General features: G+C 37.6%; 2 long non-coding RNA genes and 1 other non-coding gene across 4 annotated transcripts; 1 reads left to right on the top strand and 2 right to left on the bottom strand.

The window, feature by feature from the left end:
* The first annotated feature begins 4,368 nt into the window (after positions 1–4,368).
* On the top strand, positions 4,369–4,463 carry MIR514A (microRNA mir-514a). Its single transcript, NR_128207.1, has one exon. It is a non-coding gene; the product is annotated as a microRNA mir-514a (primary transcript).
* A 26,074-nt stretch (positions 4,464–30,537) lies between these two features.
* On the bottom strand, positions 30,538–31,813 carry LOC138921884 (uncharacterized). Its single transcript, XR_011434844.1, has 3 exons — positions 31,503–31,813; positions 30,722–30,932; positions 30,538–30,633 (listed from the first exon to the last, which is right to left on the bottom strand). It is a non-coding gene; the product is annotated as an uncharacterized lncRNA (long non-coding RNA).
* A 509-nt stretch (positions 31,814–32,322) lies between these two features.
* On the bottom strand, positions 32,323–34,098 carry LOC111771530 (uncharacterized). Of its 2 annotated transcripts, XR_011434845.1 has the most exons (5): positions 33,995–34,098; positions 33,382–33,494; positions 32,841–32,974; positions 32,600–32,655; positions 32,323–32,454 (listed from the first exon to the last, which is right to left on the bottom strand). It is a non-coding gene; the product is annotated as an uncharacterized lncRNA (long non-coding RNA). The 2 variants fall into 2 exon arrangements; XR_002805399.2 differs by lacking the exons at positions 32,323–32,454; positions 32,600–32,655 and adding an exon at positions 33,717–33,772 and having other exon boundaries at positions 32,840–32,974; positions 33,995–34,073.
* Between the last annotated feature and the right edge of the window lie 30,866 nt (positions 34,099–64,964).

The raw sequence follows: 64,964 nt of genomic DNA, 5'->3' as shown, positions 1-64,964 counted from the left end.
AACCCTTTCATGGAATTGAGCCCAAAGTTAGGAAAAAACTGATGTTGCAGCTTAAAAGCAGTCAGGCCATAGGGATTTTCTCTTACTCAGTAAAGGGTGAGCCTTTTATTTTATTCAGGCCTTCAGCTGATTTGATGAGGCCCACCGATATTAGGGTGGGCAATCTGCTTTACTTTGTCTACCAATTTAAATGTTAATCTCATCCTAAAACACCCTCACAGAAACACTCTGAATATGTTTGACCAAATATCTGCACACACTGTGGCCCAGTCAAGATGACACATAAATTTAGCCATCAAGAGTCCACCCCTTGTCAACCTGGTACCCATATGCATCTGCTTAAAGCATGCTTAATCTCCAAATGTCCAAATGAAGACAATAACAAGGTCGTAATTCTGCCTAACATAATACAACTATCCTGCAGACAACTGAAAATCCACTAACTCCTTCCCCAGAAGAGGAGGTAAAGTCTTTGAGTGATGTTTACTCTTCTCCTTGATATCCCATAACTGAAATACTATGATGTAAAGTTTAAAATATTTATTACTATGACTTAAAGTCAACACATCTTATGTTGCATGATAAAGGGATAAGAGGGGGAAGAAAACAACATATCTGATATATAATATACACAGGTACGTTCATGACAAAATAAAGAGGAAATACAATTATACATTTCTGTAACTGGTTACAAGGTGGTGGCTGTTATTTATAATGGCCCTCTTCCACTACCTATTCTATATTGCCTCTGCCTTCAGTAAGCACCTCAGCTGGTCATGGTTCTCTACTTGGTGGGTTAACCCAAACCTTCTTTGCTGAAGGGTCTGGGCCATTAGTAGTTCTGCCTGGATTGATTGTCATAGTTTTCCATGACCTTAATCACAGGGCATGGTAAGGCTAAGCGATACCCTAAGAAATTTCTTATATTCTAGACATACTCTTCCTTACCTCCATGGTGGAGTAGTAGTCCAATTTCCCCTTGGTAGTCTGGATCAATAGCCCTAGCAAGCACAGTAACTCGCCTCCTCAGACCTTTTTAAAATTAGGAAATATTGTATTGGCTTTTCTTTCTCCATATTTTGGGGCTATCTCTTCTTAAACCACAGCTGTTATGAGAGAGAAACACACACACAGAGACACAGGAGTGAAACAGTACCTCTTTCACACTGCTGTCCCGGGAAAGGTGGGATATCCTGATGCTTCCTTCCATATAAACTCCTTTAAGTTACAATCAAGTCTTGGCAAATGGTGATTGTGGGATTTGCTGCCCATCTCCAAACAGCCACCGGTCCCTCCTCACCTCAAGGAGTTGGGGAAGTGTGGGTTATGAAGAAATGCAAGGAAATCTTTCTTTCTTAAAAGTATTATGTTGTACCACGTCTGTCTACTATTCATAGTGTCTGTTCCCATCCTTTCTGCACTCACAGGGTTTCTCTGGGCACTGGGTCTCATTACCCCTGATCTGTGCTTGTTGGTGACAGTGACTCTCTGATATTTGTTCTAAAATATTTGTTTATGTTTGTATGGTGGTGGGAGGAGTCATATATGTGTTTGTGTGTGCTTTGGTGTATGTGTCCATATATTTGTGTGTGCGTGGGATTTTGTTAAGTTGTTTTTTTGAGTTTGGAGTTTTGTGTTTGTCTCCTGTTTGGATTTTGTTATGCTTTTGCTGTTCCCATCAATTTGTTTTATGTGTAGAGTTTTGCTTTGTTTGACTTTTGCTCCTTTGGGATTTTATGAGTTTGAATTTATTTTTAGATTTTGCATGCTCTTTGTTATTGGTGTTTTGATTGGTATTTTTTTATGTAAGTGATTGGAATTTTGTATTTTCTTTTTTGTTGTTGTTATTTGGGTTTCACTCTGTGCTTTTTTTGGTGTATTTTTTATTTGCATATTTATTTGTGTCATGTTTGTTTGAACTTTGAATTGTGTGTTGCTAGAGTTCTTTTGATGACATCAGTTTGGCTTGTGGTTAGATCTTTGTGTTTTGCGTGTGAGGTTTTGTTGTTTATTTATTTTAGATTATTGTGTGATTGGGTGTGTCTGTGTGTGGCTTTATGGGGTGGTGGGTCTTAGAATTTCCTGCTATGTGCTAGGATGCTACAAAGATTTCTTTGAAGCTACTGAGGGGTGAGTGAAGCAGAGAAGGAGAAATTGGACTCGTGCTGGTGGTTGAAGGAGAGAGTTTTGAGTTGTTATTTTTTCCCATTGAGAAGGTTGGAGAGACATGTCAAGGGCCCGAATACTTTGAGGAAGAGATAAGTGGACAAAAGATAAATTGATATATATAAAGATTTCTGTAGAATGTGACTTTAGTTACTTTTCATGGATTTCAAGAAATTCAAAAAAAGAAATCAAGATATTTAGAATTATATTGTTTTCTGAAATATGTTTCCTTGACCATGCCCAAGCTCTGATACTGAGCTGTGTATTTTCCTGTCTTTGTGGGATTGTAGATGTTTAGTGGACTGATGGGAATGATGCATGGGAACATCTGAGACGGAGTATCTTCATTATTTTCCCATACCAACTTAAAAGAAGTGTATGGCTACTGTGCAAATGCTTATCGTCATCTGGACTTACTAAACTGAATGCAGAATGATCAAGCCCAGTAGTCTATGCGTGGAAGGAGGGAATTCTGGCCAGCTCCCTGACAACACAGTTTTGTCATACATAGTGTCTACATTGGATGGGGTATCTCTCTACTGTATCCTATTATTTCTATTAGAATTGCTTTGGGGAATTAGGAAGAAAGTCGTGTATCTAGAGTTGGGACTGGGAAGAAACAAAACAGAGTCAGGAGGCCTCTTTGTCTTGGGAATTTCCCTTGAGAGCATGAGTTGATGGTCCTAGATTATCATAACTGTGAAACATGGAAATATTAGGTACTGTGTGGTGTTTCTTGCATTTAAGGGGGAGGAGAATTTATTTTATAGACAATTGAAGGTAAGGGAATGCGTGCAGACTGGAGGACAAGAGGACATCCAAATTACATTATCCTTACCCTCATCTTACTTTATATTTCAAAATTTAAAAACGTAACTGGTATGTATGTACACAAATCTTATATCTTTCTTCACAAGAATTTCCAGAACCATTTTCCATATTTGTAAATCAAGCCTGTCTCTGTTCTGGTATTGTCCTTTGTATTTCCTTCTAACTTTTCCAGGTTCAGTTCGTCAAAGAAAATGCAGCCACTTTGTAGTGTGTCACAGAGTGAAAAAATTCAGAAATATGCTCGTAATAGCCATGCATCCAAAGGAAGGTTTAGAAAACCTAGGAACTGAGAGGAGGATAAGGGCATCCCTAGGCACCGAGAACATTTTCTGACTTGTTGATCACTCCTGATGAGTAAAATGTGTTCATTTTTAACTCCAGGGTCTGAGGAGAAGGGATCTCTACTCTCTCCATCCCATCAACTACTGATTATTCTCCCATTCTTTGCTCCCAAGATCCTGTGCGTTTTACCTCCTTATTTTGTGTCTCAGGAGTTGAGGTAAGTAACTCAGATAGGAGGGACTCAGATCTTTGGGTGAAAGGCAGTAGTTAATGAAATGGAATTTATTTTCTGCCTCAATATTGGACCTGGGGAATGCAAACCACCTGTTAATACATATATATAACAGTGGGAAAAGAGTCAAATAAACATGTGAAGATATTTCTTCCACGGGCAAGAGAACTTAATAAGAAGGCTTAAGGGTTCTCAGTTCTTAAAACTAACATGTGAAAACTCCAGCATGTGTCAGAACAGCACTCAGGGATGGATGGGTGAGAAAAGACAGTGGAGTGGGTGCTGCAGAGTTCCTTTGGACAAATGCTGATGTCCACCCACAGCCTGCAAACGTCCAGGATGATTTAGTTTCCTATGGCAACTGTAAGAAAGTACCACAAACTAGGTAACTTTTATCAACAGAAATTTATCGTCTCATAGTTCTGGAGGCTAGAAGTCTGAAATGAAGGTATTGGCAGAGCCATGCTCCCTCTGAAACCTGTAGGGGGCTCTTTCCTTGCCTCTTCCAGCTTCTGGTGGTTTGCTGGCAATCTTGGGCATTTCTTGGCTTGTGGATGCATCACTCCAATCCTCCAGTGTCTTCATATATCTGTCTGCCCGTGTCCCTGTCTGTATCTCTTCGCCTGTCATAAGACATCAGTCATATTGGATTGGGGGCCCAACCTACTTTAACATGACCATATCTTAACTAATTGCATCTACAATGAGCCTATTTCCAAATAAGGTCACATTCTGAGGTACTGAGGGTTATAACTTCAACATATCTTTCTTTGGGGGATACAACTCAACCCATAATGGAGAGATTGTTTCAAATGTGCACGATTAGGTCTTCAAGTACGGCTGCCATCCTTAGACATGCTGTGTGCATTACCTCACTCCGGAAAGTGTCAATCATGTATAACTAAATATGATTGACACCTCTGTGAGTGGAGTAACGCCAGCTATATGCAACATATACAATAGCACTGTGGGTACATTGAAAGTGTTTAGTTCTATGCAGCGGGATGTTTCCCTCTCTAAGAGGGATGCACCACTGTCTAAGTGCAGGACTTACATCAGGTAGCTCCAAAGACTTCTAACACAATCCATCTGCTCTAGGCTTGTAAGCTGGATTGAATTGGTCAGGACCTGTTCCCAGGGACCACACACTCCTTGTAAATCACTAAGGTGTTTGCTTGTTTCTCTACATGGTGATGATCCCCGAGATTTAATGAAATGCAATATGAGAAAACAGATATCACTGTAAATAAAACTGTCATAGCATATTCTAGGTCAGAATATTTTCTAGGTTTTAAAGCAATCTACAGATTCAATGCAATCCCAATCAGATTCCCAATGACATTCTTCACAGAACTAAAACAAAGAATCCTAAAATTTATATGGAGCAACAAAAGACCCTGAATAGCCAAAGCAATCCTGAGAAAAAAGAACAAAGCTAGAGGCATCACAATCCCTGACTTCAAAATATACTACAAAGCCATAGTGATCAAAACAGCATGGTACTGGTACAAAAACAGGCACACAGATCAATGGAAGAGAATCTAGAGCCCAGAAATAAAACCACACGTCTTTGGACAGCTAATCTTTGCAAAGAAGCCAAGAACATACAATGGAGAAAGGAAAGTCTCTTCAATGAATGGTGCTGGAAAAACTGGACAGCCACATGCAAAAGAATGAAAGCAGAACATTATCTCTCTCCATACACAAAAATAGACTCAAAATGGTTCAATGACTTGAAAGTAAGACCTGAAAACATAAAACTCCTAGGAGAAAATATAAGCAGTACATTCTTTTACATTGGTCTTAGTAGCATCTTCTCAAATACCAGGTCTACTCAGGCAAGGGAAACAAAAGAAAAAATAAACAAATGAGACTACCTCAGACTACAGAGCTTCTGCAAGGCAAAGGAAACCATGAACAAAACAAAAAGACAACACACCAAATGGGAAAAAAAATTTGCAAATTATTTATCTGACAACGGTTTAATCTCCAGAATTTGTAAAGAACGCATACAACTCAACAACAAAACAACAAACAAGCCATCAAAAAATGGGCAGAGGATCTGAACAGACATTTTTCCAAAGAAGATATACAGATAGCCAACAGGCACATGAAAAGATATTCAACATCACTAATCATCCGGGAAATGCAAATCTAAATTACAATGAGATATCACCTTACACCTGTTAGAATGGCTATAATTACCAAGACAAAAAGTATCAAATGTTAAAGAGGATGTGAAGAAAAGGGAACCCTCATACACTGCTGGTGGGAATGCAAACTGGTGCAGCCACTATGGAAAACAGTATGGAGATTCCTCAAAATACTAAAAATAGAACTACCATACGACCCAGCTATCCCACTACTGGGTATCTACCCAAACAATTTGAAATCAACAATCCAAAGAAGCATATACACCCTTATGTTCATTGCAGCACTATTCACAATAGCTAAGATGTGGAAACAATCCAAGTGCCCATTGATTGATGACTGGATAAAGAAGATGTGGTATATATATACAATAGAATACTACTCAGCCATAAAAAAGACAAATTCATCCCATTTGCAATAACATGGAAGGACCTGGAGGGAATCATGCTAAGCGAAATAAACCAGACTGAGAAAGACAAACATCAGATGATTTCACTTATATGTAGAATATAAACAAAGACATGGACAAAGAAAACAGTTCAGTGGTTGCCAGGGGAAGGGGGGTGAGGAGTGGGCACAGAGGATGAAGGGGAGCACTTATGTGGTGACAGACAAGAAATAATATACAACTGAAATCTCACATCGATGTAAACTATTATGAACTCAATAAAAAAAAATAGAAATACCTTACAACCCAGCTATCCTACTACTGGGTATTTATCCAAAGAACTTGAAATCAACAATTCAAAGAGACTTATGCACCCGTATGTTTATCGAAGCATTATTCACAATAGCCAAGATGTGGAAGCAACCCCAGCGCCCAACAACTGAAGAATGGATAAAGAAGATGTGGAATACCACTCAGACATAACAAAGACAAAATAGTCCTATTTTTAACAACATGGATAGACCTTGAGGGTATGACGTTAAGCGAAATAAGCCAGACAGAGAAAGATAAATACTGCATCATTTCACTCATATGTGAACGATAAACAAATACATAGATAAAGAGAACAGATTAGAGTTTATCAGAGGAGAAGGGGGTTGAGGGTGGGCAAAAGGGGTAAAGGGGTACATATGTATGGTGATAGATAAAAATTAGACCATCGGTGGTAAGCACAGTACAGTCTATACAGAAATTGATAATAATGTACACCTGAAATTTCACAGTGTTATAAGCCATTATGACCTCAAAAAATAATTTTTTTAAAAAAAGAATATTTTCTAGGTTTTTAAGATGCACAAGTAATTTTGTTTATTTTATTGGTGATCATGTACTATGAGCCAAATATGAGATGGAGTCATGTAGTTCTCCATTTTATATGAGTTACAACTGCTTGATAGAAAAAAGGAGACTAAACCCAGGAAAGTCTTGCTGAGGCAAACTTACTTGCCATGCTGTACCTCACTTATACATAGAGACTCTGGGTATGGCTGTTGCTCCTGTTGCCGAAGGTTTAATAACCAAGGACATGCTCAGGGACAGGTTGGAATGAGGAATTGTCAAGATATAGCCCTCAGAGATCCATCATGGTTGTGATGTCTTCGTAGAATAAGTGCTTGAATCCTTTGTCTATTGCTATCTTTCTAGGCTCGGAGAACACATGGGTCTAGTGACTCTCAAGTCCCCAGGGGAATTCACTCTGTGATCACCTTGAGTGGAGAGGACAAAGGTAACATACCCTTTCCACAAGCATTTCTACAACCTGGCCCCGTGCTCCAGACAATAATTTATTTTAGTCTAGGAATCTCATCTATTTCTTTCACCCTGTGTCAGGTTTAGTTCATCTGGGAGAAGGAAGACAGCTTTGGCTTTATGTCTCAAAATGGAAAGGTGAAAAATCCTCTCAACAGCCAAACCGTCCATACAAGGTTGAGAACTACAGGACTGAGAGGAAAAAAATGATACCAGTACACCCTAAGCCCATCTCTTTTCTTGGAGATAATTCAAGGTTATATAAATGCACTGCATTGTTTTCAGGGATAGAGGGAGAAATGGAATTTCTAACCTCTTACTCCTAGCCTGCACGAAATCTCTCTGCTTCTTTCTTGTAGTTCCTTCATATTTTCACTGTCTCTTCTGTAGTTTCAGAATTAAAAATGGTACTCTGAGCAAGGGTTTGGGAATTTGGAGTGTGATGGGTTGGAGGGTCTTTCAATTTGGAGGGAAGGAAATCATATTTAATGAACTATTCTTAACACTATTCTATATACAACTAAACTAACTCTAAAAAACTAAATCAAGTGACTTCCAGAATTGTGTGTGAGGAACTTAGCAAATCATCTCTCCAAAAAGATAACAATAAAGCTGAACAAAATTATCAAAGATAACCATTTAAGTTTCTGAAAATTACCAAACTGGATGCAACAAAATGAGAACCATTTATTCAAGAAAATCTACTAAATTGCAGTAAGGACAGTGGGAATTTGTGGCATTTTAACCAAGGGCTATTCTCATCACCCACCCCAGATCTGTGGTGCAGAAGTTCTATCCAAGATGGTGAGACAGCCTATAAGGACTGGCATCTCACTCTGCTCACCCTCAAAATCCAGCTCTGTGGCACAGAAATTCTACCCAAAGACAAGTGATATAGAACACTGAGACTGTCATCTCTGAAGTTCTGCCTGAAGTGGCTGACTTTATTTGGCACAGATCATGGAAAAATCCATTCCCGGGCACATTGTCTAAAACAACAGAGATCTCAGAGGTAAACAATCAAGGAAAGCTAAGATCCCAGTGATACTAGATGAGGCAGGCTTAAAAATGGCAGAACAGCCAAAAATTTTACAAGGAGATCCTGTAAGAGAAACAGCCAAAGAAGATTGTGCTATGCTCAGACTCTGCCTGCATGAATAAAAATAAAACAATGGAAAAATACATGCACTACAAATAGCAACCATAAGAGAGCAGAAATGTCTCTACTAATATCAGATGAAATAGAGATTGAAAGAAAAAATGTTTCTAGATAAAATGAGAAATAGTTTATAATGGTAAATTGTCGATTAATCAGGAATAAATAAGCTTTATAAACATATATGCACCTAACAAAAGAGACCCATGATACATAAAAATAACAATAAAAGGGAGAAATATATGATTTAACAATAATAGTTGGACAAAAATCCATATTATCATCTCAATAGATGCAGAAAAAAGCATTTGACAAAATCCAACCATTATTCTTGATAGAAGCCATCAACAAATTAAGTTATAGGAATAGAAGAAAACTTTCTCACCCTAATAAAACTCATCTATGAAAAACCTACAGCTAGCATCATTCTTAATGGTGAAAAGCTGAAAGCTTTCGTTTTAAGATTGGGAATTAAAAAAACCCAGCCTACTCTCACCACTTCTATTCGGCATTGCACTGGAGATTCTAACCAGTGCAATTAGGAGGAAAAATAAATCAAAGGCATCAGCCTGAAAAGGAAGTCTTGTCACTGTCTTTATTCACAAAAACACGATCTTGTATGTAGAAAATCCTAAAAAATCTGCGAAACTACTATAACTAATAAGTTCATCAAGATCAATATTTACAAATCATTATATATCTATATACTAGCAATGAACAATCTGAAATGAAATGAAGAGAACAATCCTAATGAAAGAGCATCAAAAACAAGTATTTCATATTTGGAAAAATTGAACAAAGCAGTGCAAGATTTGTACACTGAAAACCGTAGAAAATTGTTGAAAGAAATTAAAGAAGACCTAAATAAATTTAAAGACAAATGGTGTTCATGGATTGGAAAGCTTAATATTGTCAAATGACAATTCACCAGGTTGATATAACAATTATAAATATATAAGCACTCAACATCAGGGTACCTAAATATATAAAGTAAATATTAACAGACCTGAAGGGAGAAATAGATGACAAAACAATAATACTAGGGGACTTCAATAGTCCACTTTCAACCATGGATAGAATATCCAGACAGAAAATCAGTAAAGGAATAGTGGACTTGAACAATAGTATAGACCAACTGCAACTAACAGACATATACAGAACATTCCACCCAACAGCAGCAAAATACACATTCTTCTAAAGTGCACATGGAATACTCTCCGGTATACATCATACGTTAGGTCACAAAACATATGTTAGCAAATTTAAGAAGATTGAAGCCAATTGGAGGCGGTGCATGGCTTGGCTTCAGTGGGGAACGCAGGATCAACAAAGTTGCCTGGGTGGTGCCTATTTTGCCCAGGCATGCGGGGCTCCCTGGAGCCTGTGTGCCCCCGCAGCTGGCAGCACCTCAAGTGGGCCGAGCACCAATGCCCTATCCTTCCCCACCGGCCTCCTCATGACCCTGGGGCCTTGGTGCCTACCCTGCCACCCAGCCAGAGCTCTCCATGCCCCTTGGCCTCGGGAGCAGCAGCATGCCTCCTGGTGACTTCAGACACTGGCTATCACCTATTGTATAGATTTAAGACGAATAATGATCAAGTTACACTGGTTGGTCAAGTGTTTCAGTCATATGTTTCAGGATACTACAAGAACGATATTCTTCTAATCTGGAAAGAAAGAGATGAAGATGCTTATTACCCAGAGGTGGTTAATGCCATGACCCTTTCAGAAACCAACATGGAAATCGCGGAATAGTTCGATGCATTTCCCAATGAAGTACTAACTGCTTTTGATAGTGCCCTCCAAAGAGCAGCCTTGACAATTCTCCAGTCCCTTTCTCAGCCTGAGGGTGTCTCCATGAAGCAGAATCTCCATGCCAGGATATCAGGTGAAACGCTGAAGGATTTTACTGTCATGTTATTCTCTAGGAAGGTTTTGAGAAATTATAACACATACTGAAATCAGAGCAGTAAGAAATAATTGATAATTATACTTAAAAATATATCCATTGTATAGTTGGTGGTAACTTCTTTCAGAGTAGAATAATGATTATATATTGTGCCCTTTGGACATTTGGAAGGTGGGGTACTAGTCATGCCAACTGAGGGGAGGGAGATTGTGTGGAGACAGTAGTATACTTGTGTGCATATATATTTCTCTGTGTGTGTATAAAACTGTAATCCAGAAGAGCTTTATGAGCTTTTATGACTACTAACAGTAAAATAGTCGATGATACAAACTAGAAAAGTGGTAGATGCTACCCAATGATCTTCAAAACTATTTCAGGAAATTCATTATTTTTATATAACAAGATTAGCATTGTGCTGGCCTCCTATTAGGTACTCAATAACTTTTTGTTAAATGAGTTATAAATTAAGCATCTTAATTTTTAAGAAACCGCAGTGGAGCAATCAGCGACTTGTAGTGGCAAAGCTGTCTTTGAATTCCTGCAATCTGTGATTAAACTGGTGAATACACGTACTATTTTGTTTAAAAATAAATACATTTCAGAAAGGTGTGGATTTAAAATCAACAAAAGGTTTGCCATGATTCCACAAAGGTTAGGAGTCACTATGGTAGAACTCCTTGAAGAGAAATTAAGATTGCAAAAAAGATCAGACACTTGATTTTAATGAAAAATAATATCTGCAATTACACTTACTAGAATAAAATTATGGTGTTTTTATGCATCAGGACACTAGATAATCTCTTGCAAGGATCATGAAGCAATGTTCCCTTTTAATAAGGTTGCAGTGGAATTGTTAAAGGGGGCTTTAGTTAGTGTTGAAATGATATTTAGGAAATGGTTTTAGGCTGTCTTTGTGTTTAGATACTTTTCCATGCTCACTTTATATAGTAAAATTCTGTCTGCCTAGGTGACCCTACTGGTTTCAGGTGAATTTAGCCTATGTTTTCAATTCTTCTCTGAAAAAGTAAATTGCAAATCATGTTACTACCACGGTAACATTCATTCTGCAAACGAATCATGTGCGGGCATGGGCTAGCCTCTTGGAAAACCAAAAAGAATGTGATATATTCCCTCATCTAAAGGAGCTCGAGTGTGTAGGGGAGGCAGCTATATAGTTAAATATGTACCTACTGCTGTATGTATGCCTCCGGATACATGTGTATGTGCGTATTAAACGTAATTGTAAAGGAGCTTAATGACAGCTTCTATGTTATGTGATGCATGCCTCACTCAAGATATGTGTAAGGTGTTTAAGCACACAGAACATGGAGTGAATTCTCCTAGGGGGTTCGCTGGAGGTTTCAAGAGAAGGAAAGGCCAGGCAGGGATGGCGGTGTCCCAAATAGAATGAACCAGGGATAGAAATAGTTTGGTTTTAGGTGTATTGCACTTCCATCTTGGACTCTTGGAAAGGCATTTAATTATTAAAACCGAGAATGCATCTGTGGTTCAGTCTCCTGAGGAACATAAGATGTTTTCCAGGATATGTAAATCAAAACTACCATGAGATAACACCTCACACTTGTTAGCATGGCTATTGTTAAAAAATAAGATAAGTGTTGGTGAGGATGTGGAAAAATTGGAACCCTTTTACACTGTTGGTGGAAGTGTAAATTGGTCCAGCAGATATTAAAACAATGTGGAAATCCCTCCAAAAAATTAAAAACAGAACTATCATATGATCCAGCAATTCCACTTCTGGGTATATATCCAAAAGAATTGAAATCAGGATCTTGAAGACATATCTGCACTTCCATGTTTATTGCAGCATTATTCACAATAGCCAAGATATGGAAATAGCCCGTGTCCATCAATAGATGAATAGATAAAGAAAACGTTGAATATGCATGCAATAGAATATGATTCAGCCTAAAAAAGAAGGAAATCTTGGAGTTTGCGACAACATGGATGAACCCGGAGGACATTATATTAAGCGAAGTAAGTGAGTCACAGAAGGACAAATACTAAATCATTCCGCTTATATGAGGTATCTAAAATAGTCCAACGCATAGAGGCAGAGAATAATAGTGGTTTCCAGGGGCTAAATGGAGGGGGAAATGGGGAGGTGTTGTTCAATGGCTATAACGTTTTAATTATGCTGGATGCATAAGTTCTAGGGATCTGCTCTACGACCTGGTACCCAGAGTTAATAATACAGTATTGTACCTTTGAAAATTTATGAAGAGCGGAGATCTCATTTTCTACCACATTCCTTAATTTCTAAGTGTTTACACCACAAAAAAACAAACCAAAACAAAAGGACACAAGGAACCTTTGGGAAACATGGATACATCTATTCCCTTGAATGTGATGATGTTATCACAATTGTTCACAGATGTTCAAATTTATCAGGTTGTGCACATTAACTATATACAGTTCTTTGTATATCAATTATACCTCAATAAAGCTGTTTAAAAAAAAACCAGTTCTCCACAAATTGATCTACAAATTCACCACAACTCTATCAAAATTCTATTTGCATTTTTTTTCAGAGGTTGACTAGCTGACCTGAAAATTCATATGGTAATGAAAGAAAATTGCAATAGCCAAAACAAAAGAGAACAAAATCGAGGGCTCAAATTTACCAATTTCACTCATTTAATTTAATCATGTTTTATTACATTCGCAGAGCTGTGTAACTATTACCAAGATCAGTTATAGACCATTTTCATTACCCCTAAAAGAAACCACATAACTTTTGGCATCTACTCTCTTTTCTCCCTAAATCCCCTAGCCCTAGGCAAGCACTAATCTACTTTCTGTCTCTATAGATTTTCCTATTCTGGACATGTCATATAAATATAATCAGACAATATGTGTTTGTCTGTGACTGTGGATTTTTCTTTCATCTTGTACTTTTCTCAAATATTGCTTTAACTATTTTAAAACTACCATTTAAAGTATGTCTCACTGAAGTATATTTGCTTTACGTACTTTCTTTTTTTACTTTGTTTTAGATAGTGACTTTGTGGTATATCTTTCTCTGTTTTTTCCTTCCATCTGATATTTTTCTTAAATTTACAGTATTTCTTTCATAAATAGCATAAATAGAATCCTTACACTTTTATACTGTCTGGCAAAATTTATATTTTACTTGAGAAGTTTGTTGCATTTATACATCATGTAATTACTGATATGGTTGGACTAAGACTATAATTTTGTTATCTTTTTCCAACATAGTCCATATTCTTTCTCTCCTATATTCCTTTTTTCCACCTTTCATTTCAATAATCAATTCTGAAATAACCATTAATATTTTTCTCCTCCATCAGATTTGTATTTAAAGTGGTTATTTTAGTATGAATCCCTAATTTGTCATAGTCTGCCTTATGATAGTAACGTCTCAACTTGCCAGACAAAACCTTCTAAAAGTTTTGTTCCTTCCTGATCTTTTTGCTGATTTGTCATATATTTTACCTGAAATATATAATAAACTCAAGAAGATATTGTTGATATTGTTCTTTTAGAAAGTCAACATTTTATTTTTAAGATTTTATTTTTTTCCTTTTTCTCCCCAAAGCCCTCCGGTACATAGTTGTATATTCTTCGTTGTGGGTCCTTCTAGTTGTGGTATGTGGGATGCTGCGTCAGCATGGTTTGATGAGCACTGCCATGTCCGTGCCCAGGGTTCGAACCAAGGAAACACTGGGTCGCCTGCAGTGGAGCGCATGAACTTAACCACTCGGCCACGGGGCCAGCCCAGAAAGTCAACATTTTTTATCGCACATTGTTTTTTATTTGTTCCTGCAGTTAACCCTTTAAACTGTGTTCATTTTATTCTTCAGCCTGTAAATCTTCCTTTTGTATCTTTTGTAGTACAAATCTAGTGACAATGAATTGTTTTGGGGTTTTTTTTGGCCAAAAAATGTTTATTTTAAATTTCTTTCTGAGGAATTTTCTTCCACTAGATTAAATATGTTATTCAATTGTCTGACGGCTTCCCTTTACCTCTTGAAACATTAGCCATGATTTTTATTTTTGTTTCTTTTAGGGTATGTGTCTTTTATTTCTGGCTGATTTTAGGAGTTTCTCTTATTCTTTTGTTTCTAACAATCTATGACAGAGGTTGGTAAACTTTTTTCTGTAAAGGGTAACATATTAAATATTTTATACTTTGCCATCCATACCATCTCTGACTTAACTACCCAGCTTTACCATTGTAGCATCAAATTAGCCCATGGCAATGTTTAAACAAAGTGGTATGTCTGTTTTCAAAGAAAACTTTCTTTTAAGCGATTGGTGGTGGGTCAGATTTGATTTTTGACAAGATTGTCCTACCCTTTCTCATTTCTAATAATTTTTTCTGTGTGCCAGATATTTTCCTAAAAAATAATTGTAGAAGATATGGATGATTTATTCCACCCTAAACAATTCTCCATATCCACAGTTAGGAAGATAGTGTGAAGTATAAATCACTTCAATTCGATCATAGATTGAGCTGCATCAGTGATGAACTTCAGTTTTGGAGTCAGTCAGTCCAGCTTTTCCTCATTCTTTCACTTTGGCGTGGCTCAATTAGTCTTTTGATTTTTGAAACTGGCAGGTTTTGTTTCCTGAGCCCTGAAAGACTTCTAGAGATTCAGTTTTGCCTTTCAGAGACTTTGACCTTGGCGCTTTTAGCATCTGTTGCAGGCAGCTTCAAAACCTGGCAAATGCCATGACTGTGTGACTGTTCATGAATTTGTTCACACCCCTACACGCGAGTAGGACTTTTTCTTGTTAGTACCACAAACCTGCAGTAGATCATACTCTTCCTAAAAGATGTTTCTGGTATAGCTCTCAAATGTGCTACAAACTTTAGCAAATACTACAAAAAAACGTGGATTTGCATTTAGGGTTTCTCTTTTCCCCAGTAGATTGTCTTTGCCTGGGCCAATCCAATTCTCAGCCTATGCCCTGACTGGTAAATGCTCCCAAAGAAAAATGGTGATCAGCAGGCTACCTAACAAGGGCTTTTGCATGTCTGGAATTTTGATTCATTCCACCCTTGTTGCTGCCACAGCCCTCCAGTGACTTTAAATCTAAAATACTATTTATCTAATCATTTCAATGAGAGAGTTAGCCTACTGCAAACAAATATATCCATCCCCAAACCTGAAGTGCATTTGTTTGCATTTGGATTCTTAGAGTTGTTGATACTTTAATATCTGGGGAAAGCAACAGACTTGACCTACCCATATTTATCAGATCTTTCCTTGATTTCCTTTCAACAAAATCTGAGATTGCTGGAAAAACCTTTTATCTTCAAGTTAGAAATAATCTCCAGACTAATTACTTCAAATCATAGAAATGGTTTATTTTGAAAAGGAAGTTAGTATGAAGTATTCTGTTCTTTAGTAAAGAAGGTTGTGGGGTGGGAGTTAAAAGGAAATAATAACATAAAAATGTGAAACATCAGGGATTGTTGGTGAGTTTAAAATAATAATGTAAATAATAAGGTTATTAATGCCAATGAGGTGAATCCTAGTTTAAGAGGCATATAATTTCCTTTATTTTTTATATACATGATTCTTAAATTCCATTTGCTTTCTTCTTTGTATATGATAAAAACATGCATTCCTAATAATGGGTTGGGGGTTTAAATTGAGGAAGAAGTTGAAGCAGAAGAAAAGCCAGGATATTTCTGTTCCTTATTTTTAATTACATAATCAATGAAATTTAGACTAGATGATTATAATTTAAATTAAAAATATAATATTTGTTGGTTACGTGCCATATACCAGATGCTCTTTTCAGTGTATCAACTCATTTGATTATTGCAGCAACCACTGTTATCTATTTCACAGATGAGGAAACTGAGGCACAGAGAGATTACACAATTTACTTAAGGTCTGAGATTTTTTAAATGGCAGAGCTATTGTTCTAAATAGGTGGAGAGGATACAGGTTCTGTGATCTAAACCACAATGCTACACTGTCTCTTGAGGGCTTACAGGTTAAGAAGGAGATGCAGAGCTTGGAGCCTCCCAGAGCGTCAGAGGAAGAGTCTTCAGTTTGAGACTTCAGTCGGGTGGGATACACGCACACATACAAGTAAGTAAATATATATACATACACAGATGTGTGTACAACGTGGATATAGTCCACCTAATACATATGTACATATATGCGTATAATGTTAATGTGTGCATAAGTACCTTTGTGTGTACATACATTTATAAAATGAAATGGGTGAGAAGGTCCATAGTGTGGGGAGAGATGGTGTACCTGGGCTGCATGAAGGGATAATTCTGAGACTCTGGGGATTTTAATATTTAACAATTCTTTTGAAAATATCTGTTGGTCAGATGAAATAGTTTTGAAGAATTAATTATCTACCTGTGACCATGTGGATAATAATGTGTAAAACCCCTGTTTCCTGGCTCTATGTTTAGGATTCTTTACTACATCTCTGCTGGCCGGGGTTTAAATGGGAAACCCATCAGAAAAGATATCACAAAAATGGCCCTAAAAGCAGGAAGTTGGTTCATTAGAAAGAGAGAGGAAGGGTCAGACTAGGAGATACAATGTTGTGACCATGTAATATTTGTGTTACTCACTCTCCCTTTCTGTGTCCCCAAACCTCACTGACCTTAATATGCAATTTGAATAGATTATAACTAATCAAAACTCATTGGTTTGGAGGGGAGTCTTTTTGTGGTTGTTGACTTACATGCAGCTGCTTTATTTCTCTATGGGAAATTTGCCTGTCAATATTTAACATTTTGGGGGGTTATCTTTCAGGACTTCTAATGCTCTCTGCATAAAGTACTAAATAAACTCCAAAGTTATTGTTTACATAAGTTGTTGGGATACACATTCATGGTAGGGGGATCACCTTAATAGTCCTTATGAGGAGACACAGATCAGATGCTAGTCTTCTTTCTATGTCCAAGACAGGTGCTTTTCAGTATTATAAGTAGGTTCCCAGATAAGTGCTCAGCTGTTATTAGGAAGAATGGATCATAATTGTGCCATATTTGGCCCTTTACACATGTAGAGGCATTTGTAGGATTCCTCTAACATGCAGACTTTTGGTTTGGGGTGATGTATAGTTGAACAAGAACTGGACCTGCCTTCAAGGAACCTGCAGTCACGTCAGAGAGGAAGACACGTGTAAATGAAAAAGAGAAATAAACAGGACCATTGCCTCTCCCTTGGTAGAGATAGAAGTAAGTACTCCAGCAATGTTCGTGTTGACCAGATCTCAGGACTTGAGATCCTCCAGTTCCTCATCTCATGCAAAGCTCAACACTTTACTAGCGTTTACTTTCTCAGATACTCCAGAATTAGGCTATCTGTCACAGAATTGGAGGAGGTCCTTTCTCCCCCATGTATCTGGGTAGAAGATGTGTGCTCAGTGCTCAGAGGTTACAGTAAATTCTGAGTCAAGGACTTCATACCCTACTTCTTAGGTTCTAATTATGCACAGTCTCAGGCTAGCTCTTCCCCCAAGAAGGCAGGTCAGTCACATCTGGGCAGTGAACACAAAGAAATGGTCATTGCTTTCCCCAACCTCACTTTGTAGCTAGAGTTCTGGAAGCTACATATAATTCACAGACAATATCTATTTTCAATGTACAAGCAATTGTACCAGGTAAGGAATCTGCCTTGCTCTGGACAATCAATTTTACCCACAGTATTCAAGTCTCCTTCTATACATTTGCCCACATTCTGTCCTTACACAGAAAACTTTCTGTCTGAGTGCCGAACGCCCTTACCTTCTCACTCATTTATTCCACCTTCCTTCTCAGAGCCTAGAACTTTGCCTGTTTTTAGAAAATCCAATCTGATGGCAACATATAATTAGAGATTAAGATGCTACCCAGAACTTTTCATTCAATTCGTCTCCTTACACTTCTAATGTTCACTTTTTAAAATATTACATGTGAAGGAATGAAGTGATAAAAGGATCAGCTGAGTATGAATAAATATTGCAGCCCTCTCGAGTATGAATAAATAACGCATTGGCACTTTTTCCTTAACTTTACTGGGGTTGTTCTTTCTTAACACAGGACTAAATGAAAGAGAATGAGAACAGAGAGAGAGAGGCTGTCAAGTGCCACACTTTTGGACATGATCACAGAACTAGAACAGTGCCTGAAGGGTAAATTGTAAATTTTACATGGTTCTGTTGGATCATATGGTAGAAACTGGTGTTACCTCTGATATAAGCTTGTTTAGACAATTTTAGGGTTGAATTGATCATTTTGTTTGTGAATTTTTGTGCCCAATTCTAATGGTCATATAGCTCACCCCACTCCAAGCTGTGGGGGGAAATTTAGGTTGTAATATAAACTAGAGAAATTGTTCTTTGTCACCTAATGTTGTAGGAGGACTACCTCACGTGCTTTTTGCTCCCATTATCTTACATGCTCCTTTCTGAACTCTCAGCATGTCCCATGTGCTTGCCTGTGACACTAACTACTCTGAATTTTTCCTCACTGTTGTATGTTTATATGGTAGTGGTAAGAGTAACATATATGTGCGTTTGGTTTGGGGTTGTAAATTTATGTGGCTGTGCTTATGTTGTGTGGATATTTTCATTGGGTTGGTTTTGATATTTAGTCTGTGGGTTTTATTCTTTACATTTTCTTATATGATTGTGGTATTTTAAGTTTGGTTTTAATATGCTACTGGATTTGGTTTGCTGGTATTTTCTTGAGTATTAGATTAGAACTCTTGAGAATGAGGAGATTTTATATTGGCTTTATTTACTCTTTTGTTTTTCTGCGGGTGTCCCTCCTCATACCAGGACCCTAAAAGGCAGAAGGTGAGAAGCAGGTTATATATTTTACATAACTATGTTAGGAAATGTAATATATCCTGTTGTCCCCTACACCAAGGTGATCCCCCTTAAACTGCATCAATATGTTGCCTTGGCAACTGCTATTTGTTATGCTTTTGTTTTCAGAAAAAGTTGCATAACTCTTTTGTCTAGCTTTTTCATCAGCATAATTATTTTGAGATTCATCCAAATTGTGTGTATCAATGATTCAAATAGATTAGTGATATTCCAATATATGTACAGACCATGTTTATTCATTTGTACAACTGTTGGTGGATATTTAGGTTGTTTCAAGCTTTTGGCTATTATGAATAATGCTGCTATCAACATTGATATGCAATTTTTTCTATGGACATTTGTTTTGGAATGGCAAGATCATTCGGTAGGTTTATGTTTAACTTTTGAAGAAACTGATAATCTGCTTTCCATGTGGTTGTACTGTTTTACATTTCCACATTTCTAACTCCTCTATATCCTTAACATCACTTGGAATATTTTTCTTTAATTTTAGCCATCCTAGTGGGAGTAAAGTGCCGTCTCATTATGGTTTTATTTTGCTAATAACTAATAACTAATGATGCTGAGCATTTTTATGTGCTCACTTGCCATTTGTATGTGATTTTTTAGAAAACTTTATTTCTAAGAGTAAACAAGTGGGGACAACCCAAATTTCCTTCAATAGGTGTGGTACATCCATTTCTTGGAATTCTATTCAGCAATAATGAGAAAGGTCCCACTGATATACACAGCAATTTGGTTGAATCTCAAAGGCATTTTGCTGACTAAAAGAAACCAGTTTCCAAAGTTTACATACTACGTGATTCCATTTATAAATATTCCTGAAAGATAAACTTATATTAATGAAGCATAGATTAATTGTTACCAGGGCTTAGGGGTGGAAGAGAGTATAACTAAAAATGATAGCAGAAGGAAAGTCTGCAAGGTTATGTAACTATTATCTTGATAGTGGTGATGTTTACTCGAACCTATACATGTGTTAAAATTGTAGGACTACATACATACACAAAATTTGAATTATACTTCACGTTATTTTTTTCATCTGTATGCTCTTAGTGTATGCAATTTTATTTTTTAATTAATTATTCAAAAATTTTAAATACTGTAGTATTTAGAGCAGTTTTAGGTTCACAACAAAATTGAGAGGAAGGTACAGGGATTTCCCATATACCTCCTGCCTCCTCATATGCAGAGCCTCCCCCATTCTCAACTTCACTCACCAGAGTGGTATCTTTCTTACAATTGATGAATTTACATTGACACATAATTAATACACAAAGTCCATAGTTTGCCTTAGTACATTATTTTTTTTTCTTGGTCTTAGCTTTATGTGTTCGTGTGCTCTCACTTCTCCTATAATTACAATGCATAGTAAGTAATTCACTGGGGAAACTTTATCTCTTGATTGATGGGTGGTAGTCCTAGGAAATTTTAAGTGTACTATCTTGAAAACATAAAAGCAAGCAATAAAGAAAACTCTAAGTGGCTACTTAATCCACTATTCCATAGATCTTCTCCACCTGTTAGGTTCTGGTTGGTCATGGACTATAACTTTAGCTCTCCCGTGGTTCATCATGGTCCCTCCTATTTTATAAAATCTTTCTTTGCATTCTTTTCACCTTAGCAGCCTGATACTAGCCCAACCCACATCTTTTTGAGCAGGGTATTATTTTTGTTGTTGTTTAGTTTGTGTCGAGCCACTTGATGAGGCTATTGGATGACCGATGGATTGACTGTCTTTGAGCCTTTCTTGGACAAAAGCTATTGATGGTGTGAGAGGTGGGAGCTTAGTACATTATTTTTTAAGGCATCTTTTGTGTCTACAAATATTCTCTGTTGCATATCCTTATATCATGTCCCAGTCTTAGTTGCACAAGGTGAATAGCCCCTGGAACACATTTCTCAGAATGTAAAGGTAGGAAAACATTATCTCAAAAATTGTACTCTATATCCTTGTTTTTATATCTCATTCTCTAATCAGAGAAACCTGGAATTCATAGAGAAATGGTTTATTCTAGGGCCAGGGCAGGTTAAATACAAGATGAGCCTTGAGTAATTTGGAGGACCAGAAATTAAGGAAGTAGTCCCCAAAAAAGGATGGGGCATGACAAATGACCCAACCTGAAAGAAATTCCAATTGCCAACGTTGAACAATTTGATCACCAAAATCAACAACAATAGTATTTGATTAAAACACAAATAAAATTAATACACGAGTCCATACTGATATAAAGAAATTCTTGAATAACTAAATAAATGTGGGTGAAGGTACAAAACTTCTTTACAAAAGAATTCTAAATAATATATGCAAATATTCCTTTCTCCAAAAGATGGAACTTAATGCCTCTCCACTTGAGTGTGGGCTGGGCTTAGTGACTCATTTCCAAAGAATAGTGTATGGAAAGTGAAAAGCAATGGCTCTACAGTACAGAAGTCTGGCAGACAGATACCATCTCAACCAAGAATTTAAAGGTGGATACAACCAGTGATAAGTCATGTGAGTACACCTCCTGATAGGATGCAATGAGAAGGGCACTTCATCTCCGTGGTATTCTTCCCCCAAACCCAGAACCCTGGTATAATCAAAAGAAAACATCAGAAAAGCTCAATTTGAGGGACACCCTTGAAAATGCCTAACCAGTACTCTTCAGAGTTCTAAAGAGCATGAAAAACAGAAATGGAGTAGGAAATTTTACTGATGGAGGAACAGAAAAATGACATTAGTGGAAAAAGTGGTGAAATCCACTTTTTTTTTTGTCTGTAGTTTTGTTATTGTGCCACTGTTAATTTCTGAGTTTTTACTAATGTACTATCGTTAGTAACATGGTAGCCTTGTGGGAAGCTGGGTGATGAGTGTATGAGAAGTCTCTGTACCATATTTACAACTTTTCCATAAATCTAAAATTATTCCAAAATAAATATAAGAAAAATGAAGAAACAACAACTAAAAAGCATACGTCCAATCCTGCTGCTGCCTGATTTAGAACAATGAAAGGTGAGTTTCAAGCAAACGACGTGAAAAAGTCAGATAAGCACCAAACTCATCATTTTTCTTGAACACTTTAGACATCTAAGTTTACAGATCTGTTAAGTAGCTTGATTTTAATGAAAGACAACCCCCTCCAAGGAGAAATAGGATGCAGAGACTGGCTTACCAGTGACAGAGAAAGGGAAGTAATTACACTGGCCTAGCAAACACCCGAGGAACAAACAAGAGCAGTCTCCCACTAAGAACATGGGAGGGACCTGGCTAGAGATCACTATGTGGTTTAGGTGTAATGGATGTGAAGATCAGTGAGAACAGCGGGAGTCCTGAGAAAAATCCCTGGAACCTAGACGTCCCCGAAGCACAAAACAATGCTAGAGGAATTTAAAGCCTGCATTGCATGTCAGCCGACCACCACAATAATAGAACCTGCTCCCAGGTGAATAACTGATCAAATTGACTCAACTGCCCCATCACATAAGAAAACCCTGAAAGAAGAAGCAGCGTGTTCACTTCCAGGTGCAAATATTATTGATCTCATTCTCTACTGTTCTACACATAATGTTCAGCATTAAGTAAACATTTTTAAACACATACACAAAAGAAAGACAAGGAAACCTAGTACCAAGAGACTAAGAAATCAATAAACCAGATTCAGAGATAATCCAGATATAAGAACTATAAGACAGAGACTTTACCATAACTATGATTAACATATTTAGTATCTAGTGGAAAAAAGGAGACATCTTGTATGAGCAGATGGAGAATTTTAGCACAGAGATAGAAACTATAAGAAAGAGTTAACGGAAATGCTACCAATAAGGAAAAAACAACAAACTATTTTCAGAGATAAAGACTTCCTTTGATGGGTCCATAATTATCTCAATGCCATACAAAGGCAGAAACCTGTGAAGGCTTGAATGAAAGCTACATTGATATGAATAATCAGTTTGAGCTGCCACGTTGAGCCATTCAGTGTGCAGTGACTTTCACAAGAATGTGCCATTCAAATATGAATGGAGCCTTTTTGAGAAAAGTAATGTACAACATGTAGGACATAAGTGATAGCTCAGGGAATGGGGTTGTAGCTACATGGACAGAGATGCCTTCTTTGGAGCCCAGGCACCCACTCTTCAGTGCTGGGCTACCTCAAGGAAGATTTTGTACCTTTTAAGAGAATATGCATAGGAACTGTGGGCTCCTGGGAAAACACTTACACTTAGGTTTTGCAAGAATTTATATATTTTTGCCAAGTGAGGCTTGACTAAAGCAGGAAAAAGATCGTACGTATTGAGAACACAACCCTCCTTCTTTGTCAGCTGAGACTTCTTCCTCTTTATCGCCAAATTCTCTAACCTTTTTTCACTTATTGATGTCTCATCATTTGCAAGACCTCTCTTTTTTAGAGCTCTCAATATAGTCTCCTGCCTCTCAGATTCTCCACTGCTCAACCGCAAAGCCCATTTTCCTCTTAGAGATTAAAACATGTTCTTGTTTTTCCAGCTTTATTGAAGTATGATTAACAAACAAAAATTGCATATATTGAGAATTTTTTGTCAATTGTATATGACTTGATTTTTTAAAGTGTACATGACTTCATATACATATACATTGTGAAATGATTACCACAATCAAATTAACACCTCACATAGCTACCTTATTTTTGTGATGAGAACATGTAAGATTTACTCTCTTCGCAACTTTCAAATATAATACAGTATTGTTAACTATGGTCACCACACTGTACATTAGATCCTCAGAACTTGTTCATCTTATAACTGAAAGTTTGTGCCCTTTGACCAACGTCTCCCCATTTCCCCCACCCCTCAGCCTCTGGCAGCCACCATCCTACTCTCTGTTTCTATCGGTACAGCCTTTTTAGACTCCACATATAAGTGAGACCACACAGTATTTGTCTTTCTCAGTCTGGCTTGTTTCACTATTTGGATGGCTACCTCAATTGTCTCCAAGTTTATGAATTATCTTTGTTATGTTCTTATTGACTATTAAAATACCTTTTAAACATTTGTGTCACCAGTTTACGAAGGGTTAAGCATAGTCTCCTGAGAAGCAATTACTCTTTTAATTTTTTCTTTGTTTGTTTTGAAGTTATATTTGAAGGATGGAAGGGCATGATAGGACCAGTACTCAGGGGCTATTGCCTAGGTTTTTCTCCCCATTTTCTTTTAGTGAAACTTCTTACCTCAACCTAATGCTGAAGGGGGGTGGGTGTAGAGAGCATGAGCGCACACTGGACTGTTGGCGACCATCTGTAGTAGCATGTGTTTGGGAAGTAGGTTGTAAATTTTACATCCCTGTGTTGGAAAACAGGCGATATCGCATAAGTGATCTCTCTTTAATCATATCAGGGTGTTTTATGAGTGACGTGTTTGTGCAGTTTTACAGCTGATCTCAAAAGAGTCACATACCTCCCCATATCCCAACACTTGGGGGAATTTAGGTTTTTAACCAAGAGGGTAGAAATCTTTGGTTTTCCTTCCTAGCATGCTTGACAATGCACAACCTGTGCCTCTTGCTCAATGTCTCCTTCCCTCCTTTCTGCACTCTGGAGGTTTTCTGGGGCACTGGATCCCAACTACCTAGAACATATACGACATCGTGACTGGACCCATTTGGAGTTTGTCCTGATAACTTTGTTTGTGCTGTTTGTGGGAGCATTTAGTTTGTTGGGAGGGAATTTTCTTGATTTGGATTTCTTTTGGTGTTCCTTTGTATTCCTATTAATTCAAGTACCATTTTTGCTACTTCCATGCATGTTCCCATGTGTTATTTGGCTTGATTTCATTTCTGTGTTTATGCATGTCTTAGTCTGCTGAGGCTGCCATAACAAACTACTAGACTGGGTGGCTTAAACAACATAAATTTGTTTTCTCACAGTTTTGGAGGCTAGAAGTTCAAGATCAAGCTTCCAGTGTGATTGCTTTCTGGAGAGAGCTTTTTTCCTGACTTGAGGACTCCCGCTGTGTGCTCACATGGCCTTTTCTGGGTGTGTGCACTTGGATAGAGAGTAAGTGAGCAAATTCTCTGGTGTCTCTTCTTGGAGAATAATCATCCTAGCATGAGTGTCCCACCCTCATGACCTCATCTAAACCTAATTAACTCCCAGAGGCCTCATCTCCAAATACCATCACACTGGAGGTTAGAATTTCAACATATGAATTTTGGGGGGACATACTTTGGTCCACAGCAATGCATTTCTGTGTTTTATTTTCTACACTGTTTTGTAAAATTTTATATTATATTGTGGAGATTTGTTTTTTGTATGTTTCTTAGTGATTGGTATGCCTTTGTGCTTGTACTTAGTTTGAGGTTTAGTTTTCGTATGTGAGAGACCTCACTGGGGACTCTTTGTTGTTTCTGAGTGCACTCATGTTTGTGTGAGGTTTTAGGTGTATGTGTGCAAGTACGGTTGTGTGAGTTTAGTTCATCTCATGTGATAATTATTTTTTGTGTATTTGGCTTTTTATTGTTGTAGTTTTATTTAGGTCATATTTCCTTCTAAAAAGCTTCTGCACAGCAAAGGAAACAGTCCACAAAATGAAAAGGCAACCTAACAATTGGGAGAAAATATTTGCAAACCATATATCTGACAAGGGGTTAATATCCAAAATATGTAAGGACCTTATACAACTTACAGCAAACAAACAACCCAATTAAAAGTTGGGAAAAGGACCTAAATAGATATTTTTCCAAAGAAAACATGCAAAATGGCCATCAGGTAAATGAAAAGGTGCTCAATATCACCAATCATTAGGGAAATGCAAGTCAAAACCACAATGAGATATCACCTCACAACTGTTAAGATGACTGTTGTCAAAAAGACCTGAGATAACGTGTTGGCGAGGATGTGGAGAAAACGGAACCTTTGTGTAGTCTTGGTACGAGTGTGAATTGGTGCAGCCACAATGGAAAACAGTATGGCAGTTACTCAAAAGATTAAAAGTAGAACTACCATACAATCCACTACCCCACTTCTGGGTATATAACTGAAGGAAATGAAATCATTATCTCAAGAGCTATCCGTACCCCATTGCTAATTTCACCATTGTTCACAACAGCCAAGACATAGAAACAACCTAAATGTCTGACAACAGATGAATGGATAAAGAAAATGTGATATGAATTATATATATAATTGAGGGGGTGGGAAAAATGTGGAAATGTAGGTCAAAGGGTTCGATCTTCAGTCTTAAGATGAATAAGTTCTGAGGATCTAATGTACAGCATGGTTAACAATATTGTATACTTGAAATCTGCTAAGAGAATAGATCTTAAATGTTCTCACACACACACAAAAAGGTAATTATATGAGGTGACAGATGTGTACCTCATCTTAATGTTGTAATTATTTCACAATATATATGTATATCACCTCATTATGTTGTCCACCTTAAACTTACACAAAGTTACCTGTCAATTGTATCTGAATAAAGCTGGAAGAAGAATAAATAAAATAAATACCATTCAAAAGTTGATAATAAGAAACCAACAAAAATCACAAACAACAATAAACAACAACAATAAATATGGACAGGGGCTGACCCTGTGTCAGAGTGGTTAAGTTCTCATACTCTGCTTTGGCAGCCCGAGGTTTCATCAGTTTGGATCCTGGGTTTGGACCTAGCACGGCTCATGAAGCCATGCTGAGGTGGTGTCTCATATAGCAGAACCAGAAGGACCTACAACTATGTACTGCGGGGCTTTGGAGAGAAGAAGAAGAAGAAGGGAAAAAAAAAGATTAACAAAAGAAGCTAGTTCAGGTGCCAATCTTAAATAAATAAATACAGACAAAAGAATAAAGAGACACTTCAGTAAAGAAGATATATAGGTAACCAATAAGCACATTGACAATACCAAGTATTAAAGAGAATGGAGAGAGAAAGAAAGAGAATACACAAATCATCAATATCAAGAATAAAAGAATGGATATCCATACAGATCCTAGAGACATCAGAAGTATAATTGGAGGATATTATTAAAAATTTTATGCTAATAACTTTGACAAACTTGATAAAAGCAATAAAATTCATGAAAGACACAGGCAACCAAAACTTACCAAGAAAAAAAATGTAAACATGAACTTCACATCAGGTAAAGAAATTCAATTCATATTAAAATAATCATTAAAAGAAAATACATCTGAAATCATTTTTTAAATCTTGTATGGCTCTAATTCCAAAATTAGGCAAACATATGACCAAAAAAAACCTACAAAGCAATATTTCTCTTAAATACAGATTCAAAAATCTTTAAGAAAATATTATCATATTTTATCCAGCAATTTATAAAGATTTTCATATTTCATGACACTTTGGAGTTTACCCCAAGAATGCAACGATGGATTAACATCCAAAAATGAAACAATGCATTTCACTATAAGACAATAAAGGTGAAAAAAATTATCTTTTCAAAGGATGTAGTTAAAGTAGCGAATAAAAAATTAACTCTCTCATGATGAAGACAAAACTTGTCAAGCTAGGGATAGACGTGAAACTCCTCAACCTAATTAAAGGCATCTTAAAAAAACCTCCAGCTAACATCATATTCAGTTGAGAAAGACTCAAAGTTTTATATATAAGGTCATGAGCAAGGCAAAGATATGTGCTCTAAAAATGTATATTTAATATTGTATTCCAGAATCATATATCTGATATGGGCCTAGTACCCAGAATATATAAAGAACACTTATAACTCAATAATAAAAAGAGAAATAATCCAATTAAAAAATTGACAAATGATTTGAACAGACATTTCTACAAAGATATTCATGTTGCCAATAAGCTTATGAAAAAATGTGCAACATAATTAAAAACTAGAAAAATACAAACCAAAATCATGATGAAATTTGACTTCACACCTACTAGGATGGCTATACTCAATAAGACAACAAGTGTTGGTTAAGAACAAAGTGAAGAACCAGAAAAATTCATTGATTACTGGTGGGAATATAAAATGGACTAGCTACTTTGGAAGCAGTTTGGCACTTCCTCACAATGCTAAACTGAGTTACCATATGTACCAACAATTCCACTCAGGTATATATCCAAGAGAAATGAAAAGATACGTCCACATAAAAAATTGCACAGATGCTCATTGCAGCATCATCCACTATATTTGAAACCTTAACACCTGTCCTTACAGCACTCTCTAACTCTGTTCCTAGTTTATATTTTCCCTGTATCATTTATCACTTCTGTGCATCCTAAATATTTTCCAGTTAATTTTTTAAATTAAAAATTAAAATTTTTTAATTACAAGATGTCAATTCCATGAGCACATGTTTTGAGTCTATTTAATTCTCTGTTGTATTCCTAGCACATGAAACAGCCTGGTATCTACTATATTCTTAGTAAATAATTGATAAAGGAATAAATATTTCTTCCAGGTCAACTCTCAAAGGCATTAAGCAGCCTAGTAAATATTTTTGAGACATGATCTTATTCCCAATGTTTGATACCATATCTTTTCTGATTGATTTTTGAAATGTTTTTATGTATTAATACGTTTGACTCTGTGTCATATATTTTAAATATTTTCAAAGTGTTTTCTAAGCTATTTAACAAAATTTTAATCAGATATAGTAAAATTTTCAATTGTACATAGTCATTTCCAGCACCTTTTCTCCTTGAGGCTTTGTTCCATAGTGACAGTACAGTGAGTTGGTTAGGAACACATGTATTATTTCATCTAATCAACTAAAAACCCTAAGGCAATATGCATATTTATCACACATTTGTAGATGAAGAATAAAGCTTCTAGAAGTTAAATTGCTTAAAGCTATGAACTAAACAAGTAGTCTGATCTCATTAGACTAAAGGATATCAAGGTTACCAACAAGGGCAAAGGCAGAAACCGCAAAGCACCTTAAAGCTTAGCCTAGGAAGGTGAGCAAAGCCACATCTGAAACATCCTATTGACAGAAACAAGTTACAACCCAGCCCAACATCACTGCCTGGGGGAAATAAATTCAACCCCTTAAGGGAAGAGGAGAGAAAGGCCCATTAAAAAGGGTGTGTGTTCAGAGGGACACAAGATTAATTGGGCATCCTTATTATAACAATCCACCAAACCACTACACGGTATTTTGACATTCCTTTGTCCTGTAAGCCTTTGTTGTTATTTCCAAAGCGAAACGTAACAGGTTACAGTGTTAAAAGGTGGGGGCTCCTTAAGCAACAACAAAGAGCAGTAAGATGTTGTTTTGCCTGGAATGGAGCATCTTTAATGCCTTCACAATTACTGGCATAGGTCATATGTTTCACTTCATCAATACTACCTTTTGCTTAGAGTTGGAAGGAGCCGGGTATGTAGCTTGGTGACCAAACATTGCTGGATTTGCAACATTCTTTCCAGTTGACTGCTTAAAAACAGCAAGTTGTTAGTTCATATGTCCCCATTTTGGCCAAGGGAGGAAGTTACTTGTTCAATGAGCCCTGTAGTCTTAGTCCTCCCCGTCTTCAGTGACCATCATTGGTAGAGAGGACCAAAGCAATGAGGCCTCACATAATTGACCACAAATGGCAGCTGTCCTTTATTGACAAGATTTGGAGTTGGGATGGTTTTGAGGACAGGAGCTTGAGCTGGCTGACATGAACCCCACAGCAAATGCTTGGCAGCTCTGAGATACCGTCTCCAGGCAGCCTGCATCACAGGGGTATGTTTGCGAGCAGAGACTTAAGGGAACAGGAAGGGAAGAAAAGAAAACACAGCACTGAGAAATCAAAATAAGCTTCTGCCATGCACATCATGAGAATCAGGAGAACACAGGACACCAGGATACCCACCTGCCTCCATGCCCCACCCCAACCCACACAGATGCCACTCTCACCTCTGCCTTGTCCCTATCAGGAAGCACAAGAAGACAGAGGGTGGCAAGGTCCCTATGCCACATTCTCCTCCCACCTCCTGCCCCACTCTCACCAGCTGCCTCAGCAAATCAATTGCAGAGGGGGTGGAGATCAAGAATTACTCTCATCACCATGGAAATGTCCTGTCATTCCACATGGAAGGTTGTGAGATTACTTTAGGAACCTGGAGAGGATGTAAGAAGCATCGGAGGAAAACTGGCCAATCAGAGCTCATCACCAACCATCATCTTCCTCTGGGCAAACCTTTCTCCTCCCAGCTGTTCTTCCATCTATTCATAGAGGGGCCCCCATCTCTCTCTTCACCTGTTTGCATTCCATCAGGGGTGCCCTTCCCATGTCTGGGTGGGATGGGGCAGTGTCCCTCCCACACCTGCACTGGGATATCCATTTCTCACCGCAACACAAACACCTTGGTCTGCAAGACACACCATCTTTTTACATGGAGAAGCAGGGAACATTACTGAGGATCCAAGCCCTGTATCTACTGTGTCCTGAGAGGAAGAAGACAAAGAAGACCTGATTAGGTTTCCCAAGTGGAACTGGGCGACTGAGGACAGAGAGACAGTGTTTACCCTTTACCTTGCTGAGAAAGCAGCATCTGAAGCCCAGGGGTCCTCATTTCCATATGTCCTCATGAGTGGGAGGGGCCTCTTACCTCCATCTCTGTCATGACCTCCTTTCATTTCACCCATTTGTGTACCGGCCTCTTCCTCCTCTACCTGACTACAAGCACACTGAATGCAGAGTCCTGCTGGGCATCAGCTTTCCATCCGCACCATGGCCACGACTCCTGCAAGTTATAGGGGTGGATCCAACAGCTGTGAATGAATAAAGGCGCCCAAAAGGGACACGGATGCCTCTCGCATCTCAACTGTAGCTGGATACCAGGCTCTGATACTTCATATAAATGTGAAATAATCTGTGTGGGGTCTGTGGAATGTGTAAACATGCTGGCACATGAGCCAAACTTCCCTCTAAGTAAGACCTTCTATGTTCACACCAAAAATGTAAATAAAGCCCATAGGGATTATCAGGACCTGCAAATGCGTACACAGCCTCTGAGGGAACTCCTCTTAAATGCAGAAAAGGAAGGACCTCAAAAATCCACAGAGAGTAGCTCCCCTGAAAATTCTAAGAATTCCTAAATAACATATATCTCTTGTTCAGAAATGAAGCATTTCTAATAGCATAAAATAGCATGAAACACTACTGCAGACCAATGATTTTGGTCGAGGGGAACTGTGTCCACGTTACTTGATCAGACCATGACCTATCTGGGGTGTGGAAAGGGAAGCTATTCTTACAACTCTGACATGCTTGCACCTCCACCCTCTCACCCGCAGAAGCAACTGCCTTTTACCTGCTATCACAGCCAGCTTCGTGCCAACATCTCTGCTTCCTGATTCTCAGATGGTGCTGCGGCATGAAAACTCAGTCTGCAGGGAACAGGGAACCCAGAACCAGCAAAATTCACTGAGCCACGCCACATCCCTGTTAACCCGGCATAGATACGCAGCAGTCAGCCTAATTTTGCAAAGACTTTTTGTCTGTGACTGACAAATATTTTATGAAAGCAGGTTACCTGCACAGGCCTTTGGAGACACCGAGGCATTTCCATTAGGGCTGTGTAGACACCTCCAACTATCCCAGGCCACCGGACTGCCCACCCACACCATTTTGGAAATGGGATGTTTGAAAGTGCCTGCATGTCCTGAGTGACGTCTCAAGAAGAAGGCTCAGCGGCAGGAAAGGCTCCAGCCTCTGCTTCTCCCTCTCCTCCTGCCAGGCCTCACTTCTGCAGAGCCAATAAAGCACAGTGGGTAAGAGCACAGATCCTAGAGACAGCTGGCCTTCCTCAGAGGCCATTTGCTGCCCCTTCCCAGCCCCATGACCTGAGCAGGTGGTGCAGCCTGGGAAAGCCTGGAGCTCTTGTAGGACTGGAACAGACACCTGGGGCAGTCATCACTGGCCGGGCAAGGCTAGGGCAGCGAGGGGAGCAGACAGCCTGGAGTACTTTCCTTTTCTGGAGCAGAGGGAGGGGTGTAGCTCTTCTGAGATGGGCAGCAAGCTGCACACACACCAGTTGGCCATGAAACTGCCTGAATGTGGTGTAAGGAAACTCACCGCGGTGGGGGTTGGGATGTCCCCCATTCCTGACACACGGGTGTAAAATGGAGCACCTGCTCCCCTGACACAAAGGGCTGCGGTCCCACAGATGGTCTCCAGGGTCCTGTGTTCTTGCGTTTTCAAATCTTTCCCTCTCCCTCTTGCTTTTTCTGCTTCTCTCTCTCTCCTGCTCTCTCTCTCAAGCTCTCTCAGGGCACACACACAAAAAATGTAAAAGGGAAGACAAAATGGCATTTCCCATTCTCAGGAGGTCTGAGCTGCCTCCCCTCCCTTCACTCCTTCACACACGTATAAAGAAAAGACAAAGCGAACATAGGGACAACTACTCACCAGGTATGAGTCCTGGGCACGAAGTTCAGCCGCGCTCACATGGTGACAACAGAGAACTACGTGGGCTGCTTTCAGTATGTGTGTGCATGGCCATCTGAATTTCTTCAAAACCCCGGCCAAGCCAAACCTACCCCCACCCTCTTCTACCCTACCCAGAAGAGGTGTCTCCTCACCTGCCCTGAGTACATTTGGAAAGAACAGACCTCCTTCTTTCTTGTCTTCAGGGCGGGAATGTCCTTACCTGATGATTTTCATGGTAGGATTAGATGTCCACTTAAATGCGCTTTGCTGATGTCTTAATTCAATTGGAATGAAGTCTGCTCAAGAGAGAAAGACACTTCCAGCCACCTCCTGTTCCAGAATCACTTACTTGCACTGCAAAGCACAGAAAAGCAATGCAAGCTCCTCGGGAGCAGGAGGCAGGGAAGGCAGAGGACTCAGAGTTTGCTGGGATGGAGAGATCAGGAAGCCTGCTCCTACTCAGCCCCTGGAGGGAAAAGAGCCCTGCCCACCCCACCCTACCCAGTGCAACTTTCAGCCCATCCCCTGGAGTGTTTAACCTCCCCATGGAGCTGCCACAAACCTTCCTGCAAGGGCAGGGTTTCCACCCTCCCCACTCCCTCCCTCCTCCATCCCTGCCTGAGTGAGCATCTGCTTCCCCTGCAGTCAGTCAACACACTGGTTTGCAGGCCTCAGAGGGAACAGGGACCCTCACATTCAGCCAACCACAGTCCTCTATGCCCCACACCTCGCAGCCCCTCTCCAAGGCTTATCCGCCTCACCTCTGGATCCAGAGAATAATCTGTGAATATGTGCAGGCACCAGGAGACAGAAGGAGAGATGATTCATGGCATGCCAGATCCTCGTGTAGGCACTCATAGGGAAAGCATGCCAACTTTAAAAATGATTAATGAGAGACATGAGTCTACACTGGATGGTTTTTCCCAGGGCCCTTCACCAAACCTCTTCAAATCCAGAAGGAATTCAAGTGTTCCCCTAGGCTGCACAGCCCTGAGGTGTCCTGAATGAGGGAGCCCCTTCCTTCCCTCTGATGCCAGATTTTCCAGAGGTTCCTCTGTCCCTCGGAGTTTCGATTATTAAGAGGACTTTTTCATACCTTTGCAGCCCAATGTACTAGTCTCCTTCTCCAGATTCTAGAACGAGACAACTAGTCTACATGTAAGAGAAGAGAAGAAGTGCTGAGGACATGCTTCCCTGGGCCTACACGGGGCTTGCTGTAGGAGCCTCTACATGACAGCTGGCAGCCCCTAAGGGTCTGTTCTGAGGTGCAGCAGGGTCCACAAGCAGCCGTTGCCACTGCCACATCAGCTCCCGAGAGGGTATGTCCAGGGTCCGCCATTTCCCCATGTGACAACTGCTTCCTTCTTTCCCTACCTCCTCGTCCTTCATCGTGGAGACGAACTGCTCACTTCCGATCACATCCTCCATGTTTGCTCTCCCTCTTCACCCTCAGGCTGCTCAACCTTCCTTGGAGATTGCATCACAAAGCCAGGGAGCATGGAACTTTGGGGGTGGGGATGGGAAGTGGCAAGGCTCAAAACGCAAAGCTGGAATGCTCAGGCAATTTAACAAATATTGATTGAGCAGCCATTTCTCTAGCATAGCGTTGTGCTAGGTGCTAGGCACACACACAAATTCCCTCTCACGGACCCTTCATTGCTCTTGGAGGTAGTCAGAAAATATGCAAGGAAAGGAAGAACAAGAATATTTGTTAGGGTCATTATTATGATGGAAAAATATAACTAGTTAATATGAAAATGAGGGGCTGCCTGGGATTGGGTGAATCTGAAAAACCTTCTTTGTCTTTATTTTTTCTTTTAAGAAAAATGGAAAGGGAAGTTATGTGGGTAACTATAAATGAAAATTGGCTGTTCAAAACAACTATAACGATAGTGTCTTAAAAGATTTATGTTATATATAGAAGTAAATTATGGGACAAAAGTGCAACAAAGAACAGGAAGGAAAAAAGGAAGATAAACACTTTCAAGACTCTTTGCAGAAGTGGTAAAAGTATTAGTTTAAGTTAGATGTGACAAGTCGCTGGTACATATTTTAACCTCTAGGGAAACCGTAAAAGAATAACATGAGATCATGAAAATTTAAAGCAAACAGGGAAACAAATGGAACAATGAAAAAATAGTTGATTAGTACAAAAGCAGGCAGGATAGAAGGGATCAATTGACAAATATCAGGTGGGACAAACAAAAAACACATAAGTTGATTGGCTTAAACCTAATTATCCTAGAATCACATTAAAAGAAGCCAGCATAAACACTCTAATTAAAAGAAAAAGATTTTTAGACTGATTAAAATAACAAAAGTCAACAATATGCTGAACACGAGGCAGTTACTTTAAATGTGATGATACATGTAGACTGAAAGAAATATGATGGAAAACATCTTTATCTGCAGTGTTTTCTTTTTACTGAGGTATTATTTACAAATATTAAATGTACAGTTTGGTAAGTTTTGAAAAATGTATAAACTCAATTAAATGACCACCCAAATCAAGATATGAAACATTTCCATCATCGCAGTTGCTTTGTCAATGTCCCACACAAAGGAAAGCAATACTCTGACTCCTGTAATCATGGATTACTTTTGCCTTTTCTTGATCTTACTAAAAATCTAATCCCCCATTATATATTCAGAGATATATACAGTAGATCCTTATTACTCACAGATTCCCTGTTTGTGAATTCTCCTATTTGCTAAAATGTATTTGTAACTCCAAAAGCAATACTCGCTGCACTTTCGTGGTTACTCACATTCACACACTGGCGAAAAATTTGAGTCACCTGTCCTAGCTGAGGACAAACAAGGGGATACTTTGCTTTCTTGTTTTAGCTCTCATACTGCAAACAAGTATCCTTTTTGCAGTCTATTTAGTGCCACATTTTTGTGCTTTTTGTAGGTGATTGTGCTGTTTATAATGGCCCCCAAGTATGGTGCTGAAGTGCTGTCTTGTGTTCTTAAGTGAAAGAAGTCTGTGAGGTATCTTATGGAGAAAATATGTGTTAAACAAGCTCCATTCAGGCGTGAGTTATAGTGCTGCTGGCTGTGAGTTCAATGTTAATGAATCAACACCGTGTATTAAATAAGATGGCTTTAAACAAAAACACACATAAAACAATGTTACATATTGATCCACTGACAAAAATGTTTGGACCAGAGGCTCACAGGAAACTAACCTTGTATTTCTCCTAGGAGCAATAGCTCAGTAGATGCTAATTCAGTGTTCACGGTGACTTTATAGAACATAACTACTGCACATAAAATAATTGACTGTATGATAAATATTTCTCTCAGTCTATTTCAACAGTAGATTTTGATGAGAAGAATTTTTATTTTATTTTGATGAAACCCAATTTATCAGTTTTCTTTTATAGTTAGTCCTTTTGGCATCCTTCATAAGGGAAATTTTGCCTCCCTCGGGTTACAAAGTTATTTTTCTGTTTTCTTCAAAAGCTGTATGGATTTTAGATTTTGTGTTTATGTGAATAATCCATCTCAAAAAAAATTGGTGCAAATATGTGAATTAAGGGCTATGGTTCACTTTATCATTCAGATATCCAGTTGTTCTGGTACCAGCTGTTGCAAAGGTTTTCCACTCCACATTAAATTTTGTTGGCACTTATCTCAACAATCACATAGCTACCTTAGTTTGGGTCCATGTATGAAGTCCCTATTCTGTTCCATTGGTCTATTTGTCTCTATTCATGCTAATAATAATGAAACGTCTTTGACAAAAATCAATCTCCATTCTTTAAAATCTCTTGAGAAATTAGAAATGGGTATATATTTCCTATTTCCTTAAAATTGTAGTCATATATTCACACACAGCCTCTTATGTAATAGGGAACCATTAGAGACAGACATTCTCATAAGGCAATAATGCCCACCATATCCACTGTGATTTAACATTGTTCTGAAAGTGTCAACCAATGCAATTAAACAAGAGAAAAACAATTAGAAGCATAAGAATTGGCAAAAAGAAGAGATATAACCATATTTATTATGAGATGAAAAAATAGTATACCTGGAAAATCTTACAAAATCAATGACAAGATAAACTCAATTATAAAATAGTTTTACACAGTAGAAATCTACAAAATGAATATGCAAAAATCAGTAATCATTATGTTCAAAAATTATAACCAATGGAAGAGAAAATGCCATTTATAGTAGCAAGAATAAGATAAAATATCTAAGAATAAATTTAGTAAGACATTTTAAAACCATACATAATGAAAGCTACAAAATATTTTTGAGGAGCCAGCCTGGTGGCGTAGCGGTTAAGCTCACACACTCTGCTTCAGTGGCCAGGAGTTTGCAGGTTCGGACCTAGCACTGCTCATCAAGCCACACTGTGGCAGCATCCCACATAAAATAGAGGAAGATTGGCACAGATGTTAGCTCAGCAAAAATTTTCCTCAAGCAAAAAGAAGATTGGCAAGAGATGTTAGCTCAGGGCCAATCTTTCTTACAAAAAAAAGATTCTTGAAAGAAACAAAAAATAAGGTTGGACAAATCTAAACACATCACTTATTCTTGGTTAGGCTGTCTCAATATTACAATGTCAGTTCTACCTAAATTACTTTAAAAATATAGTGCAATCCTAATGGAAATATTAGTAAACTTCTTTTGGGAGCTGAAGAAGGTGATATTGAAGTTTATGTGGAAAAATAAATGTGCAGCTATAAAACACTGAATGAAGTGATATGATAGACATTAAAACATAATATGAAGCCTGTGTAGCTAGAACAGTGTGGTACCAGCATAGGAGCGGACAAAGAGATCTTGGGAGTAGAATGGAGAGTCCAGAAATAGACCCAACTACATAAAGACATTTAGTATACAATTAAGACAGTATCTTAAATCACTTTGTCAAAAATGGATTTGAAATAAAAGATGTTGAGAAAATGCATAGCCGCTTGGAAAAAGAATAAAATTACCTCTATTCCTCCCACTAGATACAAGAATAAATTCCAAATGAATAAGATATATAAATAAGAAAAAAGCAATATTCAAGGAATAGAATAAAATATGACAGACAAGAGCAAATATATCCATAATGATACTAAATGTAAAAACAACTAAGCTATGTAACAGAGATTTTCAGACTAGATAAGAGAGACTCTACTTGACAAGAGACACATTTTAAATAAAAAACACAGTCTGAGTGTAAAGTGAGAAAATTTGATTCTGCTGATTTTCCACAATGAGGTCTCACTCATTTGAGATACCCAATTCTCACATCCTTTCTTCCAGAGAGCCTTCCTTGAGTTGCCTTGGCTGAGCTGATTATCTTCCGCTCCCTCAGTCTTTTCCACGTTCCACAGCTGTAGTGTTTCTTTTCTTTTTCTGTCTCCCATACCAGATAAGGAGCTCATTGAAAGCGGGATGTTTGCCTGGTTTGGATTTGTACCTTCAGCATCTCTTTCTCTCTCACCAGCTTAACACATAGTAGGTACTTAGTAGATATTTGTTGAAAGAGCTGTTTATGCTATCAGGATCAGGCGGAGGAGCCTGCTTCTTATCTCTTGGTTGCCCTGTGTAGTATCTTTCTTCTTCTTCTGTGTGTGGGAAAGACATTTCACTGGCTGGCTGGAAGGAGATAATTGTGTTTGCTCTATTTCAATTACATGTTGTTGTTACAAAATAGATGTAACATAAATGGAGTTGTCTCTCTTCTGCAAATGGGTGACATAGCAGTGTTTACATCCCGTTAAGCTTTATAAAATCTTGTCACATCATATAATGTGACAAGCAAGAACAGCTCACAGTTTAACCATTGGAATTGTTTGAATTGTCTTTTTTGTGGGATTACAGCATTTTTATTACAAGATCCCAGGAGATAGATATTTACTTCAAGGTCACTGAAATGTGGTCCCCACTGTGCAAATGTGTGGTTGAAAGATTGGCATGCTTCCATCTGTGTATAAGTGTGAAATAAATATCTTCCCTGTACCTCCCTTTAAAATACAATTTTCTGTAAAATGTAAAATGCTTCTTTTCAAGAGAAGTCTGCATCCGTTTTCTGCTAGGATTAAGAATTTCTAGTTCTAGTCTCAGTATGGTTTGCATAAGTATATGCAGACTACTCTCCAAGCTACTAATGTGGAAAAATGGACCATGTTCTCAACAACCTATCCTGCCTTAACCAGAGATTTAAAGAATCACTAAATTTTTACTCATTAAGGAGTTGAAGAAGTAATTCAATATCTATAAAAGTTATCCTGAGCATGAGTGAACACCAATAGATAAATTGTGCCATATGACTTGGCCCAGAGGCTTATCTATTAGTTAAAATATGAACACCCCAACACAACACTATAACAGTCCACATGAGATACTACATGGTTAATCTCTTAAAACAGAATGACTGGGGCTGGCCCTGTGGCCGAGTGGTTAAGTTCATGCTCTCCGCTGCAGGCGGCCCGGGGTTCGTTGGTTCAGGTCCTGGGCGCCAACATGGCACTGCTCATCAAGTCACGCTGGGGTGGCATCCCACATGCCACAACTGGAAGGACCCACAACGAAGAATATACAACTGTGTGCTGGGAAGTTTTGGGTACTAAAAGTGGGGGAAAAAAACCCAGAAAGACTGATACTAATGTGAATTGCATAGAATTTCCTCAGTAATGATTGATATATTCTAAAGGTCCTACATGATATATTGCCACTTTCCCACCTGTTCTCCATGACTACTTAAATTTGACACTTTCCCATTATTTCTAAAGTGTCACCAGTCTACCAAAAAATCATGTTATCTTTAATAAGCAACTCTACCTCAAAACAAAGATACTAACGTTCTGAAAACCATTCTCAACTACAATTCCCATTGTCCAGGAATTTAATGAGTTGTTGCATCCAGAAACCTTTGCAAAAGATATGTTCATTTAAAAGATTGCTTAGTGGTGATGCAGCTACTTTTGGACATTCCAGTCCAATGTTATCTTACCTCTAAAGAAGTTATACCCATATCTGCAAAGTGAGTATAGTGGTGAATATGAAAATAGATATGGCAGCAATTAGGACTTAGAAGGTTAATTGTACTGTATCTTTTTAAAGACAAAATATAACTACAAATAGAAGATTCCTCAGATGATGTAATATTGGCAGTGTCGTAGATAGAAATTTTTGACCAAAATTCACCTAAAGTCACTAAAAGCTTTCTGAAATGCAACAGAAGCCATAGTAATTTCATAGCTCTCCCCCTTTGTGAAGTACAAGATAGTGCTTCTATTGCTATTTCATATCCGTAAGAATGACTTGAAGAGTTTGGAAAAATACAGATTCCATGGCCTTCTGTGACTCTAGAAAATTTTTATTTTTGACAAGCTCCATGGGTGTCCACATGTAGGTGTTACTAGAACACACTTTGACAAACAACATGACTCTCCAAGAGGTCAATCCAGTCAAAAATCACAACTGAGCCTAAACTACGCTCAAAATCTGGCAGCTGTTTGGATTTTCTGCTTCATATACCTCATAACTTACCTTTTAATTACTATGAAAGAGGCACACAGAGGGCCCACTGAGAGGGCTGTTGAAATAATAATTAAGAATCTCAGGGGCCGGCCCTGTGGCTGAGTGGTTAGATTCACGCTCTCAGCTTTGGTGGTCTAGGGTTTCGCCGGTTCGGATCCTGGGCCCAGATATAGCACCGCTAATCAGGCCATGCTGAGGCAGCATCCAACATGACACAACCAGAGGCACTCACAACTAGAATCTACAACTATGCACTGGGGGGCTTTGGGGAGAAGAAGAAGAAGAAGAAAAACGAAGATTGGCAACAGATGTTAGCTCAGGTGCCAGTCTTTAAAAAAAAAAAAAAAGGGGGGTCTTGCAGAGGCTCATCCTTTTCAGACTAAGCCAAACAGTTGCAAAATGTATTCCATGGTCCACAGGAAAGGGTCCAGTGGCCAAATACTTTTGGGAAATAGACCCAAATCCATTTTGTCCCTACAAAGGGAGATCAGTTTTTCCTCCACTGGACAAAATTCATTTGTGTGGGGCTATCAGTTATCTACAAAGTACAGTCTGCTCTCCCTATCCACAGATTTCTCAACGTATCCATGGGTTTCACATCCACGGATTCAACCATGGTTGTGAAACCTGCAGATACACAGGGCCAGCTGTATTCACTGTACTATGCTATTTTATTTAAGGGACTTGAACATCCACAGATTTTGGTATCTGTGAAGATTTCTGGGACCAATCCCCCTTGGATACCTAGTGAGGATTGTACTGCTTGCTCTTTTTTCTCGTGGAGAGTTTCTAGATACAATAAAGGCTGTAAGAAGTTCTTCAGTAAAGAAACCTGTTTGACTCTAACTCAGCATCCTCCATGCTTATTTGATCTCAGAACCATTTTTCCCCCAAAAATCTACCATGATTCTATTGAACCATGTTTCTTGTGTAATATGTAGGACTAAATAATTCATTACCCTTCACATAAGATCACATAATAAGGACTTGAAAGGTCTTTGAAAAAGTTCTTAACAGTAATCTCATCTCACCACATACCAACGTCTTATATGCGTTTACGAGGTCCTTTTACATTCATCATTTCTTTGGATATTTACAATAACTAGTGGAAAGGCTTGGATTTTATTTTTACTAGAAGAGGCTTAACAAAGACAGTCTGTTTGGGAGATGAAAGACACTAAATAGGAGACTTGACTAAAATGACATTCACGACAAAGACACTGTTCTCACATTAGTCAACCTGTCCCACTATCCATCAGCACCTTCAGACACTCCCAAAGAGATATACAACGTTAGTAAAAGAAGTCCCTTGTAACGCTGTCTTCCCTAACCTTAAGTCACCCATCAGGGATGCCACAGACAGCAACCTTATGACTCAATGGCATAATATTTTCCTAACTTTCGAAGCTTTCTTAAATTATTTGATTCTGTCTTCCTGAATAAGACAGTAAAAGTTAGTTCCTAAGTCCAGTTAGTGCTACCTCTAAGTATTTTTCTTTGAAGATATAGCTACAGAGGTGAGAGGTTAATCTATTCTTTATTTTGATCTAAAGAGGCAAACAGAAGTCCTACCAATATGTTCAGCAGAGCTGGTCATGAAGTAATTACATGACCATTCTAGAAGTCATGTGGCTTTTTTAGATACAACATTACTGTTTTGGTTTACCCATTTGTTTAGTAACTAAAATTTAAGGGCAAGTTACCATTTACTGTTGTAAGTATGCCTATTTTTGAAGGTAAAGAACTTGCTTGTGTAAGAGAGGAAAACTTTTCACTTCTTCCCTTCTAGGTTTTTTGACTGGCCTAATAATTAAATCGACATAAGACAGATTGACAGGAGAAAAACAATTTTAATTTCATACCTACAGAAGCTCATAGAAATATGAGACTCAAAGAAGTGACCAAAGCGGGCCACTTTTTACCTTTTAGACAAGGAAACAATAAATCTGTGAAGAATTGACAAGACAAAGGTGTCGGGCTTGGGGTAGTAAATTGGTAAAGAAGTAACAAGTTTTATTTATACACCTGTCTCAGCCATGAATTCCTTCTCTCTGGTGATAAGGATGTCTCTTTCTCCTGGAACGGGAGAATACATTTCACATGGGAGATTTATTTCCTGCTTTCAGGGGGACAAAGAAGGGTCAGAGTGTCCTTCTTGAACTGGCTGTTTCTTAAGTAACTTTAATTCAAAATAATCAATTTGCCAAAATGACATGTTTTGGGGCAGCCTGCCCTGAACCCCATCACTTGCTGACAGATAACAGGTCTTCCTGGCCTGAGGCAAATTATCCACTTCATGGGACCATTGTAAATTACCAGACTTGAAGCAGTTTTACTGAAATATCTAACTGTCTACTGAAATTGAAACAAACAGAAACTAGCTGGTTCTGAGCTGGGAGCAGTACTTCCCTCCTCCAGGGGCTTTTGGAAATGTGTGGAAGGTTTTATGATTTGCATGATGTGTGTGGATTATCAACTGGCATTTAGCACTAGGTTCCGAGAAGCAATAAACCACAAATATGTAGGACAGTGAGGCAAGCCAAAGGCTTGTCCCTCCCAAAATGCCAATAGTAATCTACTTGAGAGCTAGTGGACTAGAAATTATATACAGACCCTTTCAATCTGTGATTCTGATGCGGGGTTGGTGAGCTGAGGAGTCGAAGGAAAGATTTCTTAGACTCTTAAGATCTGGCAGTAGTGCTCATTTATTCAGAGAATAGAATAGCATGGGGACAGGACCCATGGGCAGTCAGAGCTTCTGCTGCTGCTGCTTCTGCTGCCCCCGCTGGCATGGGGACAGGACCCATGGGCAGGCAGAGCCGCTGCTGCTGCCCCGAGTTGAGGGTTAGGGCTAATTTTATAAGGCATGGGTATGTGAGTCATCTCTTTACAAGACAAAGGAAAGAACATGAAAAAAAGTTAAAATGGTATCAGTGCAGGTGGGATCTGGTCATTGGGTGATCCCATGACTTTTAGACAAGTATCAAATTGGATTAAGTAAAGGTTAGAAAGGTTAGAAGCCACCACCCTAAATCAGTTACATGAGATTGCCAGACAGCAACCAACTTAAGTTTTTGCCTTCCCCATTAAGAGTTTCTAGGGACAAGGTCATCTCTCTTCTTCTTCCTGGTACAGAGAGGGAGGCACCTTTTACAGATAGAGATTTACCTTACAAATGTAAATGTGTCCCAACAAGGGCAAGTTCCATTCCCCAGAGCCTCCTTCCCTGTCCCAGTTTATCGAAAGCAATCAGCCCCAAACAATCCTGATGCCAAAGAGATATATCCTGGGGTGGCCAATTTCAGGTCCCTACAAGGTCATTCCCACTTCCTTCAATATGCAAATGTCTTTCAAAAGGGCAAGCAAATTCCAGTCCTCGGAGCCTGCTTCTCATCTGCAGTTTTCTTCATCAATTCTAATAACATAATTGTGAAATTTCAATGTCTTTCTTGTTTAGGAACCTGAAGATGAGTTTTAAGGAATGTTTTGTAGTCTCATAAAATGTCTCATTATTATATTTTGTCTCAAAATATGAACAGTTTATATATTCAGTGATTACAAATACCAAACAAAAAATGAAAACTTTTTTGCCCAGTGTTTGAAAGTTTAAGTAATGGATGAATAGAACTCAGATCCTAGATGCAGGGAAAAACTTAAGGAACTGGAAAAAGTTGTTAAAATATAGCTTTTTTTTTTGCTGTTAAGGTAAAATCATGACTCTCATACAAATATAAAATTAACACATTTCAGTGATTTTATTGAAGTAATTAATTAATGAAGGAACCAGTAGGATGTGATGACTAGTTCAAGGGAAAATTCAAAGTGCCACACCTACATAAGTCAATCAGGAACACTGAAATTAACTTACCAAAAAAAATCCACTTTTGTCCCCACAAAGAGAAATCAACTGTTCCTCCACTGTGTAGACTTCATTTGCATGTCTATAGACAAGAGCTATTCGCATGCTATCACTTAACTACAAGCTACAGAATTTTCAAAAGCTTGAAGACAAAATCCATAGAAGCAGAAAACCAGATTTAGGCAACACTTAGATTTCCACTGTAGACACAGAAATTTTTTGATCCATTCAAAGTTTTTCAGTCTTTCTTAATAGTGCCACCCATTTGATCTTAATAATCTCAAAGAAAGATTATTCTTAGTCATAAAATAAGGCTGGTTTCTGTAGGTTTGTCTTGATTATTTATGTGAGGGAGGAAAAATAAATTTCCCTCTATCCTTCTAGGTTCTTGGTTGAGACACCCCTGTAATAATAAAAAAAGAAAAAGATTAATAGGAGAAAAAACACACAAAAATTTAATACCATGTAAACCTCCTGTATACACAAGAGAGGCTGAGGAAAACTGAGTAACTCCCCAAAATGGTCCAAGCCATCACCTTAAATGCCATCTCCAGATAAACGCAAAAGAAGATATGGCTGAGGCAGTTATTTGAGGTGACCAGGAAAAGCACAGTAAACAAGGGTAAGGTTGTTATGCAGATTTAAGGCATTGCCTTCTCCATGATAAGAGTTTCTAGAGATTAGGCATCCCTTTCTTCCTGACACAGAGAGGGGAACACCCTTATAAATGGAGATTTCCCTTATAAATGTAAATGTCTCTTACAAAAGGGCAATTTCTATTGAGTTTTCAGAACTTCTCTTGTGTTGGCTGTTTCTTAAAAATAGTCAGCCTAAAATAACCCTTATGGGGCCCGGCCTGGTAGTGCAGCGGTTGAGCTTGCATGTTCCGCTTCTTGGCTGCCTGGGGTTCACCGGTTCAGATCCTGGATGCGGACATGGCATTGCTTGGCAAAAGCCATGCTGTGGTAGGCGTCCCACGTATGAAGTAGAGGAAGATGGGCATGGATGTTAGCTCAGGGCCAGTCTTCCTCAGCAAAAGGAGGAGGATTGGCAGTAGTTGGCTCAGGGCTCATTTTCCTCAAAAAAAAAAAAAAAAAAATAACCCTTATGCCAAAGAGGCATATTTTGGTGTTGTATATTCTGTCCCCCTTCATTTACATAGGTGCAACGAGAATGTTAATTTATCATATAGTCTTCCTTGAGTTTGCTTTGCAAATCTAGAGCCATAAAGTATTGAAAAATTACTCAGCCTACAAATTTAATTTCTGTGTCTGGATATTCTTATAATTAATCTTAGATTGAACTTTAAAAATACTGAGATTTCTAAGTCTCTACATTTTGCTATCCCAAATCTAAGGGACATGTCGTAAAAAACATTCTTCACCTGATTATTCCCATACTTTCTATGGATTTGAGTGAATTGCTCTTTTTTCAAGGTCCTCAATGTGTCTTAAGATTCCTGACCTAACAGAAATACTCTTTTCTTAAAACCTGTATGTCTGGCATCCTGAAAGCCAGGTGGCAGGCCTATTTTTCTAGGAGGGTTTTATATGCATTGGCTTTGAAGGTAAGGCCAATCTATGTTTATTAAAAATGGTTTGTCCTACATGAATTAAAGAACAATTTGTCTCCTATATGACACTTCAGGTAATACCTTGGTTGTGTTAACAAGCACGGTCTGGCCATCTGACGTGCACAGAAGCCAACACCATGGCACCAGCTTTTGAGAAAAGAGAAGAGCTTTATTGTGAAGTCAACTAGAAAGGAAACAGGAGGCAAAGCTCTCAAATCTTTCTCCCTGATCCAGGGCTTGGGGCAAAATTTAAGAGATTGGGGGAATAGGCTGGCATGTGGAAGTGCTGGCAGGGCAGGTTTTCACTGGAGGGCTTTCAACATTTTTGGTAAGGTGTGAAAGGGCTTTCAACACTGATTCTTCCTTGACAATGGACCCTGGACCCCTCGCTTCTGGTAAGAGTCCAACTTGCAAGTTTCAGTCGTGTTCCAGTCCTTTGGTTCTGTGGGGTGGGGTAGGGGCGAATCTTTGATTCTGGGTGTTATTTCAGGTCAAGATTTTCTCCTATGCAGGTGCTCTGGCTGCACAACTTGCATTTTTTCCCTCTCCACCCCTGAAAAACAACTCTTAATCACTCTGTTGATAAGATGGGGTCAATTTGGGGCCAGCCCAGTGGCACAGCAGTTAAGTGCCCACATTCTGCTACTCAGCAGCCCGGGGTTCGCCAGTTCGGATCCCGGGTGCGGACATGGCATCGCTTGGTACGCCATGCTATGATAGGCATCCCACAAAAAAACTAGAGTAAGATGGGCACGGATGTTAGCTCAGGGCCAGGCATCCTCAACAAAAAAGGGGAGGACTGACAGTAGTTAACTCAGGGCTAATCTTCCTCAAAAAAAGAAAAAAGATGGGGTCAATTTGGACTGGTCCTAGAGGGCCCATGGTTACAGTTGTATAATCAATTTGTTAATAATATCCTGGTAAAAAGGAAGGCAGATTCTTACTGAACCTATACAGCTATCAATATTGCAATAAAAAGTCAAGAGGGCCGGCCTGGTGGCACAGCGGTTAAGTGCGCACATTCTGCTTCAGTGGCCCGGGGTTCACCGGTTCAGATCCCAGGTGCGGACATGGCACCACTTGGCAAGCCATGCTGTGGTAGGAGTCCCACATATAAAGTGGAGGAAGATGGGAACGGATGTTAGCTCAGGGCCAGTCTTCCTCAGCAAACAGAGGAGGATTGGCAGCAGTTAGCTCAGGGCTAATCTTCCTCAAAAAGTAAAATAAAATAAAATAAAATGAGTGGATTAAAAAAAAAACTAGAAGACTTTTAGCCAATTACCAAAGCACATGAGCACCTATAGCACTATGTTTTATAGGCATACATAATTTTTATACAGATTCTTGAGTTACAAAAATTGACATATTAACATGATCCATATTTTAAACTCTCTATAGCATATAAATATAAGAGGCTAAAGCATATAAGCTTAAAATTATGCTTAGTAATCAATGCTTCAATATTGTACTTACTTAGAGATTACGTAGTAATTCAACAATATTTACATTTTTACTGAATTTAATAACAGTCCTGGGTTTTAAGTTACCTAGCCAACTTAGCAATTATCCTCAAGCTGACATACTACAAAATATAATTATTGTCAAAATAAAGTCTGTCCGAATAACGATTCAATATTGTGGAGCACAGGTTGCAGTTTTCATAATTTTAGTTATTGAGGAGTGATGTTACCCTACTCGATCAAAAAACAAATCTAAGTGGAGTGGACTAAAATGTATGCTTGCAATATACTTTACGCTGATAAGTCAGAGAAGACGTGGATTTTTTTAACTAAAATTATTAAACTACTCTTATTTACCAAAGATTTACTTTCATTATATGAAACTGGATTCCTGAAAGGTTTTTGAGTTAGTTTTCATAACAATAATTCTTTTTAAGAGTATCATATTTAATGCATTAGAAGTTCAATTTCTCTATTTTCTGGGAATTTTAGTTATATGTATTTAATTTTATATGTGCTTATTTATCTATATAAACCAATAAGAACAGATCTCTCTTAACTTAAGAGATCAGATAATCTAATTTTTAGTTCTCTCTGGAGACAAGAAAACATTACACACTCAACACAATGAGAAGTAATAGCCTTTCTGAATTACAGGCGTATAATCATACAGAGGCAGAAAGAACTTGCTACAAAAATTCTCCAGATTTAACTCAACATTAAGAAACTCAAGAGACTTAGAAACACAATAATCTCACCAGTCCAGATACCAAAGGGCCCAATTCCTTCTTAATGGATACCAAATTCTTAATGTCTTTAATCTCAAAATAGGCAATAGACAAACAAAAACTAACAGGCCAGATTATTTGTTGTCATTCACCCACCAGGGACAAGAACTTTATGTAACCACGGGCCCATTTAGAGCCAGTTCAACCAGATCTCATCTCTTATCATAGAGCAATTAAGAATTGTGTTTAAGAAAATTTGCAAAATCACATATCCAGAGCATGCAGAGGATGTACATCTTGACCTGGAATGACCTAGGAACCAAGGAATCTCCTCCCCACAGAACCAAAGAACCAGGACATGACTGGAACTTTAAAGCTGGACTCTTATCAGAAACAAGGGATCCATCATTCAGGAAGATCTTGTGTTAAAGTTCCTTCCCCACGTTACCATAAATCTTTAAAACCATAAATGTTTAGAACTTATCATAAATGCTTGAAGCCCACCAATCAAAACCTGTCCCAGCAGCATTTCCACATGCCAGTCTACCCTCCCTGACTTCTTAAATTTTGCCCCAAATCCTGAATTGGGGAGACAGATCTGAGGGCACACATCCCCTGTTTCCCTGCAGATCAATCTCACAGAATAAAGCTGATTTCTTTTCTAAAAAAGTGATGCTGTAATTAATTGGCTCTTTTATGTGCATCAGCTAGGAGAACCCCATTTTGTGCAGTAACATTTATAATCCATTAAGTCATTTACAGAGATCACCACATGGTCAGACAGTAGAACCAAATTTCTAGTCATTGCTACCACCAATGGGTAATAAATAATCAGCCATAAAAGAAGCAAAAACAAAACATTAAATCATCAGAGATGAAACCACAGGACCAGGAACAGAATTTGCCACCCCAAAATATGCCTCTTTGGTGTAAGGGCTATTTTGAGCTGATGATTATTTTAAAAAAACAGCAGACACAGGAAAAGTTCCTGATGAGGATCAAGGCTGCCCCAGGGAGAGAAGTCCAAGGCGTCCTACCCTACACACCAATCTATATCATCCTCCAGGAAGCATAGAACGTCCTGACCTGATCCAATCTGATTTGTATCCAAAGTTGTGGGGCCACCCGATAACCACACCTCACCTGCACTGATACCATTTAAACAATTTTTTTCATGATCTTTCCTTTGTCTTGTAAATAAATAACTCACATGTCTATGCTTTATAAATTTAGCCCTACCCTCAACCCGTTGCAGCTCTTTACTGCCCGTGGGTCCTGCCCTCATGCTGCTCCATGCTATTCTCTGAATAAAAGAGCACTACTGCGAGACCTTGAGAGTACAAGAAATCTTTCTTTCAACTCCTCAGCTTGCTGAGCCCACATCACTCTGAAGACCTACTAGAAGTTATTCTTTTGTAGGGGAAATTTACATTTATAAGAGAAAATTCCATTTGTAAGGATACCTCTCTCTCTGTGCCAGGAAGGGGAGGATGACTCTAAATCTCTAGAAACTCTTGTCAATGGAGAAGGCAATGACTTAAATCTACATAGCAACTTTACCCTTGTTTACTGTACTTTTCCTGATAACCTCCCATAACTGATCCCATCTCCCCCACCCCCAACCCCAGGAAGATTAGCCCTGAGCTAACATCTGCCAATCCTCCTCTTTTTTCTGAGGAAGACTGGCCCTGAGCTAACATCCATGCCCATCTTCCTCTACTTTATGTGGGGGATGCCTACCACAGCATGGCTTGCCACGTGGTGCCATGTCCACACTCAGGATCCAAACTGGCGAACCGTGGGCCACCAAAGCGGAACGTGTGTACTTAACTGCTGCACCACTGGGCTGGCCCCACTGATCCTATCTTAACCAAAGGAGGTTAAAGCTATTTTTCAGGAGCCAGCCAGGAGCATGTGCAGAAGAGAAAATTTTGACCTACCAATCAATCGAACCTCATCCTACCAGTGCTTCTGCATCCCAGCCAGCCATCCCTGATCTTTTTAAACCCTACCCCATACCTTAGATGGGTGAGACAGATTTGAGAGCATTGCCTCCTGTCTCCTTGCCAATCAGTTGTGCAATAAATCCTTTCTTCTCTCAAAGACTGGTGTGCCACAGTGTCACTTTCTGTGTGCTTTGCTTAGCGAGCCCTTGCTTGGTAACAGAGATGTGAGGAAAAAAGATTAAGGAAACAGGGAGTCAGCAAAGTTATGTTGGCATTTGGGATTCACCTCTGGGAGCCAAGGAAAGATATGACAGGGTTTAAGCTATCGATAAGGTATACTTATGTAGCGGTAGAAAATTTTGTCTTCTTCCTTTCTAGGTTCTTTGGTTGGTCGAATAATTAAATTGATATCAGACACATTAACAGAAGAAAATCAAACAAATTTTAATAACATACATACCTCATGTATACATGAGAGATACTGAGGAAAACTGACTAACCCTCTGAAATGGCCCAAATCATCACCTTAAATACCGTCTCCAGATAAAGACAAAGAAGATATTGGAGGTTGTGGTGGGCGGGAGCCTGCTGTGGGAGGTGACCAGGAAACACACATTAAACAAATGTAAGGTTGTTATGTAATATTAGGTCATTGCCTTCTCCATTGATAAGTGTTTCTGGACATTGACTCATCCCTTTCTTCCTGGTACAGAACTGGAGACACCCTTACAAATGGAGATTTCCCTTATAAATGTAAATGTCCCTTACAAAAGGGTAATTTCTCAGTTTTCAGAGCTTTACCTGTGTCTACTGTTTCTCAAAATAACCAGCCCAAAATAATCCTTATGTCAAAGCGGCATATTTTGGGGTGACAAATTCTTCCTCCCTTCTCTTCTCCAGCAACATAATCCATTGGGAACATCAAAGAATGACCTTCAGAACCTTTAAAGGATATTGGAAAGTAAAAGGTAAAATCATGACTCTCACACAAATATAAAGAGAAAAATTTGCCAAACTTTCATTTAATTCATTAATTAATTAGCAAAATAGCCAGGAAGATGTTACACCTGGTTCAAAGTAAAATTCTAAGTACCACACTTACGTAGATCAATCAGGAATGCTGAAATGGAATTTACAAATAGATGTAAAACTGGTTTTATCTACTGGATGGGGAGAGAGGTGAATTGTTTCTCCACCAGAAGGAATGAAATCTTCTGACAGGAGTTACTTGCATTTCTATCAGTTATCTACAACATGTGGAATTGTAAATACTGTAGTTCAACAGACAATGAGAAAGGCAAACCTCATATTATCAGATTTAGATAATGACTAGTTTTCCTGAATATACCTGTTTTGATCCATTTTGAAGTGGTTCACAAATATTCCTGATAAGACGCAGATATAGTTCTGCATCTTGAGGTCACATTTCCCCACAAAAGGATGCTCATTAGACATTTATAAACAGATTTATAGTTCTTATTAGCTGGACTCTCCGAAGGGCCAACCTGTTGCTCATGTTTGAACCTGTGGCCATTAGTTCTTTCCAGCATAATGGGGTCACAGGTAGAATCAGGGCATCAGGCCAATTATTTACCTACTCCTTCCCTTGTATTTATCTGAAGCCAGCTAGGTATGATAAACCTAGCGATCAACTGCAGACTGTGGTAAATGCCACTGAATTGTAATACCTTAGATGTAAAAAGTGTAAATTTTACGTTATATTCATTTTACCACAATAAAAAAGGGAGAATAAGAAAAACCAGTCAGAAAAATTGACCCCATTGATAGAAAGAAAAACAAGATTTTTACATGTATAGTCAAGCTATATGAGAACATTGGTAAGTAATTCGTGATTTGGAAAGAAAAAATTCTATTTGTGGATTAATTGAAGGAAAAAAAGGCATTCTAAAAGAGGAAAATTGCCCCGGGGAAGACTGTTGAACTTTGTAGAATGCTATTGAGGGTTTTTGTACAAGGAAAATGGAAACATGTTCATAGAGTTAGCAACATGAACATCATTGGTAACTTTGACCATGGCTTTTTTAGTGTAGCATCATAAACCAGATTGAAGTGGGTAAAAGGGAATTTGTGATTAAAAAGAATCCCTCTATGATTTTTTTAGTCAATGTTTTTTCAAACACAAATTACTTTTATAAGAAATACATATATAAATTAATACATGTACATGCTTTTAAAATAATCACTATTTATTGTATATTTATTTTTAAAATATAATGTATACATTAGGTTTCTATGCAATGACACAGACACTTTTAGGAAGTCAGTAAGTGTGAAAGTTTTTACAACATTTAAAATAAATATTATACTTTAAAAATTTATCCCACTTTACTAACTTGCAGTTTTGTTACCTGCCCCCACATCTTTATATATTTTGTTTATAAATACTTGTTTACTACTTCAACTACTGAAAACTAATGTTGGTCTGAAAAAAATTAAAGCTTTGAATATAAAAATAATGCATTATCACTGTAAAGCATTTTTTAAAATTAAGTGAGAAATGTAGGAAGAAAAGCGATCACCCAGAATCCCATCACCTGGGGAAAATCAATGTAGAATTCTTAATATAAGCTAGGGTCTGTGTAGCCACGTGTCTGCAGGCAGTTGCATTACAGAAACAGCATACTTGCTAAAGGAAATTTTAAAAGAACTCCACATTGACTTTCATCACCTTCACAAACGTTATAAAGTATTCACCCTGTATACCATAACCACATTTCTCAGAATTGTCTTTTCTCTCCATCCCAACTCTCTCACTCATAGAAACTGCTTAATAGTTTCTCATTCACCATACCACAAACTCTCTCTCTGATAATCAGTCGATTCTTCTGTTCATGCTTGCTCCTTTTCAAGTCGTAATGAAGTAGATTAATTTAGGTCATCTGGATTCTTTTCTAGTTTTTCTACTCATTGATACTGCTACACTACAATCTCTTGAGTCATTTGGCAAATATAGACCCATACTAAGGGAGGTGGGGAAGGGATGAGCTGAGCTAGCAAAGCAAAATTTGCTTGGGGGAGAGAGTGAATACTCACATGTTAATGCTCTTTTCCCTCCCAAACATTCAAGCTAGTCAATCTTTATTACATCCGCAAGAAAATACATACACTTTAATTCTGCTATCAAGCCTCTCTAATATTAATTCAAGCCTACCCTCATCCACTTCTACAGGATGAATGAAGTTCCTCCTGAATAATTCTGAAACTATTACCACTCTCTGCTGGAATACTAGTCTCTTCTTGCAAATCTCAGTGTTTGAAGGGTGAGCTTCCAGGTGGGCAACCAAGACAGTCTTTCGCCCCCACATGCACACCTCTACCTAGGTATGTGTCTCTATTAAAGTGAGGAATATGCTAAATTTTTAAATTATTTTCTTTATGGGGGGCAATTGTCCACTAAATGGCTCTTACCTTTAAAACCAAAGGACATTCATCCTTTCCACCAGCCCATGACAACCAGTAATCTGCTTTCTGTCTCTATGGATTTACCTATTCTGGATATTTCATATAAATGAATCATGAAACGTGACATTTTGTGTGTGGCTTCTTTCACTTAGCATAATATTTACAAGGGTTGATTTATGTTGCAGCATATAGTGTACACCATTCATTTTATAGCTGAGTAATATTCCAGTTGCCATGTGGATATACCACCATTCATTTATCCTTTCGTTAGTTGATGGAAATTTGGATTGTTTCCACTTTGAGGCTGTTGTGAACAGTGCTAGTGTGAACATTGTTTGAACAATTGTTTTCAGTTCTTTGGGATAGACACCTAGGAGTGGAATTTCTGGGTAATATTCTATTATTTTTGAGGAACCACCAAACTGTATCTCATAGAAGCTGTACCATTTTGCATTCCCACCAGCAATGTATGAGCTTTCCAATTTCTCCACATCCTCTCCATCACTTGCTATTTTAATTTTTAAAAATTACATCCCTCCTACTGGGTGTGAAGTGTTCTTTCAGTGTGGTTTTGATTTGCATTGCTCTACTAATTAATGACATTGAGCATCTTTTCATGTGCTTGTTGGCCATTTGTATGTCTTCCTTGGAAGAGTGTTTATTCAAGTCCATTTTTTATTGGGTTGTTTGTCTTCTTGTTGAGTTGTAAGATATTTTTATATATTCCAGATACTAGACCCTTATCAGATATATGTGCTGTCTTTCACTGTTTTGCTAGTGTTCTTTGATACACAAAAGTTTCTAAGTTTGATGAAGTTCAATTTATCTTCTTTTTTCTCATGTTTCTTGTGCATTTGTTGTCATATTTAAGAAAGCACAGCCCAAATCAAAGTCTTTTTAGGTGTCACTGGCAGTTCTCCAGGCTTGTAGCATTCTCTGAGCCAATTACTCACCATATGTTTATTTCTATCAGATTTTTTTAAATTTTTAGTTCTTATATCTACATCTTTGACTCATTTTAAGTTAAATTCTGTAGATAGTATGAAGTAAAGTCCAGTTTCATTCTTTTGCATGTGGATATCCACTTGTCCCAGCACCACTTATTGAAGAGACTATTCTTTCCCCACTGAATGATCTTGGCATTCTGGTCAAAGATCATTTGACCATATATGCATAGGTTTATTTCTGAAATATGAATTCTAATCCATTTATTTATACGTATATTTTCTGCCATTAAGATACTGTTTTGATTACTGGAGCTTTGTAGCAAGTTTTGCAAGTGGGAAGCATGAGTCCTATAGCAATTCCATTCTTTCATTTTAAGACTGTCTATTCAATTCTCAGAAGGAGCCAACACTGCCAACACTTGCTCGCAGACTTCTTGCCTCCACCTGAGGCCGAAGATTACAGTTGGGACAAACCACAGACATGCTAAAAGCCTGGGATGAAAAGCTGGAGAGAGAGTTATTTAGGTGAATAAGAACTTCAAAAAATACCTATGTGTAAGGGGAAATCTAGAAAGCCACATGCGTGCCTCTATGATATTATAATACTTATAATTTAGTCTGTTAATATGGTAGATTACATTGCTTGATTTCCTAGTGTTGAACTAGCCTTACATACCTGAAGTAAATACCATTTACTAGTGGTGTATAATTCTTTTTATACCTTGTTGAATTGAATTTCCTGATATGTTGTTGAAAATTTTATATCTATTGCATGAAATTGTGAGAGAAATTAAATAAAATAAAGAAAAGGTAAATAAATGGAGAGATATATCATGCTCATTGATGGGAAGGGTCGTTATTTCAAAAATCTTAATTCTTTTCATATTAACCTATAGACATATAGCAATTTCAATCAAACTTCCCAGCAGGCTTTTAGACACATTGGCAAATTGATTCTAAAATTTAAATTGAATTGTTAGGTACCTAGAATAGCCTAAACAATCTTGAAAAACAAGAAAAAATTTGTAAGACTGATAGCAATTAGGAGTAGCTCTAACAAAAGATGGAAAAGACTTCTCCTATTGAACTGTTAAACATTGTTGAGAAAAATTTCAGATCACTTAAATAAAATGAGGAACATTTCATATTCATAGACTGGAAGCCTCAATAATATAAAATATCATTTCATTCATAATCTATACATTCAACAAAATCCCAATCAAAAGCCCAAGAAGTTTGTTTTTGTGGAAACTGACAAGCTGACTCCAAAATTTTTATGGAAAGTCAGAAGACCAAATATAGGCAAGACAATTTTGAAGTAGAAGAACCACATTGGAAGATTTACTACCGAGGATACGAAGACCAATTATCAAGTCATAGTAATTAAGATTGTGTGATATTGGTGAAAAGATAGACAAATTGATAAATGGAAGAGAGTAGAGAATTCAGAAGCAGACCTATCCTTATATGTTTACTTGAATTGTAATGAAAGGAATACCAGATTGCAGTGAGGAAAGTTGAACACATGCACACTTCTTGACCTTGAATCCAATTCCTAGGTATATACCCTATGAATGTAAAATATTTTCACAAAATCCCTATTCATAAGTACTTATCAACAGTGGAATGGGTAATTAAATTGTAGCATAGCCAAACAATGGCATGCTATATATTGTAATACTATACAACAATGAGAACGAACAATCTTCAGTGACATGTAACAACATGGATAAGTCTCACAGACATAGTATTGAGTGAAGTGCCAGACAGAAAAGAATATATATTTTATGATTCCATGTGTATCAAGACTAAAAACTGGCAGAAGTCTGTGGTGTTAGAAATCATGACAGTGGTTACTCTAGGGGAAAGTATTATGTGGAAGTGATCACAATAGATTCTTCTGGGTTGTTGGTAATTTTGTATTGCTTGATCTGGGGGCTTGTTGCATGAGTTTGTTCAATTTTGAAATAATTTGAGTTGCACACTTGTGATGTAAGTACTTTTATGTATGTATATTATATTTGTATAGAAAGAAAAAAAGCAAAACTTGATATACAGTCATGTGCCACATAATGATATTTTGGTTAGCAAACAACCACGTATGCTATGGTGGTCTCTTAAAATTAGTACCCTATAACCTAGGTGTATAGTAGGTTTTACCATCTAAGTTTGTGTAAGTACTGTAGGGGAGGAAAACATTTTCCTCTAGGCTTCTAGGTTCTCCTGCCTTGTCTGAGACTTAAACTGACATGAGACAGATTAACAGGAAAAAAACAAACAAAGTTTAATAATATGTATACATGAGAGAAACCAAGGAAAACCAAGTAACCCCCCAAAATGGCCAAAGTCCTCACCTTAAATACCATCCTCAGCTAAAGACAACAGAAGATATTGGGCATGAGAAGAGTCAGGAACTTCAAAGGAAAGGAAGTCAATTCACAGGTAGGTGAAAAGGAGTAAACATTTGGAAAACAAGGGTTTGGCCACACAGAAACAGAAGAGCTATGAGGGGGGGCCAACAAACAGGCTTTTCTTGGTTCCGCCCATCTACCACCTAGTTCATTTTATGCTAAGATGATAGCTCGCTTTCTGAAACAGATTTTTTTATCTGAATTCTTTTAGGCAGTTAAGGAGGAGGTAACAAGAATAAATTTCTGAATCTTTTGTTTCTTAAAAATAGTCAGCCGAAAATAATCCTCATGCTAAAGAGACACATTTTGGAGTGGCAGATTCTGTTCCCTTTCAATACATTCTTTGATGTTCACGCAACAACAAAATCACCTAATGATGAATTTCTCAGAAAGTATCCCTGTCATTAAGTGACACATGACTGTGTAAAAAAAATAACTGGGAGTCAGTTAGGCTCTACAGTCTCTTAAAATGAGTTTCCAAAACACGTATTTAATTGATGCCACTTTTATATGAAAGTAACTGAAGAGCGTTTATCTGCAGGGCCATGATGGGATACATAAAATACTTTTGAGATGGCTATAATACATGTACAAATTGGATAAAGGTCCTGATACGTTATTCCATAGAATGGTGTTCATACAGCATGATATTCCAGCCATAAAAGCTCTAATTATAAGTGGTGCAACTTCCTGGAAATTTTATATTGTATCCATTATTCACTGTACAAAAGATAATTTTTGAGTTGCTCCTGCTCAATACCTAATTTTTCACCCATTCTATCAGGAATAGCTTGCAAGTTGTGGTTTGGCAATATACATAAGCAACTGATATATATTTTTTTTCACTTTTCAAATCAGTGTTGATACACTCTTAGGCATATTTAAAGTTTGTAGAGAGATGAAATGTAATAAAATAGAGATTGCTATGCAGACACCTGCTATACTGCCATTCTCAAGGGAAAATTAGATCCTATTTTGTGGTTCTATTGGTTACTCGCACTCTGCACTCTAATTCCTCTGCTCTGTTGCCCATTATAGTGTGCTGGAAAGCACTCTTGCTGAAAGAACTTGGGCTCAAAACCTGATACCACTCTGTAAGATACACTCCATAATACACTAAGAATAAACTGTTGCATAAAACTAACGTTTTTTATTTCTTATTTTCCTCATTGCATTGTAGAATAAGAATATTTGAGGAACTCCATCAAGCCCTATCTTTACGGCAGAAAAGTAGTACTATACTGGTTTCAAAAGAAAATGCTGCCTGAAAGTCAAGAGGTATCATTTCCTTGCTGATAATTATGTCTCTTCTAGTTCTAAGCTGCTATAATTCTATGCTATTTGAACAGCAAAATCAATGGAGGAATATCCCCCATTCAACTGTGTTTACTGAAATAGTCAAAAGGGTTATGTGGACAATGTATTTAGGAAATGAAGTTTAAATAAATGTAAGCATGCTTTTTTACAGGAAAGCTTGCATGCAAATGCTAACGTATATTATCAATCTCCCAGAGAAGAACAGACTTTGAATCTTCCCCAAATTATCTGATGAGAGAAATATTTCCTGAGGAACTGATATTTCCAGAAACATAGTTTGGCAGATTCTAAACTGGATGAAATTTTCTGTCCCTTCTCACAGTGAGTATCTGTTATTTCTATAGAATCTGCTTAAACAATGCCACTTGTAATTGCCGCTCCTGTCCAATTGTATGACCAGTACTCTTGTTAAGGTCCAGATTACATTTTACCAGGACAACTTCCATAGCTCTCTATGCAGAGATTCATCAGATGTCTTCAGTAATCAATGGTTGCGTAGAACACTACTTTGGAGTGATAGGGTCCAAATATTGCCACTGTGAGACTTCATATCCATTCCCCTGTGTACTCAGTTCTCACCTTCAGGAAACCTGTCTCTTTTTTATATCACTATTTCTAGCAGCCAGGAGAGTGCCCAGTACACCTTATATGCTTATGAAACTTAAGTTGATTGCTTTTTAGGGGAATAATGGATGAATACAATTAGATTTGCCTTCACTATAGGATTTCTCAGAGCTTTTACTATGCCAATATGCAGATTAAATATCCAAAAAGGACATAGAAGACTTATTCTTACCAAAATTTGGGGGCATGAAAAAAGTTCTGTTTTATTACACAGAATTTATTAGCATCTTACAAAACATACGTTAGGTGACACTCCTCAGTATTGTTTCTCTCCAGCTGTTGTGCAAGAATATACTCTGTCTTTTAAAATTCTCATAGTCTCATTTCCAAAGGAAGATTTTAGGATTTTCATTTGTTATGAAACAGGAGCTAAAAAGAGGAGAAAAAGTCAATTATACTTATGTATTAACTCTCTTCAAAATCAGAGCTGCTTGTGTTCAGTCATATTTTGGAAAATGCACTATATACTCTGATGGAATGAACAAATGATAAAATTAATTTTAAATGGTATTTAAACCTGGGAAAACTCAGCCAAATGGCTTTACAGGGACAGCTGTTTGTAATAAAGAATATTAAGAAAAGGGTGGAAGAGAATATTATTGGGCTTTTCTAAAACTGACCATCATTTGCCTTAAAGAGTACTACACAAAAATAAAGGTATTTGTATTTAATTGGATTTATAAAATTCTAATCACTTTTCTTATGGGATATGCAATATCTTTCTGAATAGGATTTTTTCAACATCAGTAACTTATTACCATATATTTAGAGAATTGAATGAATAAACTCTATATTTAGTGGAGGGTGTTAATTATGATTAGTACTTGATATGTAGGGAATGATCACTAAAAGTCTTTTTTTTTAATTCAGGTAACGTTGGTTTATAACTTTATATAAATTTCAGGTGACCATCATTGTATTTTGACTTCTGTATAGGCTGCATCATGTTCACCACCAAAAGTCTAGTTTCCATTCGTCACTGTACAAATGTCCGCCTTTACCCCTTTCATCCTCCCTCCGCCCCCTTTCCCTTTGGTAACCACAAATCTGTTCTCCATATCTATATGTTTGATTGTTTATCTTCCACATATGAGTGAAATTATACAGTATTTGTCTTTCTCCATCTGACTTATTTCGCTTAGCATAATACCCTCAAGGTCCATCCATGTTGTTGCAAATGGCTAGATTTCATCTTTTTTATGGCTGAGTAGTATTCCATTGCTCTGTGTGTGTGTGTGTGTGTGTGTGTGAAAGAGAGAGAGAGAGTGTGTACATATATATATATTGTCCTTTCATCCATCAGTGGCACTTAGGTTGTTTCCAAGTGTTGCCTATTGTAAATAATGTTGCAATGAAATACGGGTGCATGTATCTTTTTGAGTTATTTTTGCGTTCTTTGGATAAATATCCAGAAGTGGAATAGCTGGATCATATGGTAGTTCTATTTTTAATTTTTTGAGAACTCTCTGTACTGTTTTCCATAGTGGCTACACCAATTTACATTACCACCAGCAGTGTATGAGGGTTCCCTTTTCTCCACATCCTCTCCAACACTTATTATTTCCTGTCTTTTTAATAACAGCCATTCTGACAGGCATGAGGTGATATCTGATTGTGGTTGTGATTTGCATTTCCCCAATAATTACTGATGTTGAATATCCTTTCACCTTCCTGTTGGCCATCTGTATGTCTTCTTTGGAACAAAAAAAAATGCCTATTCAGATCCACTGACCATTTTTTGACTGGGTTGTTTGTTTTTTTGTTATTGAATTATATGAGTTCTTTATATATTTTGGATATTAATCCTTTATTGAATATATGATTTGCAAATATTTTCTCCCAGTTTGGTTGTCTTTTCATTTTGTTGATGATTTCCTTTGCCGTGCAGAAGCTTTTTAGTCTGATGTAGTTGAATTTATTTTTCCTTTGTTTCTCTAGCCTGAGGATACATGATATTCAAAAAGATACTGCTAAGACTGATGTCAAAGAGTGTACTGCTAATGTTTTTTTCTAGGAGTTTTATGGTTTCAGGTCTTACATTCAAGTCTAATCCACTTTCAGTTAATTTTTTGTATATGGTATAGGATAATCTACTTTCATTCTTTTGTATGTGGCTGTCCAGTTTTCCCAACACTATTTGTTGAAGAGACTTTCCTTTCTCCATTGTATGTTCTTGGCTTCTTTTTTGAAGACTAGCTGTCTATAGATGTGTGGTTTTATTTCTGGGCTTTCAATTCTGTTCCATTGATCTGTGCATCTATTTTTGTGTCAGTACCATGCTGTTTTATTACCATAGCTTTGTAGTATATTTTGAAGTCAGGGATTGTGATGCCTCCAGCTTTGTTCTTTTTCTGAAGATTGCTTTGGCTATTTGGGGTCTTTTGTTGTTCCATGTAAATTTTAGGATTCTTTGTTCTATTTCCACGAAAAATCTTTTTGGGATTCTGATTGGGATTACACTGAACCTGTAGATTGCTTTAGGTAATATGGATATTTTAACTATATTTATTCTTCCTATCCTTAAGCATGCAATATCTTTCCATTTCTTTATGTACTCTTAAATTTCCTTCAATGATGTCTTGTAGTTTTCAGTGTACAAGGTTTTCACCTCCTTGGTTAAATTTATTCCTAGATATTTTATTCTTTTTGTTGTGATTGTAATTGGGATTGTATTCTTGATTTCTCTTTCTGATAGTTGATCGTTAGTGTATAGAAATGCAACTGATTTTTGTGATTTTGTACCCTGCAACTTTACTATATTTGTTAATTATTTCTAATAGCGTTTTTTTTTGTAGATTCTTTAGGGTTTTCTATATACAGAGTCATGTCATCCACAAATAGTGACAGTTTTATTTCTTCCTTTACAGTTTGGATCCCTTTTATTTCTTTTTCTTGCCTCATTGCTCTGGCTAAAACTTCCAGTACTGTGTTTAATAAGAGTGGTGAGAGTGAGCATCCTTGTCTTGTTCCTGTTCTTAGAGACATAGCTTTCAGTTTTTCCCCATTGAGTACTATGTTGGCTGTGGGTTTGTTGTATATGCCCTTTATTATGTTGAGGTACTTTCCTTCTATACCCATTTTGGTGAAATTTTTTTATCATGAATGGATGTTGAATCTTGTCAGATGTTTTCTCTGCATCTATTGAAATCATCATGTGATTTTTATTCTTCATTTTGTTAATTTGGTGTATCACGTTGATTGATTTGTGGATGTTGAACCATCCCTGCATCCCTGGAATGAATCCCACTTGATCCTGGTGTATGATCTTTTTAATGTATTGTTGTATTCGATTGCTAGTATTTTGTTGAGGATGTTTGCATCGATGTTCATCAGTGAGATTGGCCTGTAATTTTCCTTTTTTGTGTTGTGTTTGTCTGGTTTTGGTATGAGGGTAATGCTGGCTTCATATCGTGAGTTAGGAAGCTTCCCCTCCTCATCAATTTTTTGAAGGAGTTTGAGAAGAATGGGTATTAAGTCTTCTTTGAATGTTTGATAGAATTCACCAGGGAAGCCTTCTGGTCCTGCACTCTTGTTTTGGGAGAGGTTCTTGATTACTGTTTCAATTTCTTTCCTAGTGATTAGTGTATTCGGATTCTCTATTTCTTCTTGATTCAGTTTTGGGAGGTGGTATGATTATAACAAGTTATCCATTTATTCCATGTTATACAATTTGTTGATGTATAGCTTTTCATAGTATTCTCTTATAATCCTTTGTATTTCTGTGATTTGTTGTAATTTCTCCTATTTCATTTCTGATTTTATTTATTTGAGGCTTCTCTTTTTTCATAGTGAGTTAGCTAAAGATTTGTCAGTTTTAACTTTTCAAAGAACCAGGTTTTAGTTTTATTGATCATTCCTATTGTTTTTTGTCTCTGTTTCATTTATTTCCACTTTGATATTTATTTCCTTCCTTCTATTGATTTTGAGCTTCATTCGTTCTTCCTGTTCTAGTTCCTTTAGGTGTAATGTTAGATTGTTTATTTGAGATTTTTGTTATTTCCTGAGGTAAGCCTGTATACCATAAAGTTCCCTCTTGATACCACATTTGCTGTACTTCATAGATTTTGGTATGTTGCATTTTCATTTTCATTTGTCTCTAGATATTTTTAAATTTCACCTTTGATTTGTTCATTGATCCAATAGTTATTCAGTAGCATGTTGTTTAGTCTCCACATATCTGTGCCTTTTCCAGCTTTCTTCTTGTAGTTGATTTCTAGTTTCATATCATTGTCATCAGAAAAGATGCTTGAAATGATTTCAATTTTGTTAAATTTATTGAGATTTGTTTTGTTTCTTACAATGTGGTCTATCTTTGAGAAAGCTCCATGTATACTTGAGACAAATGTATATTCTGCTGCTTTTGGATGCAATGTTCTATACATATATCTATTCAGTTCATCTAGTCTAATGGTTCATTTAAGGCTGCTGTTTCCTTGTTGACTTTCTATCTGGATGATCTATCCATTGATGTAATTGAGGCGGTCAAGTCCCCTACTATTCTTGTGTTGCTGTCAATTTATCCCTTTCAGTCTGTTAATAATTTCTTCACATATTTTGGTGCTCCTATATTAGGTGCATATATATTAATAAATGTTATGTCTTTCTTGATGGATTCTCCAATTTTTCATTATATAATGTCAATCTTTGTCTCTTCTTATCTTTTTTGGCTTGAAGTCTATTTTTTCTGATATAAGTATGGCTACATCTGCTTTCTTTTGGTTGCCATTTGCTCGGAGTATCATCTTCCATCCCTTAACTCTGAGCCTGTGTTTATCTTTAGAGCTGGAGTGGGTGCCCTGGAGGCAGCATGTTTTTGGGTCTTGTTTTTTAATCCATCCAGCCACTCTGTATCTTTTGATTGGTGAATTCAATCCATTTATATTTGGGGTGATTATTAATATATGAAGACTTAGTACTGCCATTTTATCTTTTGTTTTCTGGTTGCTCAATATTTCCATTGTTTCTTTTTCCTTGTATTTCTTTCTGCCATTTCAGTTTGTGTTTTTTTGTGATGTGTTTCTGTGTTTCCTCTTTTTTTATGTTTTGTGACTCTGCTCTGAATTTTTGTTTTCTGGTTACCATGAGGTTTGGATAAATGAACTCTTAGATAAGACAGTCGTTTTCTGCTAATAGCATCGTATGTTCATTTGCCTGTTTAGATTCCATGCTTTCCCTCTTCCCTTTCTATATTTCTGTTGTCACAAAATATCTCTTTTTGTATTGTGAATTCATTACCAAATTGAAGTGGTTATAGTTATTTTTAATGCTTCCTTTCCCTTTAACTTTTATGTTATGATTGTTTACTAGCCTATTCTTATCTAGAGTTGCAATTTTCTGGTTCTGTCTGTCTCTTTATCACCTTGCTCAAAGCTTTGTATATCTTTGCCTTTTCATTTTAGGTAGTTGAGCTTTCAGCATTTCTTGTAAGGCAGGTCTAGTGGCAATGAACTCCCTCAGCTTCTGTTTGGCCTGGGAAAGCCTTTATTTCTCATTCATATATGAAGGATAACTTTTCTGGATAGAGTATTATTGACAGACAATTTTTATCTTTCAATATTTTGAATATATCATTCCACTCCCTCCTGGCCTATAGAGTTTCTGCTGAGAAATCTGCTTATAGCCTAATAAGGATGCCCTTGTAAGTTATTGTTTTGTTTTCCCTTGCCTCTTTTTAATATTCTTTGTTTGTCATTGACTTTTGACAGTTTTGTTATTATTATTATTATTTATTATTATTATAAAAAGAACTAGGAGAAGTTCTTTTTGCATTGAGATAATTGGGTGTTTTATTAGCTTGATGGATTTGCATATGTAGTTCCTTCCCTATCTCTGGGAAGCTCTCAGCTATTATTTCTCTAAATAAGCTCTCTGTTCCCTTCTCTTTCTCGTTTCCTTCTGGGATACCCAGTATCCGTATATTTCCCCTTCTAATGGAGTGAGATAATTCTCATAGAATTTCTACATTTAAAAAAATCTTAGTTCTCTTTCCTGTTCTACCTGCATCATTTCTAGGTTTCTATCTTCAAGCTCGTTAATTCTCTCTTCCATATAGTCTGCTCCATTTCCAGTGCTTTCTGATGCATTCTTCATCTCACATACCAAGTTCTTCAGCTCTAGAATTTGTGTTTGGTTCTTTTTTAGAATTTCAATCTCTTTGGTAATGTATTCCTTTGGCTCATTGATTTTATTTGTGAGATCATTGAACTGCCTTTCTGGGTTTTCTTGTAGCTTGTGGAGTTTCTTCGTGACAGCTATTTTAAATTCTTTATCAGTTAGATCACAATCTTCTGTGACTTTATGTTTGGTTTCTGGAGAATTGTTATTTTCTTTTGGTGATGCTGTGTTACCATGACTTTTTGTGGTGCTTGCTGAGTTATTCCTCTGCCAACACATTTGTGGTAGTAAACATTTTTATTGAGATATAGCTTTATTTGATTTGATTCAAACTTTTCAATTGGTTGGAGATTAGAGGCTTTTCTTTTGTTTTTCAGTAGGTGGCAATATAGTGCTAGTTTTTGTTTTTTTTTTAAATCTGAGTTGCTATATTTTAGGTGGCTATATT

Source organism: Equus caballus, chromosome X, assembly GCF_041296265.1.
Source record: "Equus caballus isolate H_3958 breed thoroughbred chromosome X, TB-T2T, whole genome shotgun sequence".
Classification (NCBI taxonomy): domain Eukaryota; kingdom Metazoa; phylum Chordata; class Mammalia; order Perissodactyla; family Equidae; genus Equus; species Equus caballus.
Note: the sequence above shows the minus strand (reverse complement) of the source record. Positions and strands in the feature narration are given on the sequence as shown.